This window comes from Cornus florida, unplaced genomic scaffold (genome assembly GCF_030987335.1).
Source record: "Cornus florida cultivar Cherokee Brave unplaced genomic scaffold, ASM3098733v1 CherokeeBrave_3.0.0_Hap2_Chr05, whole genome shotgun sequence".
Classification (NCBI taxonomy): Eukaryota; Viridiplantae; Streptophyta; class Magnoliopsida; order Cornales; family Cornaceae; genus Cornus; species Cornus florida.
Genome location: NW_026775575.1, coordinates 50370163 through 50441478, shown reverse-complemented (window position 1 = coordinate 50441478; position 71316 = coordinate 50370163). Strand labels below are relative to the sequence as shown.

The 71316-nt window shown below is 33.6% G+C and overlaps 5 protein-coding genes and 2 long non-coding RNA genes across 10 annotated transcripts; 4 read left to right on the top strand and 3 right to left on the bottom strand.

Annotated features, from left to right (window-relative positions):
* Positions 1-16903: 16903 nt before the first annotated feature.
* Positions 16904-22180, top strand: LOC132306447 (nicotianamine aminotransferase 1-like). Its single transcript, XM_059803829.1, has 7 exons — positions 16904-17420; positions 19505-19844; positions 19964-20182; positions 21006-21065; positions 21288-21443; positions 21534-21627; positions 22062-22180. Exons 1-7 carry the CDS (start codon positions 17140-17142, stop codon positions 22178-22180), a joined length of 1269 nt encoding a protein of 422 aa, XP_059659812.1. The 5' UTR covers positions 16904-17139.
* Positions 22181-25510: 3330 nt separating this feature from the next.
* Positions 25511-34247, bottom strand: LOC132306445 (nicotianamine aminotransferase 1-like). The gene is made up of 7 exons (XM_059803828.1): positions 33812-34247; positions 29719-30058; positions 29400-29618; positions 28065-28124; positions 26087-26242; positions 25890-25983; positions 25511-25791 (listed from the first exon to the last, which is right to left on the bottom strand). Exons 1-7 carry the CDS (start codon positions 34078-34080, stop codon positions 25673-25675), a joined length of 1257 nt encoding a protein of 418 aa, XP_059659811.1. The 5' UTR covers positions 34081-34247; the 3' UTR covers positions 25511-25672.
* Positions 34248-37793: 3546 nt separating this feature from the next.
* Positions 37794-41427, top strand: LOC132306444 (reticulon-like protein B17). The gene is made up of 8 exons (XM_059803827.1): positions 37794-39111; positions 39240-39393; positions 39486-39560; positions 39651-39792; positions 39892-39961; positions 40062-40127; positions 40225-40347; positions 41070-41427. Exons 1-8 carry the CDS (start codon positions 38592-38594, stop codon positions 41204-41206), a joined length of 1287 nt encoding a protein of 428 aa, XP_059659810.1. The 5' UTR covers positions 37794-38591; the 3' UTR covers positions 41207-41427.
* Positions 41428-43215: 1788 nt separating this feature from the next.
* On the top strand, positions 43216-47464 carry LOC132306443 (uncharacterized). Of its 2 annotated transcripts, XR_009481998.1 has the most exons (4): positions 43216-43803; positions 44792-44831; positions 44923-45015; positions 47445-47464. It is a non-coding gene; the product is annotated as an uncharacterized LOC132306443 (long non-coding RNA). The 2 variants fall into 2 exon arrangements; XR_009481997.1 differs by lacking the exon at positions 47445-47464 and having other exon boundaries at positions 43473-43803; positions 44923-45246.
* A 215-nt stretch (positions 47465-47679) lies between these two features.
* LOC132310149 (uncharacterized) lies at positions 47680-49094 on the top strand. Its single transcript, XR_009482564.1, has 2 exons — positions 47680-47842; positions 48834-49094. It is a non-coding gene; the product is annotated as an uncharacterized LOC132310149 (long non-coding RNA).
* Positions 49095-52829: 3735 nt separating this feature from the next.
* On the bottom strand, positions 52830-56515 carry LOC132306442 (protein NUCLEAR FUSION DEFECTIVE 6, mitochondrial-like). Of its 3 annotated transcripts, none has more exons than XM_059803826.1 (3): positions 56167-56515; positions 55950-56071; positions 52830-53147 (listed from the first exon to the last, which is right to left on the bottom strand). In XM_059803826.1, exons 1-3 carry the CDS (start codon positions 56307-56309, stop codon positions 53128-53130), a joined length of 285 nt encoding a protein of 94 aa, XP_059659809.1. In that variant the 5' UTR covers positions 56310-56515; the 3' UTR covers positions 52830-53127. The 3 variants fall into 3 exon arrangements, with proteins under 3 accessions (XP_059659809.1, XP_059659808.1, XP_059659807.1); XM_059803825.1 differs by lacking the exon at positions 52830-53147 and adding an exon at positions 53214-53491 and having other exon boundaries at positions 56167-56512; XM_059803824.1 differs by lacking the exon at positions 52830-53147 and adding an exon at positions 53897-54168 and having other exon boundaries at positions 56167-56512.
* Positions 56516-57547: 1032 nt separating this feature from the next.
* Positions 57548-70335, bottom strand: LOC132306441 (26S proteasome non-ATPase regulatory subunit 2 homolog A). Its single transcript, XM_059803823.1, has 25 exons — positions 70030-70335; positions 69825-69925; positions 66919-67042; positions 66775-66834; positions 66370-66437; positions 66247-66289; positions 65739-65804; positions 65612-65650; positions 65437-65519; positions 64422-64536; positions 64165-64239; positions 63173-63331; positions 62873-62980; positions 62688-62792; positions 62465-62605; positions 62274-62378; positions 61751-61972; positions 61248-61361; positions 60955-61170; positions 60780-60839; positions 60546-60659; positions 60330-60415; positions 58250-58358; positions 57969-58147; positions 57548-57887 (listed from the first exon to the last, which is right to left on the bottom strand). Exons 1-25 carry the CDS (start codon positions 70135-70137, stop codon positions 57812-57814), a joined length of 2676 nt encoding a protein of 891 aa, XP_059659806.1. The 5' UTR covers positions 70138-70335; the 3' UTR covers positions 57548-57811.
* Positions 70336-71316: the final 981 nt, after the last annotated feature.

The following is a 71316-nucleotide window of genomic DNA, read 5'->3' as shown; positions in this document are numbered from 1 at the left end:
GAATATCCTACTCCAGCATACATAGACATATGGGTAGAATAGAATAGTTAATTGGAAGCATTAAACCATACAAACCATGAAATAATCAAGATTTATATATACATGAATATCAAGATGTATCATACAACACTAATCCCTCAATAATACACAAGATTAGAGTATAGAAAGCATGCTTGGGGCTAACTCTAGTCCCAAGAGGATGTCTAGCCACTTATGGTAGTGATGATCCAACCCTCAAGGGCTAACTCCATGGCTGCTCCTTGTTGGTGAAGATCTCCTCCAATGGTGCTCTAGCTTCCTCCCTTCTTCCTCTCCAAGAATAGCCTCCAAGATGATTTTCAATGTGTGACAAGAGACTCTAGACTCCTCTCCAAAAAAGTGTATCATATTCCTTATATAGGTAGGTCAAATACAGCCTATGATGAGCTGTGGTCGTGCAAGGCATATTCTCCAATGATTGGATGAAGGACGGAATAAATGAGCTGGACTTTAACTTTTTCTCGCTGGAGGAAGTTCGATCGATCGAACCTTAACTTGGATCGATCGAAGATGGGTTCGATCGATCGAACTGCATCTTGGATCGATTGAAGTGGTCTGACTCCTCCGGATAAGGACAAGGCTGAGATATTTCGAAGATATTTATGCGGAAAAGGACAAAAGTGGTTGGTAGGCGTACAGTTGTGGATAAGATCAATCATTTGAATAGGACAAAATAGGGTTCGATCGATCGACGGTGATGTTGGATCGATCGAACTTGGAATTTCAGCAAAGGCCAAGGTTGGATCTATCGAGAAGTACTGTGATCGATCATAGATGTTCGATCGATCGAACTCTAAGTTGGATCGATCGAACTTTTCAGCTGCACAACTTAATTCCTTTTTGCTCATTTCTTTCTCCACTTTGCTCTCTCCTTTGGTTTATCTCAGGATTGCTTCAATTAAGCTCTTATTTGGCTGAGATAGCTCAATTTTGGGATTAGTGCCTGAAAATATAAATAACACGTAATAAGTCTAAAACGGCAAAGTAAGATAGATAAAGGTACTAGAATGCTTAAGCTTAACGGGTTTAAATGCGCACTTTTCAGTGCTCATCATTATACAAATAATTGTAATCCCTTAAACTTGAGGTTTTTTTACTTTAAAATTTTAATCTTGACACTATTTTTTGCTTCATAAATATTTAAAATTTTAATTACTCAAGAAAGTTACTAATCAATTATTTGAAAAAGTGAATTTATTTTGATAAAATTTTTTAATTAAAATTATAAAATAAATTTTCATCACGTGCATCGCAAGTGTGTTTTACTAGGGTATGTGTGTGTGTGTGTGTATATATATATATATGGGTTAAATGCAAAAAACACCTAGAATGCTTATCGTCCATATCACACCCCTTATATGTAGAAAATACCCATTTTTTTTTTCTTTTTGTCAATAAAGATTGAATACTCATTTGTTGATATGTAAATATATATATATATATATATATATGTATACATATTTGTGAAAATTTAATGCAAATTCTAAAGTTTAAAAAATTAAATGTATATTGTTTATATGTAATGAGTAAGTATCTTTAATTTAATTTTTTAATTATATATGTAATAAAAACTGATAACTATATTAAAATTTATTTGAGGATAATTTTTTTTTTTTCAACTTCCATAATGATAATTATGATTAGAAAAAATGTCTTTTTGAAACGATGAACCAAATAAAAGGTAAAAAATTTTAAGATACATTCAAGCAGACCACTTACGTTTTTAGGTTCACTATATTAGTGAGCCTATCAATACTATCTATTATTCTACACTAAATCAAATGTCAGGTGAATGAAAGAATTTAGTGCCTCTCCTGTGTCTTAAAGTGCCTCTCCTGCGTCTTAAAGACCCTTTACGTATATTAATCTAACATCTAACACTTCTTACCTTAAATAAAATAAAATAAAATTTCTATTAGCATATTCAAAATTTTATTCTACTCTTATAAGTCCAAATTCTATATTAATTATTATATTAATCAATGAGTCGCCATTTAAGATTATTACAAAATAAAAAATAACCATGCATTTAGCTCATGTGCAGTAAAAGAAATATTATAATTTAATAAATTTCTATTGAAAAATGCAAATGTTATATTAGGGACGGAGCCAATTAAGGCCCAGAGGTGGTACGTATCCCCCCCCCCCCCCCCCCTCTCACTTTGCTCCAACTTACTATACATAGGTACATATTTTTGGTATATACATATACTTACATAGCAATTTTAAATAGTGCCCCCCCCCCCCCCTCAAATTTTCAAATTCTTCTAATTTTCTTTTGAAAAAAAAAAGGTTACAAATATCCCTTCTTCAAGTATACAATATATTTTTACTTTTTCTAATTTTTGTTTCCTTTTTCAAAAAATTTCTTTTTTCACTTATGTATAATTATGTATTTTTTTAATTTTTTAAACTTATTTATTTTTATGGATAACATTTGTGATTGTATTTAATTAAAAAATTATTAATTAATATTTTGATTCTTATATTGGTAACTATATTTTTTTACAATATTTATTTAACATATTATTTTACAACTATTTTTTTTCTTATTTGTCTTTTTTATTTAAAAAAATTATACCTCCTATTTGTCATATTTATTATTATTATTATTTTAACAAGTGCATTATGTCCCATTTGAAATAAAATTCTGACTGCGTCTTTTATATATATATATATATATATATATTACACACAGGGGGGAATGTTTTCATCATTATTCATGGGTTGAACAAGGACATGAACTGGCTATTTTAACATCCTAATTGCTCGATATCATCAACTTGCTAATTTATTAATTAAATAAAATCAAAAGAAAAGACACTTACCAGAATATGTAAATAAGAAATCAAAAAGGTGCAACATAATTAAAAGTAGTTCATGTCGATACAGACCAACAAACATTCACATGAAAGTCATGCATTACATTTGATGTCGTTTTAGAAGAAAAGTCAAAAAATGGTAGGTAAAACTTTTTGTCCAATTTCACTTTCCAAAAAATTAAGCCGGCACATGAAAGCACGACTTTGACTCTATACACGTTTTTTAAAGGCGGCTGGATGTAATTCGCGTTAGGCCGAAAAACAAAAGGTAATCATTTCATATCTTAATATTTAATATATTAATTATTAAATAATAATTAATTAAAAATCATTCTTCTTACTTCTTGGGATGCAAACTTACTAATTAAATTTTTATATCAAAGTGTGGTTGAAATATATATTTCAATAGACAATATAACCAATTCATTTAATCTTTCTTGTGACATAGTTAATCGTAGATATGATTTTATGAACTTTAATTTCGGTTATTAATTATAACAAATTTATCAATAGCTCCCTTTTGAGATTGAATTAGTTTATCTATTCTTTTCTTCTTCTTTTTTTAATTTTTTCAAATCCAAATTCATACTTTCTAGCATGCATATTAAAAAATATGAATAAAAATAGTCACAAGACTCACAACTCACAAACAAATATATGAAAAATATAGATATATACAAATTTATAATAACAAAAGTTAGTAAAACTAAAAAATAATTAATGAAAAAGAACAATATAACCTGATTTAGAAAACCTCAATTCGATGCTGCTGTAAATTCTTCAATAAAAGAAAAGTGCGTTCAATTTGAGATTTGAGACTAATGAATATTGAGTCGAGAAGAAAGAAAATTGTAAAGTTGTAATGAGAGAGGACTGAGAAGGCATTGTAACTTGTTGAGTTTGCTGAGAGAGAAGAGAATGTACATGAAGATTATGAATAAGAAAAAATATATAAATAAATAAAATAAATATAGAAAAAGAGAGTATGAAAAGTTTCTTTACTTCCCTATACAACCGCTAAATATTTATTATCACACAACTTACCGAAAAAATATATATAGTGCTGGTGTAAAAATATATATATATATACTTGTATAAAAAAATAAAAATAAAATAAATAAATAAATAAAGTGTATAAGATAGATAAAGAAAAAAAAATATTATTTTAGAATATAAATATTTGGGCCCATGTGTGTAATGGTTAGGGTTTGGTTTACTAAATAAGGAAGAGAGATAAATTGTGAAAAAAAATGAGATATTTTAGGAGATAAATAATTTTTCTTGGTTAAAGTTTAATGAAAAAAAAAAAAAAACAAAGAAGTTATTTTAGGAGATAAATTCTTTAAAATTATTATTTAATTATGAAACAATTACAATATAAGGCAAATATAATATTTTAGAATTTTTTTATTGGCCGGGCCTTAGGCGGCCGCCTAAGGCTCAAGCCTACACGTGTGTAAATAAGCACCTGCCGCCTAAGGCTCAAGCCTGCACGTGTGTAAATAAGCACTGGTAAATACCTTAATGTTGTTGAGATATTTTCAAAGCTTAAATGCATGCATGTGTGTAAATAAGAACTATAAAATATCTTAGTTTTGGAAGGTGCATAAAAATCTAAAAATTGATCAAATTAAATACAATAAACATAACAATTAATTAAGGTGAACATAGTTTTGATAACTCCTCCATGAATTGGCTGTAGCTGATGGGATTAAGTCCACACTTTCTATTTATTCATTTATTTATTGTGAAAGATGGAATCCAAGAGCAAAACCAATTTATTAATTATTTTATTTTTATTATTTGGCTATAGTTGATGGGATTAGTCCCCATCCTAAAAATTGATCAAATTAAATACAATAAACATAACAATTAATTAAGGTGAACATAGTTTCGATAACTCCTCCATGAATTGGCTGTAGCTGATGGGATTAAGTCCACACTTTCTATTTATTCATTTATTTATTGTGAAAGATGGAATCCAAGAGCAAAACCAATTTATTAATTATTTTATTTTTATTATTTGGCTATAGTTGATGGGATTAGTCCCCATCCTTTGTGGATTCTAGGTTAGCGCAGTTGGACACCATATATTAATTTATTGTGAAAGATAGAATTCAAGAGCAAAAACTAATTTATTGCTTATTAACATATATTTATTGTCTACCTTACAATTTATCACAATTGCCATGACTTGTCTTGTGGCTGATTGGTAGCAGTTTTTGTTTTGTTTTGGGTAATACTTGTCTACTCATCGGTGAGTAGGTGATTTCTAGCGATCTAATGTAGTCTAAATAAAAATGCATACATTGCTTACCTGTTCACTAATAGGAATTAATTCCCACTTTTACTTCTAATAAAGTAAAATAATGATTCTGATTTCTTAAGGTGAAACAGAAAGTAAAATGAGAATAATGGGTGAGCAGAAGAAGAGGGCTACAGTGACAGAAATTGCTTCTTGTCTACAGTGTAAAAAATAGAGAAAGTAACAAATCCTCATTTTCTCTTTTTTTTATTAAAAGATGAATTAATTTTTTTAAGTTGAAAAGTAAAATTATGTTACTTTACGTTCTTAGGAATTGACAGTAGAAATCAGGAAGTAAAAATATTTAGTGAACAAGACATGCATTACTTTCCCCTTTTTATAATCACAGGCAAGGTGTGCATTTGTGATTGGACCAAATCAGTGGTCAGTAAAGATCACATATCCACCAGTGAGTAGGCAAGTATTGTCCTTTGTTCTATTAAACTTAGACATCAGAATTTGAAATATGAGAGACCTCCCCTCTTTTGGAATTTCTTCCTTTGACTTGGCAATGAACACTAATAGCTAAGATTTCATCACCAAAAAAGAAAAATTAATTCTCAATACATAAGTCACACAATCCTTCTCAATGGATGCCGCTTTCACGCTCCGAGCGAGCTATCGATCCCATTTCCATAATTTGTAAATTAATTTTAATTTGTCATTTTCACTCTCTCGCTCTCACTCACACTTTATGTGACTTAACTCAATACAAGTAGTTGGTTGAGAAACTTTGATTCACAACATTAAATTTAATTTCAGTACATGTTGTAACTTTTTTATATCTAACATTCGATTGTTCATCAAGTAAATTGTCCATATCATATAGCTTAATGCTTTTGTCATTGGGTAAATTCTAATTACGTATGTCTCCTGAAGTTTGTCAATATCCAACATAAATCTCTTCTTAGTTTCATAATTTTACTTATCTTCCCTGTCAATGACGTAGTTAAATGTGTGAATCATTTACGAGGAACAAGGGTTACTTTGAATCTACAAAGTATGATAAACTAGGATACCTTTGAATCCACAAAGTCAAAGAAAACTGGCAGATAATTCTGAAATATTATTGATAATTGAATGAGTGATCTGCCATGCACTACATTTATTTATAAATAAAAACCATAACATAAGAAACCCTAAAAACATAAGAAAACTAGTAGCACAAGGAAACTATTCAAAATCAAACTTTCTAAAAAAAATTATGTAAAAATAAGACAAAAAACCTAATTACTAAAATTTATAAAATAACAAAAAGAAAATTAATTCAAATCCATTTAGACTTTTAACAAAAATTCTGAAATATTCAAAATTGGGAAAACGCAATTTCTTTTTTGAAAATTCAAGCAATTTTTATAGATTTAAGAAATGTACAAATGGGAATAGCTAATAAAGAAGAAAATATCCTAACCCAAACAAGGGCCCAAACAAAAACTAGCTAAACATAGGCCACCCAAGCTATCGATCCAATCCACCTCAAGCCTAAAGCCCTACAACATTTGAACAACCGTTGAAGTAACAGCCATTGAAACAAATATCAAATTCCGATGAAATAGCCATGACTGGCAAGACGCAGTAACAAGAACTGCTTAAATTGAAAGATCTGGAGGACGTGGTGGTGGACGGATAAAGGACGAAGGAACGTCCCAAACATTACAGGCACGCTGAGCAACCACAATATCTTTGATTGACAGCGGTAAGAGTCGTTCCTTAATGGAATTTGTGATTTTCAGAAGAACCGACTTTAGTGATTAGGGTAGATCCTTGAAGACACTAGAATTCCTTTCCGCCCAAATATGGTAAATGGATACTGAGAGTGACAACTTATTTATGGCATTTTAGATATTTTAGATATCTTTTGATGACCATTGAGCCCGAGTGTAAAATCCACATTGATTTTGGATATAAGACCAAATAGGAACAGTTAATGAGCTGGAGAAGAAGAGGTGATTCATAGATTCCTCAAATGAGAGACACAAGGTACAGTGATTTGGAATATGTTTGTATGCCATAGAGTGGTGGTCAAGTGTGGATAATTTGTTAAGGATAGCTATAACAAGGGTCATTTGTCCCACATCAGATCTGGATGGAAAAGTAATTGGGTACAAATGGATGGATATGCAGCACCGCCCAATAGCTGGAGCTTTTAGGTAAATTGGCAAGCATCCACCCGTTGCAGTTGGTATCAGAGCCAGACCTTATCCTTGATCTGGTGTCACGCTAAGCACCCGGCCCGGAAAGCGTACGGGTGAGCCAGCTCGGGTAAGTAGGGTGGGCCGAGCCGCAACAAGGGCATTGCGAGTTTAGACGGGGAAGAATGTAACAATAGTCATTTGTCCCACATGGGATCCAGATGGGAAAGTGATTGGGTATAAATGGGTGGGTATACAGCACTACCCAACAGCTTGAGCTTTTGGGTAAATAGGCAAACGCCCACCCATTGCAATAGCCAGCCACAGTATAACTCTGTGTCTTGGGATAGACATGGAGTTCCAAACTAGCTGGTACCATGGAGCAGGATTTACAAGGGGGGCTAATGCATCAATAATGTATTTCAATGAAAACTTACCATTTAGGGAAGGCCTCCAAATGTATAAATCAATGCCTAGAGCTAAGAAGGGGAGGAACTTATAGATTTGGCAGCAATGAGGTGATGTTCCTTGGAAAGCTCCAAGATTATGATGAAAACCAATTGCTCATTCTTGCATTGAGAGCAATTTCACTAGCTTGAATCTGCTCACATGTGAATTCGCAGCAAAGAGGGCTTTCATACATCCAAATGTGGTGCAAGAAGGTAATGTTCTCACCATTCCCCAATTTTGTTTTAATGAACCTCATGAATGCTGATGAGCGCTCAAATGTGACGCATTTTAGCGCCTAAGCTAAGGTATTTTAGTCCAATCATTTATCATATTTCATGTCTTAGATACTTATTTATATTATTGCCTATTTCAGGTGAATAAAGTGCAAACAGGCTAACAAGAGCCATTTCAACCACTTTTGGAGCTAAGGAGCAAAGTTGGAAAGAAGCCAAGAAAAATGCACCAGGGGAACTTCGATCGATCGAAGGGAAGTCCAGATCGATCGAAGTGATCTTCAATCGATCGAAATCAAGTCGGTGCCAGCTCAGCCAATGGGATAAAGCCTGGAAGATATTTTGTGCCACTTCAGCTTCGATCGATCGAAGCCAAGTGTTTGATCGATCGAAAATCTTCGATCGGTCGAAAATGCTGCTGGCAGTGAGCTGTCTAATTCCCGAGAGCGCCGTTTTCTACCTAATTTGTGTAGCTGCGAAATTCCTCCAATCAGAAGCTGTAATTCTAACTTGGTCCTTACTTAAAGGAGTATGTAATTGATTTATTGAGCATTATTGTAGAGACAATATAGAGAACTCATTAGAAAAAAAATAAAAATAAAAATATATATCTTTTGCTCTCTAGAACTAGGGTTTTGGGGGAAGAAAGCAAGGATGAAGATGATGATGCCATCCTCCAAGCTATCCCTTGAGGGTTCCATGACCACTACAATGAGTGGCTAAATCCTTCACTTGGGGTTAGAGATAGCCCCTAAGTTTGCTTCCTAGACCTAGTCTTTTGTATATTTTGGGGGATTTAATTGTAACAAATGTTTTAATCTTAGATTAATATATATATCTTGTGGTTTCTACTTGATGTGTATAGATCTTAATGCTTCCAATTGATTATCTATCTCTAATCATATGTCTATGTATGCTAGAATGGATGATTCGTGTGTTTTTCTCTAGATTTAATGGAATTAATGCATGTCTATGTGTATTGATGATGTTAATCTAGTAATGATCAAAACATAGTACTTAATTGAACACTCTAGTGATTTATTTGATAGTTCACACTTGTTTCTTGATAAATTGTGCCACACCCTTAGTTTAATTAGTTTAATTTTTATATCTCTAGCCTAGATGTAGTGTTATTGCTTTAAATTTTTAGATAGGTGGACAATCTATTCTTGTTTCTTGATGTTCCATACTTATGAATGCAAAGAGTGTATGTCTCTAGATATTTTTGGGTGTGCATTAATTGTGGTTTTATTGAATGGAAATTGGTCTCATTTGATAGGTTGTGCTTTTCATTAAATTTGGCTAGACAATCTATACTTATTTGTTATCCATTCTAAGTTTCAATTGATATCACACACACACCACACACACAAGTTACAATTTAATTTCCCCATTAATGTACAATTGCTAGTGTTTAGTGAAGTCAAGTTTAGTGGTGAACTCTGAAGTCCCAAGCACTCTTTCCTATATCTTTTCCCTACTTCCTAGATTACTTGTTACTTGCATTAATCTTTAATTGCATTGTAGTTTAATTAAACAACTACCAACCATCTTTGATCACTTGACTTACTAATCCGACATTAATTTCTAACACAAATATACCTCCGATCCCTTGGGACGATCCCTACTCACTTTAACTATATTTTTAGTTGGAAGTGGTAGTGGCATTTTACAAATTTAAACTTGGCCACATTCTATCACAATTTGGTACATTGGAACGACACACACCAAATGCTAGTCTGAGCTGTAGAAGGCACCTCTAGTTGTTAGAACATTTTTGTGGAATTGGTAATTCCCAGATACATTTATTTTTTACCTGGTGATCAGTGATCCATTGGACCCATGAGTTGTCCCTACTCTTAGTGATGACCTTCCACAAGTGTCCCATCATAGAGGCTCTATTTAAGAGCTCCACATTTGGAATGCTTAGCCCCACCCAACTCCTTAGTTCTGTATACACTAAGCCAAACAACTTTGGCCTTCTTGTTGTTGAGGTCATTACCAAACCATAAATAGCTCCTGCATAAACTATTAATTTCATTTATCACTCCCTTGGGCAAAATAAACATACTAGCCCAAAACCTGTTGCATGTTAATAAGAATTAACTAAATTAGTTGAATTCTCCCTGCATAGAAGATTACCTTGCTTGACCAGTGAATAATCCTGCTAGTAATCTTGTCAAAAAGTGCCTTACAATCATATGCTTTGAGACTTGTAGTGATGAGGGGAACTCCCAAATACCTAATTGGTATAACACCAATCCCAATTCCAATGCAAAAAGATTTGAAATGTCAGCTTGAGTTTATGTGGCCGGCCACTCGACAAAAGAAAAGTGTACTCTTAGAGTAGTTGATGTTAAGCCCAGAAATAGATAAAAATATGATAGTGCATTGTGTAGTACACTCATAGACTGAAGGCTCCCATAAGATAATAGCATAAGATCATCTACAAAAGTTAGGTTCGTAATTGATCTCTTCTTACATCTCTAATGAAATCTGAATGATGATGAAGCTAAGGTTAATGAAATGATGATGGATGAAAGGACCTCTATGAAAAAAAAAAAAAAAAAAAAAATATGGAGAGAGTGGTCCCCTGTCTTAGCCCCTTAGCAACCTTGAAAAATCCAGTAAATTCACCACTAACAGAGATTGTGTAAGATCGTGATGTAATGCAAGCTATGATTTAGTGTATAAATCTTTGAGGGAAATTGAATAGATTGAGAGCATTAAGAAGGAAATCCCAATTAACTGAGTCAAATGCCTTTTGAAGGTCAATTTTGACTGCACATTTAGGTGAGGTTATGACTGATAATAGGTGGTATCCATGCATTAATTCATGGGCAAGAAGTATATTATCACTGTTGGATCTCCCTTGAACAAAGGTTAACTTGCTTGCATCAATAAGAAGTGGTAATACGGGTTTTGACCCTTTAGAGCTAACAGTTTAGAAATACACTATAAATAGTATTACAATATGATATTGGCGTAAACTCATTTAGAGTGGAAAGATTTGAATTTTTTGGCATAAGTGAAATGTAAGGGTAGTTTGCTCCCTGAAGTAGCTTCCCATTTGTAAAAAAACTCCCTAATAGCTTTAATGATATCATCACCTATAATTGACCAAGCCTTATGGAAAAAAATAAATAAAAATTTGCATTATATCCATCTGGACCAGGAGCTTTCTTTTTATTGAGAGAGAGGAAACATGAGAGGATTTCTACAGTTCTTGGAGATGTAGTGAGATGGTTAATGAGGTGATCAAGCACAAATTTAGTAATGTAATGCTGGAAGCAATTTCTACCAGGATAGAGATGAGAGTTGTTACCCAAAAGAGCCTTGAAATGAGCAAGAACTGCCTTATTAACATAAATATCACCTTCAATGTAGCCACCTGCTGGATTTTCCAAAGAAATTATCTTTTTTCCTATTGTTTCTTGCTGCAATGGATTTAAAGAAGAATGATGAGTTGTAATCACCTAGCTGTAACCACCTGACCCTTGATTTTTACCTCAAATTATGTTCTTCAGTTGCAATTTGGCATGAGTATTGCTTTAGGGGCTTAGCTTCCTCCATTCTCGATGAATAATCCATAGGATTTAGATCAAGTGAAAATTAGCATGAGTTTAGCCGAGATTTGAGATTCTCGATGAATAATCCATAAGATTTAGATCATGTGAAAACTAGCATTAGTTTAGCTGGGATTTGAGATCAGAGATCATTTGTGTGGAAGCTGGAGAGGTAGCCTTTGAGATGAGCTTAAGGGGTTGTTTTAGTTGTTTTAGCTTTTGGATAACCTGGTATATGATGAGCGCTGAATATTGCATATTCAAACCCTTAAATATATGTATGTTAAGACCTAAAGTGATACTTCTATCCATTGTTAGACTGATTTCTATGTATTTCGTACTTTTAGGTACTTTCCTAGAGAAACGGTTAAAACCGGGCTTTTAAGATGAAAAGAATGATAATGAAGTTTACTGCGTCGTTGCCGGACATTCAGAGCAAACCGAAAGCTTAAATGGTGAAGTTTGGAAGAATTTAGAATCCAAAGCTCGAGCCCAAGTCTTAAGGCTCGATCCTTACAAGGCATTGAAGCTCGAGCCTTGCACCTTCAGGCTCGAGCCTAAACAAAGGGTGCTCGAGCCTGACCATAGGGTGCTTGAGCATTGACACTTAAGCTCGAGCACAAGGCGTCGAAATTTGAAGAAATTGATTTCCAAGCTCCCAGATCTCGTGCCAGACCTCAGGGATCAAGCACTAACACCTAAAGCTCGAGCCCACAGCCCTAAAGCTCGAGCCCAACACCTTGGGATTGAGCACCATGAAGAGAGGATCGAACACCAACATTTTAGGCTCGAGCATGGCTGAAAACTCTTAACCTGCTTCAGTATTTTAGGCATAACTTTTGACTCGAAACTCCAAATTGAGCAAACTTAGTGACTCTGGAAACAAGACTCAAAGACCTACGTTTTTATCTCTAATAACCATCTCGAAATTCACACTCTAAATGGGTCAAAATTGGGTTACAAAGTCAAAATAAGTTGCTGGCAGGTGATGCTCGAGCCTGAACCCAAATGCTCGAGCCTGAACCTCAAAGCTCGAGCTTGGGACTCTAAAGCTCGAGCCTGGACATTCTGAAAGTCAAAAATACATGCGAGAATTACCAAACATCATCTTTCTTTGTTTCCTTATAGGCCTAGATTACCCTAGAAGATCTAAAAGCCCATCTAACCCTTATTAGAAGTTAATTCTTCCATAAATGAAGGCACAAGGCCATCATATCAGCTCTCTTCGATATTATCATAAATCTCTCTCACGGCGACTTTTAGGGTTTTGAAGAAGAAGATCCAAAAGGAGTTTTGGAGGTCCATGGAGATGAATACCACAATAACACAGATGATATCTTGCATCGTCATGAATAGCTAATTCCTCTCTTAGGGCATTAATGTAGCCCGAATCCGAATATTATGGTTTGATTGTCCTATACTTTAGGAATTTAATATATTATGTATTTTGATTGCATGATTTTGGGCAAATTCTTAATTCAATTGGTGTTTTAATTATTAAATAGTTTTTGAATGATTAATACCTTGTCTTAGATTTAATGATTCTTAAATTATATTCAACCCATTGTTATTGGACGATATCTAACGGAGCCCTGTTGGACATAAGAATGGAGATCATGCAATGGTGTTCAAACGTCTTTCATGAATGAATGTTTTCATAGTCTATGCCTAGGGAAGACAAGTTATACTGTAAAATTAGTTAGAAGTAGGTAGGTAGATAATTCGTGCCAACCGCAGATAGGTTATAGTTAATTGAAATTCATGAAACATCTTTCTTTAAATCTGAATTAAATTAATGTTATTGAGTTTAATTCCATATTATACATAATTATTGAAATCCCAAGGTTGAACAGTTGACCATAGTATGAGATTCGTGATGAAGTCAATCCCTAAGTATTTCTTCTCTTGATCTCATTCTTTTTATTCCGTTTATTTTCTTTTCTGTTTTTGAATTGCTTCACAACACAACAAATCAAATTTTCCTTCTAAATTAAAATAGTAATTAATTAAAGACTCAATGAACCACCACAGTCCTTAAGGTTCGACACCCTCAACATAGCCCTATCCTATAAGGATTCGTTCTATTGCAAATGGTATTTTATTATTGATAAATAAAAACACACATTAGTACATTGCAGTACCTCTAATGTATGTATTCGAAGTGGTTGAAACTATTGGCAGAAATTGTTCAGTTCAGTTGAAGCCTATGAGTTAAAGAATTTGAAGGGAACTTGCTTCCTCTGCTGAAACTCACCTAGCCTAACCAAAATTGGATTGTGGTTAGACAACCCCTATGGAAGGAAAAAACACTCTAATCAAGGAAATAGGACTCCACCTTTCATTTATCAAGGCTCTATCAAGCTTCCTTGCAATGTTTGCAACACCTTGACTTTTGTTATTATATGATGAGTACAAAATTCCACTGAATCTAAGATCATCAAGCCCAACCCCATAAATGCATTATCTAAGGTCGTCAGTAGCAGCATTCCATCTGAGTGAATCTCCATGTCCCTCACTAAGATTACATGTAGCATTGAAATCTACAAGTAGGACCCATGGAGAAGAAGAGAACCCGAGCCTAAATGATTGAATTCGGCCGAAAGGCACCCTCAACTATTGAATTTTGCGAGTTAGGCCGTTTTTTTTATTAGATTATGGTCTTTTCTTATCAAAATAGACTCGTCAAAATTATCTCGAAAAAAACTGTGTCAGCTCACCCATTTGACCTTTCAACGATCCAAACGGGCTCCAAAATCATCAGCAATCTGTTCTACATCATTTAGTGACGGTCGTTCAACTTGGTAATGGTAGTGTATTATTTTATTGACTTGCTCTTCATATTTGCTGTCATTCCAGCCATTAGAAGCAGGGGCGGAGCCAGAAATTTAAGGTTGGAGACCGGATTTGAACTATGTAACAAAAATTTTAAAAAATTATAAATCAATTGTAATATAATTTTTTTAAAAAATACTAGTCATAGTATATATATCTTGAGAAAATTCAAAAATGAGAAAAATACAACTTGAACAAAAAATAAAAAAATAAAATTGATGTTAGAAGAAAATTATGGAGAAGAAACGTAAAGAAATAAGCATTGTTCGAAAATCAAATTTTCTTTATCAATTATATCATTTTTCAAAAATCTAATTTTTGGAAGAAAAAAATTAAGTATTTAGATTCCATAATTCAACAACATAATGAATTTTAACTCAATTTTAAAAATTAAAAAAAAAATCAACAAGATAATTATTGAGTTATTAAACAAGATACAAATAGTTATAAAATTTGTTATTTAGAAAGTGATAACTAAAAGTATTAGCATAGATGATATTATTAACTTTATTGAGAGTCTCACAATATTTTAGTTTATCTTCTTTCCAAATATTCCTAGGACTTGCCAATAAAGATTGTTATATAATTTTAGATATTTTTCTTCTAAATATCATTTTACAAAATTGTTTGACAAAAAATGCTTCATGCATTTTTACCAAACATGAGGGAATATTAATTATTTTATTCCTTTTTTTTCTCTCTTGAATTAAAATTATAGATATTGTAGGTATACATATAAATAAAATAACAATGTGTTGCGATAAATACTATAATAATTATTTACCAAAAAAAAATGACTATAATAATAATGAGCTTAAATTTTTGTTTAATAATATTTAAGCTTTTAAAGTATAGTTAAAAGATCTAGAGTGCAAGTTGAAAAAATTAAATTAAATTTCAAGGAGATAAACTAAATTTATTTTCAAACTCTTTATTTTGGGTCAATACATGTGTTTTGAAAAAGATTGGAGGGCCAATTGAAAATTTTAATAAATTTTAGGGACAAAATCTACAAATTAATTAATATTTAGGGGCTATTAATAGAATTTTTAAAAAACTTGGCTGGTCAATATATGTGCTAAAAATATTGGGGGGGCTAATTAAAAATTTTAATAGACTTATAGGCAAAATTTACAAATTTATTAACATTTAGGAGATAGTAAAAAAAAATTCCAAAAAACCCACCCCCTAGCTCCACCCCTGATTAGAAGGGTTAAAGTGGTCTTCAATCCATTTTTTTGTTGCTGACATTAGCTCACTCTGTTTGTTTATGTCAAGTTATGTAGCACGAACATGAACTCAGATACGAGATACTGACACGATACGATACCGATAGGTTGACACGTCAAATTTTTAAAAAGTAGGACACAGACATGGCATGGACACGACTATTATTTGTATACATCTATTCAGTAACAGTTTTATAAAATTTTAATTCATTTATAATTTATATACTAAGAGTTGCTCTGAAATGAATTAAAAAATAAAATTATATTTTATTTATTTATTTATTTATTTATTTTATGTATTTATTTATTTTATTTATTTATTTATTTTATGTAGGAACGTGAGTACCTAACATAAATTATATTTTATGATGGTGTGAACTTAAATCTTCTGATAACTAAGTTTTAATATTTTACTACAGAATAAAGGGAATAACAGAGTTAAAATGAGTACATATACATAGTCTTGTACTATGTTACTATTTATTAAAATAAACTGAGTGAAGACTTGTTCTTCTGACTTTTGTATTGATTTAAAATAATGACCAGGGTTTATGAACTTATCTCGGACAGTTGGACTTGTTTATAATTTTTGTACTCAGGTTGATGATGACCTCTACCGACCACAAACTTGTTCTGCTCAAGAAAAATTCATCAGGGTAAGAATCTTAAAATTGGAGATGCATGTTCCTAGCATTGTTTTATATGATTATTATATTGTTGCACTATATCGCATTAGTTAATTTATTTGATTTTGTAAAAATGTAGTTCTATCAAAGCAAAAGAAAAAGTACCAGAGTAAAAGATTTACTCGGTCAGGTTGCATTATCACTTGTTATTCCGTAATGTTTTTTAAAATTTACTTATTTTCTTGTACAATTTCTTTTTGACCTAGTGTTACTATATTAAAATTTGAAGAATACAAATTTTAAGTTTCTCGTGAATTTTAATATATTAAAAATAATTTTGGTGATTATAATATTTCAGATTTGAATGTTACATATGTTGTATGGTCCATTCTCAGACTTAAATAGTGCGTGTGCATTATTTTTTGTAGCGATCCAAGGATGTACGTGGACTTTTTTTTTTTTTTTTTTAACAAGTACATGTATCACATTACAGCAAAGTGGCTTGTTAATTATACATGTACCAAGGGTTCCAAACAGTGGGTAGGTAGGAGAAAGTCAGTGGGAATGAGACTGACCAATCATAATTCATGGAGACCTAAAACTCGTGTCAACTTGGCACAATGCAGGTGACGGGTGACCAATCATAATTCATGTAGACCTAACAGAATTGACGATATACACATGCTAGTGTGTGTATATGTATGTGTATACTAAATTGACAATGTACACATGCTACTGTATATGTCTATATATAGCATCCTCTTTATCTCCTACTCTCAATATACACGCACAAACAGACGAATCTCTCACTTAACTCTCTCCACCTAAGAGTTGTGAGTCTGAAATTAGGCATAAGTCACATAATAGCCGATTGATTAGCTCAGACAAAGAAAAAGAAGAAGAATATGGGGGCAATGGATAACAAATCAATAAAATGGGGTTTTCATGGAAATAATGGAGAACTGAAAATGGCTTCGGCCATGACTATCAGAGGTGTTCAGTCCACGGTAATGGCAAATTTGAATGAAGCAGATAACAGGCCGATGATTCCTCTAGCCCAAGGTGATCCATCCTCCTTTACGTGCTTCCGAACCACTCCTGTAGCAGAAGATGCCATTGTGGATGCTGTCCGCTCTGCTAATTTCAACTGCTATGCTCCAGCTGTTGGAATCCTTCCAGCAAGGAGGTATACATGCAAATACATATATATATATATATAGTTATTCAGACATTTTTCATGTATATATGGATTTATTTCTATTGCATGTATGTTTCTATCATTTAGGTGCATTTTAGGATTAGTTTGAAGAAGTTCAAACACACTCAAGTCATTCTTACACTTAATAAAATATTAGACGTACATCTTAGGAAGTAGTTTTTAAGAGAACATGTAATTAATACATTATCTCATTTGAAAATGATTAAATTATCTTTTTAATTTTGAATATATATAAAATCAAATTTGAAATTTTTTAAAACTTCAGAAGTATTTTATGAAAAAGTGTGAAACGTGTTCTTTAACTTGTTAAGTAGACAAGTATGGGTAACAATTCAAAAAGAAAAGATAAACAACTAAATTAGGACCGAGGAAGTTTTATTTACTAATTCGTTACCGTTTGTAAAAGGACAAATATGAAAAACGAGACTGTTTAGTGTACAACACCAGTACAACAAGACCCTAAACAGATGAGGACTGTAACTTACGAGCACTCATGAGGGAAAGAATACCTTTGCAATACGGAGGCATTATCATGTCACAATATATAGTAGTGTTGAAGTCACTGTGACGTTACGTGGTGCGGAAGCTGCCAGTTGATTTAATTGTGATTAACTCCTTTTATGACCTAGATGAGATTATTAGCTCAACTTGCCCAATTTTTGTGATTAATTAAATTACCTAAGCAATATGATCAATTAAACATCCACAATCACATAGATAAATACTGAAAAGTAAAGCAAATAGAATTAAAGAGATTGCATTAGGATTTTTAACAAGGAAACCCCAATTAGTAAACCAATTGTTGTGGGAAAAACCCCGTGGACTATGCAGTCCTAAGTAAACCAATCCACTATGTTTGAAACAAAGTACAATGGACTTTGACTCAGGCTCACACCCCATCGTTCTATCAAACACCAATCGCTGACAATCTTCTAACTTTGCGACGTCCCATCCAACAGTTATTGACCTCAGGCTTACTCTTGATCTCCATAGCTAGTAGAAGGATTACTGGTAGATCAAACAACACTCCTCGAATGCTTTGACCCTTTCAAGGTGTGATCGCTTTACCCCTTTTCTTCAAGATACGAACTTTGATGTAGAAGAAATAGATCTGCTCTTTCAGAATTTCTGAATCTTCAATTAAGCTCCAATTCCGACGAGATAGAGAACAACACTGCTAAATCACTCATGAATATATGTGTGTGCTCTCAAAAATAAAATCAGAATAATCAGATTTGATTTTCTGAAAATTATCTATTTAAAGACTTTCTCAAAAAAATGAATTTTTGTTCCTCAAAACCATACCTCAATGTTGAGTGAAAGAAATATTATATAGAAGTTTGGAAGACCTAAGAATACTTGTAAAACAATTAAAATTCGTGTATAGGTTTTTAGAAGGAAGTCTGGACCAAAAAGGAATCAAAACAAATCAGGAAACTATAGTTACCTAAGCAGATCTGATGCCTTGAACCGGTACTAGATTTGGCTATCGGTTCAGGAATGACAGTGTCAAATCCAACGTGATTCGGCTACTGATAGAGATATCAGCTACCGGTTCCAGAAGGGCAGTGATGAAACCCTTTTTGAACAACAGTTGGCTACTGGTTCCCAAAGATGCTACCGGTTCTCAATGGACAGAGGCAAACTTGCTATTTGCTTCAACCATCTAAAACTTCCTAAATGTTCTCACACACTCACATACTTTTCTAAAGCATTGTTCTCATCATCCCGGAGTGTATCAAACCATGAATACTTGAACTTCTTCAAATCCGCATCCGATCTTCAATCTTGAATTTTTGAACCCAAAAATTACAACTCGATCGGACTTATTTTGACAACGAAATTAGCCAATCACAAAATATATATATTTTTCACAATCTCTCCCAAAATATATATCTTAGAGTCACACATGAAGAACATAATAAAAAAGCATTACCATTTTTATAGCATTGATAGAAATAATAAGTAAATAAACATAAAATGCTCATTCATGACGTATGTCATATTAATCAGCTCAATACGACACACTTATGCTTCAATTTTTGTAACAGGTCCATTGCAGAATCTCTCTCACGCGATCTTCCATACAATTTATCACCTGATGATGTCTATCTTACCGTTGGTGCCGAACAAGCAATTGAAATCATATTAACAGTCCTTGCTCGCCCCGGGGCCAACATTTTGCTTCCTAGACCAGGCTATCCATTTTATGAAGCTCGCGCTGCAGTCAGCCATCTTGAAGTCCGCCATTTTGATCTTCTCCCGGAAAAAGGTTGGGAAGTAGATCTTGACGGTGTGGAAAATCTTGCAGATGACAAAACTGTTGCTATGGTTATCATCAACCCTGGAAACCCATGTGGGAATGTTTTCACATATGAACATTTGAAGAAGGTTGGGTTTTTTGTTTTTCATAATTGAAGAAGGTTGGTTAATTAACTAAACTCTGCATAAGAATTTTATTATGCTTTTGGTTTAAATGTTGGTCCTTTTTTTTTTTGTTCGCTTTATAGGTTGCAGAGACTGCAAGGAGGCTTGGAATTTTAGTGATTGCAGATGAAGTTTATGATCACCTAGTTTTTGGGAGCAACCCTTTTGTGCCAATGGGTGTGTTTGGATCGATCATACCTGTTCTTACACTAGGTTCTTTATCAAAGAGTTGGATTGTCCCCGGTTGGCGTCTTGGTTGGATAGCAACAAGTGATCCAAATGGAATCCTTCACACGACAGGGGTTAATTCTTGTCTCTCTTTCTGCATTTTATTTTGTACAAAAATCTATTTGCCTGAAAAAAGACTTGTTTTCAAATTTTTTTTTTTTTTTTTTTTTTTTTTTTTTGTAATTTTCTTAAAACAAGTTTTTATTTTCTGAATTCTTGACAACTATTTTTTAGAAAACTGAAACCAAACAGGTCCTAGCTTCTCATGCTGTATTGCTTTTGAGATGAGAAGCATTTTAATCTACCATTTGCTGGATTCCATCTAACATGTTAGATTTACTATTAATATTAACTTTCTGACTTAAAATGTTACATTACTTATAGCATTTTATATGGTTTTCACCGTCCCTAGTTAAAAGTTGATTATTGGTACTGTATCTATCATATTAGTCCCTTCATTTCATTAGGTGAGTTAAGTTGACATGCCATGTTTTTGCTAAGAAGCTATCAATTTGTTCAAAGAGAATTACATATACCGACCCAAGTCAATACATGATATGGAAGATAAATTGTAAGCCTTACTTCACCTTCTGCAATAGCAAATAGTTGTAATGTGTGTGGAAATTATCTTTGATTATCGCAAGAGCTTCTCATTAAATCAGAAATACCTGCATTTCATGCAATTGATCACGGAGTCTATGTGACCAAAAATTTCACATCTTAATCACAAAAATTTCACTGAATTTTGAACACATGATGGAAATTCGACGAGTTCGTTCATTGTATATGGCATAACACAAAGGGAACATGAATTTGAACTTGAATTTACTTACTGAATACTAAGTCAAAATATATTCACAAAGTGCTTATATGCCTTGAAAATTTTATTTTGTTTAGATTACTGAGTACTTGAAGAGCTACATCTACCTCACCTCTGATCCTGCAACCATTATTCAGGTATGTAATTCATGGTTCTGCTTTCTGAAGACCATATTTATTCATATACAGTGCATAAAATTGCAACACCTTTCTGGTTCAATCAAAGTTCTTGATTCCTATGAAAAATGTGTAATGCACAAAAAGGCAGTTTATTTTACTCGTGCTATCATCTGTCCTCTAATAAACTTGCTTTTAAACTAATCTAACAAGTAATGAAATTATGTGGTCCATATGTATTAGGGAGCAGTTCCTCGGATCATTGAGAGAACACCGGAGGATTTCTTTTCGAAGATTATTGGTATGATCAAAGAAGCTGCAGATACTTGTTACGACAGACTAAAGGAAATTCCTTGCATCACCTGCCCACATAAACCAGAAGGATCCATGTTTGTAATGGTAGCGACGACATCAATTTGTAATTGTTCTATGTTTTAAAGTAAATTATTTGACCATCTATGTACTGATCATTTTTATGTTTCATTGCAGGTAAAGCTAAATCTGCAACTATTGGAAGGCATAAATGATGATATGGAGTTCTGTATCAAGCTTGCTAAGGAGGAATCTGTGATTGTTCTACCAGGTAAGAAAATTCACTTGGAATTGATTCTTTCTGAGGCCCTTTTTTAACTAGAATTGTTTGTTTCGATATATCCATCATATAATTCTTTTTTTGTGCTTCTATGTCCCATTCCATGTATAATTTCTACTTGTGCAGTTAGAATATGTGATCATATGATGTTTATACATAATGCATTGTAGTTTATAATTAAAACTCAGCATATGAAATTAAATTCCTAGCCAAGGATTTGAATTTTAAGCTTTCAATTATAACGTACTATTGCAAAGTGGTATTTTCTCACCTTTCAAATTGCGAGGAAACTTCGTTATCATTAAAATTCATCTTACTAACTAGCAAAAGAATTGGAACGAAGAGTGTGTTTGTGCAGCTTCACTACTATTAGAATGTAGCTTCTGAGTTGAGTTAGCATCAACTAATCATAGCATCTCTTGCAGGGATTGCCATGGGAATGAAGAATTGGCTGAGGATAACTTTTGCCGTGGCAACTTCATCTCTTGAAGATGGCCTTGGAAGAATAAAAGCATTTTATTTGAGGCATGCCAAGAAGAAATAGAATCCCTTTCTCCTCCAAATCATCAGATTGAGTTTTGATTGTTAGTTTCGCTATGCGAAATGAATGTGGAAGTTTGTATTAAAAATAATCTGGGGAGAGTTGAATATGTTTTACGTACTTTTTTATCTAATTTTAATTTTACCAAAATAAAACTAAAATCAAACCCACAAAACAAAAATAAAGTACAACTAAAAAAAGTTTGAGAGATGACACCGAGTTTTTATGTGTTGGAAACCCTAGTTGGACCAATCGGGATGAAAACAGAGGAGACTTTCGCCGTCTTGAGCGAAACGATCCATTATGTTTGAAGCAAATTTGAATTTGTTGAATACAAATAGAAATCATATTTTTCTAAACAGAATAGACTGAATCCTCAATAAGCTTGAACTTTGATCAGATAGAGAATATTATCCAAAGATCACTCAAGTGTAATAGTGTGTCTCTCAAGTATATAAAAATATATACAGAAGAATCAAGGTGATTTTATGTAAAAAGTACTCTCAAACAATTCTCTCAATTAGAAAAATATCAATTTTGACGCCCTAAAAATTTTAGAGAGGAAGAGAGTTTATAAAGATTCAAAATTTACACATTAAAACACTCTTTCTGACTTCAAAGGGAACTCAAATAAATTTAACTCAAAATTCTCATTTTCATTCAAATCCTAGAAATACCAAAAATTATTACTTGGAAACCAAGTCAATTTCATGCATGTATTGTCTTGCAAAACTTTAGCCAAAAAGAGAAATCAAAACAGATCATGATTCAACTTACTATTTTGGTCTGCAAGAGTGCAACCGGTTGTGGGGCACGACCAATCCCGCTTGGCTAGTGAGTTTCATTTCCAAAAACGTATTTTGTAAAATGCGCGCAACCGGTTACATGGTAGGTCCTATCACTACATGTCAATAGAAAATCTTTTAAAAATTCTTTTTATATGAATTAATAAATATTTTTATATATTAATAATTCTTGTCTAATTAGATTACCTTTTATTAAAAAAAAAACTAGTAATGAAAGGTAATTTGTGATAGAGTTTTAGAAAAATTATTTTATTTTTTATATCAATTAAAAAATATTTTTTATATTAATAATTCTTGTCTAATTAGGTTTTCTTTTATTAAAAAACTCATAATAAATAAATAAATAAATAGGTAATTTGTGTTAGAGTTTAATAGAAACTCTTTTAAAAACTCTTTTTATATCAATTAATAAATCTTTTTTATATTAATAATTCTTGTCTAATTAGATTTTCTTTTATTAAAAAAACTTTTAATAAATAGGTAAATAGGTAATTTTTGTTAGAGTTTTATAAAAACTTTTTGAAAACCTCTTTTTATATCAATTAATAAATAATTTTTTATATTAATAATACTTATCTAATTAGATTTCCTTTTATTAAAAACTCATAATAAAAGCTAATTTATGGTAGAGTTTTAGAAAAAATAGGTAATTTGTGATAGAATTTTATTGAAATTATTTTATTTTCTTTAAATATATCCTTGTCTAATTAGATTTCATTTTATTAAAAAACTCATAATAACAGCTAATTTGTGGTAGAGTTTTAGAAAAATTATTTTATTTTATATATCAATTAATAAATATTTATTATACTAATAATTCTTGTCTAATTAGATTTTCTTTTATTAAAAAATCCATAATAATAAATGGATAAATAGGTTAATTTAAATTTTATTAGATAGATTTTAGAGTTTTTTTTTATATATAAAAACTCTTTTCATATCAATTAATAGATATTTTTTTATATAAATAAATAAATACTTAAAGACTGAAATTCTTTACACACTTAATAATAGTATACATAAAAACTCTTTTTATATGAATTAATAAATATTTTTTATATAAATAAATAAATATTAAAACTCTTTAACAAAGCCTCTGTATCATATATTATTAGTCGTGTTCCAAATCAATAACATCCTTCTATAGGAACTAATCATGCAATTGAACTCCTTTTTCATAGGAACTATTCTGCTTTTGATTTTAGTGTTGGTTATTTTTGTTAGGGTTTTATTAATTAAAATAAGTACTTAAAAATTTTTAGCGATTAAATTGTGAGAAGGATGTGAATAAATATGAGAGCTAAAAACTTTTCCATCTGTCGCGTCTATGACACGAAGAAGCTTATAAATATCTGATTTTTAAAATTTTTCTACTTTTATTCATGTTCTTTCTCTCTATCATATTTTATTCTATAACTTTAAATTTTGGGAACATGGAAAATTTGATGACTGTCTCTATGTGAGCATGCGCACAAAGGACAATCTGTAAAGAGCGAGGTTGTAAAGGATTTAGAACAACGCATTATATTGCATCTCTTCATTGTACAGGCTAGAAATTTTTTTTCTCTTACTTTAATTTGTTTTTCACTGATAAATTTTTATTTTTTTATTGGAAAACCGGGTGTCCTGACTAATTCACGGGACACATGCAAAGCAACTCCCACACAAATTAAGTAAAACTCGAATTATGTTCGCAAACTTAAACCCTAAAAAATTGTTTACATCTAAAAAAAATCAAAGATGAGATTTCAATAATAATTTACTGGCGGATAAATTTATAATTCTATGTAGTACATGTGATAACATTATGATACGAATGAATAAGTGTTTTGGTGATATGGTTCGGTAAATAGATTTATCAATAAGAATACACAAAATCCCCAACAATTTTAACTTCAATTGTTGAATCCTTTATAGGTTACTGAGACTGCTAGCATGACTTGCAGGGTTTGCAGTGGGAATGAAGAATTGGCTGCGCATAACTTTTGCTGTGGGGCCCTCGTCTCTTGAAGATGGGCTTGGGAGAATTAGAGCCTTCTATTTGAGGCATGCCAAGAAGTAATAGTCTCACTTTGTCCGAATAAAAATCATAAGATCAACTCTTGAATGACGATCCATAACTATGTGAACTTTTCACACAAATTGTTATTTTAGTCACATTCAAGTCCTGCGATCAATTCTCTTTCTGCTAAAAATTTGAAGCCCGTGTGTGTGTATGTGTGTCTATTATGTTTACGTAGAATTAAAATGTTCTTGAAAATGTCTAACAGAAATTGAGAATGTGAGCCATTATTAGAGAGTATTAGCAGAAAAATGGTTCACCTGTAAAATATAACTACTTAGTTGTATGATCTTGAAAGTGCCATTTGATAATCCTCCCTCCAAAAGGCTTTTAGAGACCAAGGATACAATAATAACCTGCACATTATTATACCAACACCACCGAGGGCCTATGACCTAGTGATAGCTCCTCTCATTCCAAACCGAAACATGTAGGGCTCAAGTTTTCCCAACAGCATTGCGGGAGTTCTTTGTCGGGGCAAACAAATGGGTAACACCCATCAGTCTCATCTATTAAAATTAAAGGTTAAAAGTATAAGCAAAGTTTGGGAGAACAAGCAGCAGCAGCAACAACAACAACAACAAGACCGACCATGACAACTCAATCTTCGAACAAAAAAAATGAATCTCAATCTTTCTTGGCATGCCTAAAGCAAAATGCTTTTATCCTAGCAAGACCATCTTCAAGAGATGATGGCTCAATGGCAAAAGTTATGCGGAGCCAGTTCGTCAGTCCCACGGCAACCCCTGGACAAGATGTCATCAATTTCAATGCTAATTCAGCAACCTATTGAGAGATCAATACTATATGAAATTCATTAGTTGTAAACTGGTTTGTTTCTTACCCGGAAGAACAATCACGGATTCCTCCTTAACCAGCTTGACACAAAACTCCATATCATCGTTAATTCCTTCCAACAATGACAAGTTTAGCTTAACCTGTAATGTATTTTGTTGGCAATTGGAAAAATCTTCAATTATTTGTTTTAATTCATAGAAAATAAAATAATTAAAATAAAACTCAAAATTTCTACATCCTTACCATTAGAAACATGGATCCTTCAGGTTTATATGGGCAAATAATGCAAGGAATCTCCTTGAGTCTATCATAAGAAATGCGTGCAGCTTCTCTCAGTAAATTTATAGTCTTCACAAAGAAGTCCTCTGTTGTTTTTTCGAGAATTTGAGGAACTGCCCCCTAATACATGAAACACAGAATTATTACCTTTACTACTTAATATATATTTAGAAAGTAAATTAATCGGAGGACATATATGATTTTAAGCATGGATGTTGAAGCAATCTAGATATTTGTCTACTAGAATATCCAAATAATGTAAGCATTAACACATTATTAAACATATTAATGAGAATTACAAACTGGATTAAACCAGATCAATATTGAATCATCAGCAAATTAGTGCAACATTTCAGAGGAAACAACCAATTAACTTTTTCCTATTTTAGGCATATAAATACAAGGTTAATAATTGAAAAAAAAAAAAAAAAAAGAACAGAAACAATCAGATGCTAGAAGCAAGGTTAACTGTTCCACGCCTACGTGTTGCAGGGAGTTTCTTCAATTTTTCATTCCTTTTATGATATACTAATACATCATACCTACCCAAAAATAGGAGTAATTAATATCATCATAGTACAAACTACATCACTTAAGCAATGTGAACCACAGATGTTGAAGATCCACCATCAATACCATCAATATTTTAACAAAGGGAGAAAATAATGAATCAGGTAACCTTCACAGCAATCAGTCATTGACAAAAACTTTGGGGAGATGATAAGATATGCTTGCTAACCAATGATCAAATATGCGAGCTTTTGGGATACCTATTGGCAATGCTACCATTGTGGATCTATGCATTGACCAAGTTCAAGGCAAACGATTGTTGTGAAGTGATGTTCAGACATTGGGAAGTGGTTGGGAGGCTTGGTTCATAGGCCACCCTATATGCCGATCTCATCCTGAAACTGTTCACCCTATATGCCGATCTCATCCTGAAACTGTTCTATACTTTGCATGACCACACACACAAAAAAAAATTAATAAGAAGAAACAAAAAATTTGGGCTTCAATGGGATTTGATGTGGTTGACCCACTTCTCCTCACTTGTCGAAAGTCTACCCGGCTGAAATTTGTTAGATGAACGATTAATTCCCATTTTCACCAAGTCCCTCGGACTATAAATTTCCTGTTCTCCTGTGGATTGATCTGGTATAGCAAGAACCAATACATATTTAGCAGGCAATACATTGCAAATGACAAACTCCTAACTTTGATTCTTCGCAAAGCAACAAAATTCCACTTTACTGTATCAACCAGAAATACAATCTATATAGGCTGGAGTCCACCTATAAATGGCATTTCATATTGTAACCTGGGAAAAACTGGGGTTGGCCTGTTGACAGACATCAGATGTCAATTTGTATTAGGCTTCTCCACAATGTTGGGGCATTACAAGTGTGGCAGTGGAGCTTTAGGCCCTAAGAAGGCCTTACAGAGTTGCTCATCACAGGGATTCAAAGCTCTTCATATTCAACAGGATGAAGCTATTGTGCTTGCCCAAAAAATCCCGAACTACGTTATCAATCACGACTATGGAACTTAGTTCATGATTTCAGGTGGCTGATAAGCAGAAGAAGCAGTTCATCTTCAGCAACCCTTTAAGAGGAACAATTGCACAGATGGCCCCAAGAGGAAAATTCAAATTCATTCCTCACCATCTATTCAAATTTAATTAGCCAGGGGGTCAAGTAGAATAACATCAGATATCCTTTCTAGTTTCTATAGCAAATTTTGACTAAAGTAGAACTTAAAGATTTGATTCCTCGAGGCTTCTAAATCAATTGCTCCAACACTTATTGGCAATAAATCAACCTTTTTTGCTAATTACAACAAAACTAAGAGCTTAAAACATATATATATATATATATATATATATATATATATATATATATAATTGCATTTGGACTTCAGAAAGGAAGCTTTTTGGAATACATACCTGAACGAAGGTTGCAGGACCGGAGGCAATGTTTAGATACTCCATAATGCTTTCAACAATCTGCGACGGGGAAAGAAAGATAAAGATTCACTATGTGAATCCGCAATATTATCATTATAAATTTTGAGGTATACATCTGCCATGTATTAGTCAAGTTCAATTATTTAGGGACTATTGCTTGGACATAGGTCCGAGTCAATTAACAGCCAGTTAGTGCAATATAGTGCCAAACATTGGGTCATTCTCCATCTTTCTCGCCTGGCTTCCTGCGTAGGCATGACCAGTACTAGGTGATGGCCTTCACTGATACATATTTTGAGAAAGAACATGTAATCTACTCTATAGGAGCTATGTATTGCATATATGGAGTTCAGGTCATGGAAATTTATCAAATTCCCAGTTATTTCATTTGCGCTTCTTTTGGTTAGAAGAAAAAAGATACCAGAAAGTGAAGTGAAAGAAAATAAAATAAATTTTCAAACATGTATTAGGTTAGAATGAAAATTCTGTAGGAAAGTTGCAGAATATTTCCGTTTCATGGTTTGGATTGCATGAAAGTTACAAGAAAATATTATTGAATTGTCTTTATTAATTTACATCAATTGAAATAACAAGTCTAAATAGATATGTCTCCAATTAATACTTTTCAGTATTTTTATAAAATAATAATTTGAAAATCTAAATAAACATTTTTTAGGACATTTAAAGAGAGATGAATTATACCATTCTTTTAAAAAAAAATTTAAATTTAAATTTAAGCATATATACACTTTGTGATAGATAAAAGAAAATGACATACTTTTTAAGTTTAAATAACTTTCTCAAGAGGACAAAATTTTCTTCACAAGAATTTATAGGAAAGCCGACTTTCAGGAAAATATATATATAAGAAAGTTACGTGATTATAGAAAATTATTTTCCCTCAAAGTTTTCTTATTCTTGCTATCCAAACTCTTAAAATGTTTAAAAAATTAAAAATAAAAAATAAAAAATCATTTCCTTCACTTTCCAGTACTTTCTATCTAACCACGGAGCCTTAATTTTTTATTGTAGGAAGTAACATATTTCACTTTCTCTATGTCCCTGTTTCAGTTACAGTTAAGGATTTCCAGTTATAGTATTTCCATATCAGATTACCAAAATAGAATGCTAAACTACCTGATCATGTGTTCAAATGTTGTGTTAGGATAAAGTGGAATCGTAAAACAAAATGGAATCATTCAAGTCTCACGTGATGCCTAAAGGCCCATAAAGTATAGCGAAAAACTAGAATGACCAAATTTAATTCTAGCTATGTTAATAAGCTACAAAGAAAATATATGGAAAGAGAGAAACCCCTGAGTTTTGAAGATAGTCATTGGGATCATTTGTCACTATCCAACCAAGTCGCCAACCAGGAACAATCCATCTCTTTGATATGGACCCAAGTGTGAGAATAGGCACTGTTGCTCCAAACACTCCCATTTGAACAAACGGGCAACTTCCAAAAGCTAGATGGCCATAAACTTCATCTGCAATCACTAATATCCCAAGATTTCTTGCAGTCACCGCAACCTAAATTATCAAACAAATAAAGAATGACCAACTTTAAAACCTAAATCCATGATTACAAATATAGAGGCATTCTTATTTCCTAGCCAATAGTGTAACCCACTTTTTGTAAATGTTCATAAGTGAAAACATTCCCACATGGATTGCCAGGATTGATTATAACCATAGCGACAGTTTTATGATCTGCTACAGTTTCTACGCCATCAAGATCAACCTCCCAACTCTTTTCTGGAAGAAGATCAAAGTGCCGGACTTCAAGATGATTTAATGCAGCATGAGCTTCATACGTTGGATACCCTGGTCTAGGAAGCAAAATATTGGCACCAGGGCGAGCAAGGACTGCTAATATGACTTCAATTGCTTGCTTACTGCCAGCTGTGAGATAAACGTCATCCGGTGATAATTTATATGGAAGATCACGACAGAGATGTTCTGCAATAGACCTGATCTAAAAATGAAATTTCAAGCATCAATTTAACAGATTAATCTGAAAATTCTTTCACCCATGATAGAGTTCTTCATATTTGGATACCATCAAAAGAAGTTCATTTTCCTTACAATGACACTCTGTTTGGTACGACGGATGGAAAAGTAGAAGGGAAGGTAGGACAGAGAAGAAGGTATATATAGGGAAAGAAAGGATCTTGCCCTTCTTTTGTTTGATTGAGTAGAAAGGAAAAGAGGAGGAACGGAAGCGGATTTTCACTATTTTATTGTTATGCTGGGCACATGCCCTTACTCTTTAAAGGGATCTACGTTTTAAGCCATAATGTAAAAGGAGTGAGGGAGCCCTTTACTTCCTTTCATTACACTTTCAGGAGGAACGAATGTGGTAGGCTTGGAGAAAAGGATCTACAATCCTCTAATCAATTACCTTCTCATTCTCCTCCTACCAAAATAATGGCCTATCCACCCCTCCCCATTTCCTTCCATTCCCTTCCTTTTTCTCATTCCTCCCTCTTACCAAACAGACTATTAGTATATAAACATCATAAGTAGAATTATGACAATTATAAATTAAGAGAATAGTGAAATTAGGAAGAAGATAACATGGAGTTCAAGCAATGATTAAAGAGAACAAATAACAACATAGCCCTAAAATCCAAGATTGTCATTAAAGAGGAAGAAGATGCTCGGCAAGAACTACCCAAGGCTGTATCAGCATTAAAAAAAATTCTAACCAACTAGGACACAGTGTCAGGCTAGTAGCAAAAGTGAGGTCATACGTTTGGCACAAAAGAGAAAGAGAAAGGACCAGTTAAGCACCATTTGTTCAGCATATTTGCTCAGTCAATGATATGTTCCCAGTCTCAAAATCACCATTCTGACCATTATGTACTTGTTACGGAAATAGGAAATGTGGCACCAATGAGTGATAGCTTCACATGGCCCATTGCTAAGTCAAATATAACAGGGCTCATATATATAAGAGTAAGATCCAGTTAGTTAGACGTTAAAACCCACCACGACAATTCTCCATCCTTGTCCTCTCTTCTCCTCATGGATCCTTCCCCCTTGGTGTGACAAGAATGCAATCTCCCCAGGTCACATACCCTAACCCTAAAAAGCGCAAGAATTTATAGGTTGATCATCAGAGTTCCTATAGACTTCCGACAAGAATGGATAGTGAAGAACACCAGTATCTGGTCATATGATTTTACATCCATACAGACTTGCTCAAAAGAATGATATTGGTGGACTGAGAAAGAAAATGTCAATTCTGATCCATTTAGTATACCTATATTGTATTTTTGCCATATTTCTGTTAATGCATGAGGTGGGACTTAACCCATGTACCTTATGCCACATTGGTTGCAATTTGGTTTTCTTTTTCTATTTTTTTATTTATTTTTTATTTTTTAACGCCATATTGTGAACTAGTTAACAATCATCAACTCTATTATTTTTTCTTTAGTGAATACCTTAGTCTGGTATATCACAAACTCCTGTGTTACAATAAAAGTATAAAAGATGAAGTTATTTATTATAAAATGTTCAAACCTAGATATACATGAAAATTTTTAACTCTGAAACACATTTCGTAATATTTCCAAAAACGCTTCAGTTCCAAATTTTTCTAGAAAAATGAGATCTCTGACAAGGTACTACAAATTCCTGTGGATACAGGTGGGGATGAAAATGGCCACCCATCGACAAAAAAAGCCACAAACTATGAAGGGCAACAACACGGGATATGGACACAACATGATATGGATATGGTGATACGACAAATACTTACAAAGTAAAATAAGGATACGGAAAGGACACGTCAATATATTTTGTATTAACGTAAATATGTATAACATTAAAATATTTATTCCCATGTATAAATTTAAAATAATAATTATTTGTCATATTTTTACTAACATTTCCTTATAATAAAAAAAAAATAATGATAAAGGAGTTGAGAACTGAGTTATCTTTCATGGATAAATTTTAGACTAAATTTTATATATATATATATATATATATATATATATATCAATACTTCTTTTTGAAGAAATTTTTAACTTTTCTTAATAAATGTATTATGATATTATAATTGAAATAATTATTTTACTTTAATGTTCGAAACTTGTTATATGTGAAATGAAGTTTTTTTTTTTTTATAACAAGTATATGTGTTGTGAAGAATGTGACAAGTAGGAGGAAGTATCACAGAAGTATCACATACGTGGCTGAATAAAAAAATTTATTTTCAAAATTTTGAATACGTTTAGGAAGTATTGGACGCATATGTGCGAGTAGTGTCGGTATCGGATACGAACACAATATGCGTACGTCCCCCTTATAAAAGTATATGTGCTTTACATTTCCTTTGTCGTGCAGTGTTTATATTATGTTAATGTTTTTCAACTTTTTTGTTAATGGAGTACAAGTATTTGTTCCAAATGAATTAACAAAAGATTTCCTCCAACAAAAGAACAGGAAAATATTTTGCAAAAATATATGTATATATACATATAAATATATAAGTTTATTAAAAGTTCTCCATTCCAAAGCTATTGAAAAAATAAACAGAATATAAAAATGTAATGTGTGCATGGTTCTTTTCTCAAGAAGGAATAACATAGCATCTACAAACCTATGAGAGGCTCACAATGAATTCTAAAATCAAAAAAATTGTCTTATCATTTGGCCATTATAATAACTTTCTACTCTTATAAGCTTTAGTATTGACCAAAACTTAATCCACTTATTTGCTCGTCTACAAAATGTTTGGTGTAACTACTTTTAGTTTATCTTTTGACAACATTATTATGGTGGTTTACATTGTTGTTCAAAGAAGAACAAAACATTTGATTGTTAAACGACACCTTATTTTTTCGGAAAAAGAAATTCTTAGCAATAACATTTCCTTGGCCTTAACAAAGCAGACCTAAGAGCGCTTTCCCTGCATAGCTTTAAACTTGAATGAAATGTTGATTGCCCTCTTATGTTGATTCCATATTTGGGCTTGTTTCCACTATAGCTCAGAAGTGAAGTGTTTTTTTAAGATCCTTTTCTTTTTTCAAAAAAATAAATAAATAAATAAAAGAACTAACGGTGACAAGAGTTGAACCCTTAATGCCACTCCTCCCTTTTATGCCAGCACTTGCCCACTGTGCTTTAACACCTTAATATATAGAGTTCGAGCTCTTATAGAGACTCAAACCAAGCAAGCAATGTAGCACCAGCTAAGTTAGTTGTCATCTCCCACCTCTTAACATATCAAGAGCACTAAAGGTTTACAAAAATTGACATTTCACACTCCTGTCTAAAACTGCCTACAAATCAAAGTTAAAATTTAAAAATGAAAAAACATAGATGATCAAATTAATACATGGGCGCAGATGGACATTGATCATCCTTTATTTTGAAGGGATATGCCAATGAAGGCCTCAAGGTCACCTGTTAAGCTGCAATTGTGTATCCTATTTCTTTGAAGGTTCAAACTTGAGCAGTTCTATTGGGTAACAGAAATTTTACTGTTTCTTATCAACTAATCAATAAACTAAAGCACTCCCATAACATGATTCACATATATGATTTTCTAAACATATTTAAGTATGAATGAAGATGAATTTCTGAAATCAATATTCATCAAAGACTACACGTTGAGGATTTAAAAACTATTGGGTTTTAATTCCAGAGCTTTAGAAGTTGATTATAAGAGCAAAAGAGAGAGACACCGTATAAACAAATCTTACAATTACCTCCTCGCTGGAAGAATACCAACATTTGGGGCGCGACCGTTGAAATCTGCAGATCTCAGAGCATCAACAATGGCGTCTTCGGCCACCGGAGTAGTCCGAAAGCACGGAGACGCCGCCGGATCGCCACGGCCGAGTGGAATAGTGGGTCTGTGATCGGATTTATTGAGATTCTTCATAAGGGTTGCGACAACACCTTTGATAGGGAAAGCGAACGCTCGGTCCAGCTCTTCATTCGCTCGAAAACCCCAATTTGTCGATCCGTTCTCCATTTTCTCTGCTGCTTCTGTTGGAGCTGGGTATTGGGTTTTGCACTTCTGCAGTGCAACTGATTGCCACTCGAGTCAACTGGCATAGCGACAAGACGAAAGAGGGGAAGGAAATTAAAGCAAGTACAGTACAGTACAGTGTTTTTTAAAAAAAACACAAAAAATGCAGAGTAATTTGATTTCTACGAAGAGATGACCGTGGATTGTCCAAATATTAAATTCACATACATACCTACATATATGTCTGTATGGAAAAGTCACAAAAAACACCTTCTAGCTTCAAATATGTGCGAATTACACCTTTCTAATATTAAATTAAAAATAAAGGATGTTAATTATATATATATACAAATTAAACCTCTCTCTTGTCTTCTTTTTCTAATATGGATTTGCTTATAAGCAACTCCCGCTAGAATTTCGGTAAAAATTCAACGTAAACATTGTGTTTTGTACATGATCATTTTAAATCTTTTATTTTCAAAATTACCCTTTTCATATTCCTTCACTACCCCTCACCATATATATTTGCATATATAACCCTAATCTCTCTCTCCCTCATCTCTGTCTCTGGCCTCTTCCTCCTTCCTCCTACTTCTTGTTGACCACCTCTGACACGGAGGAGATAAAATACATGACTTAAAGCAAAAACCATGGAGCTTTTTTCAGCGAATTTCCCTCTTCATATTTCAATCCCAATAAAAATGACTTATATCCTGAGGAAGAAAAGGAAGAAGCCCGTTCACTAAGAAGTAGAAGTTCACATGCCCCTGTAGTAGCCTAATTCTAGTCTGGCATGTGGGTCTACTTTGACAGTTTTGGAGCGACGCATTCGGGATACATAATTCCTCCTTCCTCCTTTCAGAATGTGACATGACAGAACTTGCTGATCGGAGGTCTTCGGCGTGGCCGCGGCCGTGTTTGGATGGAAGCCATTCAATGGTCTGGCTGATGAAAATTGGCACATAATAGTAGAGAAACACAGAGAAGAATGGCTATGAAGTGATAGAAGGGCTTGCTTGGTTTGGCCATTTGAGAGATGGAAATTGAGCTTAATCTTTTTATTGTATTGGACAGAACAATTGGAAAGGTTGAGAATTTGAGATGAAATAGATCGAATTAGGGTTGATTACGTATAAAAGGTGTGGTTTATTGAGTTATATTAGTCTTTTCTCATTTTATGTTATTTTATTATTATTTTTAAATTATAGATAGAGGGTTATTTTAATTTTTTTTTAACTCTGGTATCGGTCAATAAAGGTGAGCGGTCGAAACGCACTCATTCGCACCATTTTTAATATACAGGGAGATAAACAAACAATGAGACGTTATACGCACTATATCCCTACCAAATTAGCTATTTTGTATATAAAAATGTTATGAAATATTTAAATTACTTTTACTTTTTAAAAAATTTAATAAAAAAAAAATAGGTAAACTAAAAAATCATTTGATATAATTGATGTATGTATTATTGCCGGCTAACTAATATTACTAAAAAAAGTATTCGAAGGAAAATCATTGAATATGCTATATATATTTATAAAATATTTTGGCTAAGATTTAATTAATGTATGCAATCATGTTATAATATTTATGTTAATATTAGTTAAATAATGTGTGAGGCAAATAATGCAATTTTAACAAGTTCATGTATTGTAGATATTGTGTATATATATCCTTAAATTAGCATCTCATGAACAATTTTTTTTAATTTAATAGATAATAGTTGCACAATCACTAGTATTTAAAATGCTATTTTTTATTTTTTTTTAATTAATTTGTCTTTTTTTATATATTAAGGTTTTTTTTTTTTTTCTTAATTGTTACTCACACACGCATGTCTTCACTGAGATTTGAATCTCTGATCTCCTTTTGAAGGTACAGATACTTAAACAATTACCCGTAACACCCCACTTAAATCAAAATAATTCCACACTGATCGCAATGTTTTGATGATGCAGAGAGAGTTTTTTCTTAAAAGGCAACCCTTATCAACATGTTGTTCAACCAAATAAATGATAAATCCCAAGGGTAATCTTATTCAGCCAATAAAAGTAAAGTGTATGGTGTTTACAACTTTTAATTTAACTTTCTATATGGTCGTAGACTATATAATAATTTTTCTGTGTCTATCTGTCTTTGGATTACAACTCTGCTTTCCACTTAAATCAAAATAATCCCACGGTGAGCGAAATGTTTTGATGATGCAGAGAGAGTGTTTTCTACCGAAGACAACTCTGATCAAGTAATAACTCGATAATCCCAATCTTCCGTTGTTCAACCAAATAAATGATAAAACCCAAGTGTTATCTTATTCAGCCAATAAAAGTAAAGTGCCTGGTGGACAACTTTTAATTTTACTTTCTAATTAATGGTTGTAGACCATATAATAATTTTTTTTTGTGTCTATCTGTGTCTTTGGATTACAACTGTTCACTTTTTAGTTTTTTTTTTTTTTTAAATAATTAATGCCAATAACCAATAAAAATTATTTTAAATTCTAAAGAATAGTAAGCAATTTTACACGAATAATTAAGGACGTGTAGTTTTTGAATATACAAGGATATTGCATGTAATTTTTTTAATATCAAAGGAGATCGATGAAATTTAGAGTAATAACTATTGTGTCATGTTCTTATTACAAATTCAATTTGAAAAATCAAATTTTTATTCTTATAAAAATTTTAATGATCATTTCAATCAATTTGATTATGATTTAACCTTCTAAACAAATCAAGTAAAATAGGATCAAGTGCAAAACAAAACATATTCTATAAAAAAAAAAATTGCAAGAAATACTCGTGCTTTATATAAAGTGCATATAAATTTCTTATTCTGAAAATTTATAGCAAAATGTCCCGTGATCATCAATTTTCACCATTTTTTTTAAAATCCCAAAATACCCTCAAAGGCATTTTAGGTAATTTAGTCTTCAATTTTTATAAAAACTCCAAAAATTCCAAAATTTTTATAAAAATCCCAAAATACCCTAAAATCCCAAAAAAAATATCAAAATTCCAAAATTTTATAAAAAAATCCAAATTCTTTTTTTATAAAAATCTCAAATTTTCAAAATCAGTGTTTTTTATTTTTATTTCTTTTAATTTCATTTTAGTTAAAATTGCTCTTATTTGCTCAATTTTAAAATATACCAACTTTTTAAAACTATAAAGAGGTTATCATGAAAGAATATTTGCCATTCTGTATATATGTATAGGGAAAATTTTAAAAAACTACTTAATTACGCATATTTTCAAATATACCGACTTTTTAAAACTATTAGATTTAACTGCTAAGTTTATCAAACTAAGTACAAAAGCATACAAAAATAGTATTTGGATTCTTTAATAGTTCTAAATGCCCTTGTCTCTTCCGAAAAGTTCGGCGTGCTTCAAAATTCATAAATTCCATTATTTCTGGCAACGATCTCCGGCGGACAAAATATGGGTCAGTTTTGAGGTTTTCTAATTCGAGTGATCATCATTCGGACAAACTTCAACTTTTTTTTCGCCGCCCTCCTTTGCTTTCGTTCGAAGTCTTCAACTCATTTCTTACCTCCTTCCCTTTCAATAAAATCAGCGAAATTAACAAAGACCCTTTTGGCGTATTCCTTCTTTCTTCTCTCTCAGACTCATTTTATCTCATTAGTTTTCCTTATCAAAACCCATCTTTTATGCATGTACCACTGCTTTCCCTTTCTTTGGGTCATCAAAACAATTGATTTGTGTTTAAATTTGAGATGGGTTTTTCGAAAAAGCATCAACCAAATGGAAGCCTAGAATCCAAAGGCAAGAAATGGATGATTGCAGGAATTGCGATTTTTGTTTTTTTTTTGTTTTCTGATATCTCTATTTTAGTTGTTTAGATTTATGTTAGATGAGTACAATATATATTTATATAATGGATATTCTAGTTTAGTTCAAGATATTTGCTTAATGGATATTTTTTTTAATTTCTTACGTGTTGGACCTCATCACTAGCATTATGGACTTGGAACCACGCTCAACTTTTCAGAAAAGGTGTATTTTGGACCATTAAAGAGTCTAAATAGTATTTTTTTATATATTTTTAATTAGTTTGATAAAATTAGCAGTCAAACCTAATAAATTAAAAAAATATAAAAACAAAAATAAAAATTAACATATTTGAAAATATGCATAATTAAGTAGAATATTTTTAAATTTTTTTGGATGTATTTATTATAACATGGGGAGTTTTTTTTTTTTTTTTTTTTTCACTTTATTAATAATATACACAAAAGTCAAAACAGGTATGGTACCAAATGGAAGTTTTCTTATCGGTTTTCTTACCGTTGTATAGCCCATGGACCCACCACCTTCGCCGAAAAAATTTGAAAAATCGAAAGCACTGTCTCCCCAACGGCTCATTCCTTGAACCCCTTTAATCAACAACCAAGAAACCCTCTCTTTATAGCTTACTGACTCTGTCTTCTCTTTTTTCTCTCACTCAAAAACCCTAAAAACTTCTTCCAAATCCACACAAACAGTTGGATCATGGATTCAACACCGCCATCTCATCAATCCGATCCCAGGTCACGCATCAAATCCGCCTCTCGCCTCTCTCGAATCACCCATTTCGACGACGAAAGCGATGAAACCCCTCAACATTCTCTGCATTTGGTCCCTTCTTCACCCAAGATTGCTGCAAATCTCTCACCATCTTCTCCCTCGCCGAGACCTCCCAATTCTCTCCCCATTCGCGAGCTCTTACTCCTCTCGCCTTCTCCTCTCCGGCGCTCCAAGACCCGTCTCGCCGAGAGACTCGAATCGGCCGAGGAACCCGTGGACCCATCTGGGCCACGCCGGAGACACAGGACCCGAAATGGTGCAACGGGTGTGTTGGGATGTGCTTCGCCGAGGGGTGCTCGGAGGTCGCGGAAGCGATTGGAGCAAGAAATTCGAGAAGAGAAGGACTTGGGTATGGCGGAGGAGATGCCTAAGGCTAGAAAAAGACGGCACAGTGGTCGGCCCAAGAAGGACAAGTTGAGTTTGGTTCCATCAAATCCTTCCCCAAGTATGTCTCAGTTGTTTCTCAATCTTTAAATTCAATCAAGTGATTTTATTTTTTTATTTTTGGGTTTTTTTTCAAGCTTCCATTGATTGTTTTGTGGTTGTTGGGTGTTAATGTTTTGGATTTTTTAGAAACAAATGATTGGGATCGATGTAATCTTGATCGAGTAGGACAGCTGATAATTGATCTGATCATATGGAAGGACATGGCAAAATCAACCCTTTGGTTTGGTTTTGGGTCACTCTGTTTCCTATCTTCCTGTTTTGCTGGAGGAATCAACTTTAGGTTTGTTTCACTTAAATTATTTTTCTCTCTCCAATTCTTTGGTGTGGCTTTGATTTCAAACATCTAAAAGCTTCTCAATCTCATGTTTGCAGCATTTTCTCAATGATATCTCAATTGAGCCTTTTGTTTTTGGGTGTGTCATTTTTTTCAAATTCCATATGTCAAAGGTAAAAACACCCATTTCTCTATAAGCCATGTATTGCTATGATTTAATTTAGTTTTCTTCTTGATTTGTTGCATGAATGATCAATTTACAGGGATAGTATTGAAAATAAGCCTGAATTTGAGCTGAAGGAAGACGATATTTTGCGAGCAGCTAGATTATTACTTCCAGCAGCAAACCTAGCTCTTTTGCGGACAAGAAGGCTTTTTTCTGGGGAACCATCCATGACCCTCAAAGTAGCAACATACATAACTCTATTGCCATTTTATTTTCTCAACACAATCTTCCCAATTTTTAAATTGGGTTCTCAAATTTGACCCTTTTTGTGATTGTAGGTAGCACCATTTCTACTTATGGGAGCTGAGTATGGCCATCTCATAACCCTGTGGAGGCTTTCTGCACTTGGTATGATCACTATAATCCTCTTGATCCATTTGTGTAATCTTTTTGTGATTAAGCTCTTTTGATGTGAAAATTTCTAAAATTTGTTGACTGAATCCAACAGGGTTTTTCATTAGCTTCACTGGCCCAAAACTGTACTCATGTTACTCTGTTCAGATGAACAAGAGAGGTACTAATGCAATACTCTTTGTTATATTTAATATGTATTTGGTCTTCATTCACTCTTAATTGAAGTCACTGAAGTCAGTCTGTTTTTGATAAAGCAGTTGAGTGCTTCAAATGGTGGGTGTTGGAAGCATGGGGGGCTTGCTCTCACAAGAAGTTTGTGGCTGCATCAGCTGTCACAGCCTTTTGGAATCTGACTTCCATTAAAACACGTATAATCGCAGGTAATTTAAGCAATTTTTTGACAAAGTTTTTACTTTGCATTCTGAGTGTTTGTGACATTATGTGCCAGGGTAGTAGTTTCTCTAATGGTTGAAGAATAAAAATCGAAGGAAAATTTTAGATTTTTTAAAGGACAGTAATCGACACTCTCTCTAGATGGCTTTCACCTTCTGTAAGCCTGTAACTTGTAGACATTCAAAATATATGACCTATTAGCTAGACAAATTTGGGGCTGGTTGGAGTGGCCTAAATTAAATCAAGGAAAATTAAGATGACATTAAGCTATTAGGACATTAACCAATTTGGGGCTTGTTGGACCATGCCCTGTGTACACTCGAACAAGTGAGATTTTGATGTCTTCTTTCTTAGATTAATTGTGCAAATTAAAATAAATTTGTCAATTCAAATATAGCCTTGTGGTTTTGTAAGTTTTATGAACTATACATGCTATGTTTTGGGGACTTCTACACATGAACATGCACTTCCTCAATTCCGACATGTAAAGAAAACCAGTGATTTTGAGAGTTTCTCAGAGAATAAGAGTCACAATTGTCCCATGCTCGCATCTCATTGATTCAAAATTAAGAATTTATTATTATTATTTTTTCCCGGTAATTTTTAAGTGCATTTGTTCACACAAAAAGAGGCTCACACTGACATACAGTAACTTAAACCAAATCTAGTTACTTGCATGCAAATTTGACTATTATTCATGCTGTTGTAGCTTTTATATCCCTGGTAATACTCCGATACTATCGACAACATTCAAAACTGAAAGAAGGGGAAGCAGAAGAAGGAGAACAAGAGCAGCAGCATCAGGCATTGGTTGTCGTAGAAACAGGATCCCAGAAGTGTTTGTAGAAAAGTTCAACAAGGAAGGGACAAGTTCAAATTGGGAGGGGGAATGGAATGAGAAGGGACTGTGTTATCCACAGTGAAAAACTCGAGTTCAATTGAGAGAGAGAGGAATGATGCCTGGATCCAGTGTCCCGTATAGCACTTGTTCTTGTAGCACTTGATGATCAGTTCATCTGAGCAGACAATTTGATTCAATATAATTTTTTGTTTTTCATTACCAAATATGATTCTTTGTGAAGTTTACTGTATCAATTATGGCACAAGTTTCGAATAGTTTGAATATTCATTCTGTGTACATTCAGGGCCTCTTTTTTTTTAATTTTATTTTATTATCTATAATCTCTTAAAATATTGGAGGTAAAGTTCGAAAAACCTTGAAATATGGCAATGCAAATTAGTGGGAATGTTTTTTATTTTTATTTTTTATTTTTAAAAATAATATTATGAAAGGAAACTGTACAAACAAGGCATCATTAAGCTGCTGCTAGAGCTAGGGTACAATGAGAAGTCACTGCTTAGAGAGAGAACAAAGAAGAAAATACAAAATGAAGATAAACAAGCACTTAGGAGTTAAGAACACAGCTCAAGAGGGTTGATGAACCTTTTGCCATCAAAGGATTAAGTCAGGATTACTTAGCAAAATAGTTCTTTTTAAATGCCTAGTCTTGCACATAATTAAGGGTTTTTTTTTTTTTTTTTTTTTTTTTTTTTTTTTGTTCTCTCACCCAAAAATGAAAATAAGATTTACAATCTATTTTACTCTCATTTTGTTATACCAATCTTCAAGATAAGAGAGAATCTACTTTACAGATAAGAGAATTTCTCTATAAAAACGACAAATACCTTAAACAAAGTAACTTTATTAAAGCAGCTATTATGTGCTATTATCCTCAAAAGTCTTCAACATGGGTCATCGTGTCCTGAATAAGGATGGAGTCGGTCAGGGCCCTTGTATTGGAAAGTCAAAAAGTCTATAGTCTGATGTCATAAAGTTTATAGTCTGATGATGCCGTAGCAATCATCTCCATTGAGAGGTGGGAAAACAGGAAGCTCCTCAGTCATAGACTTAGCTGTATCAGATTCCGCATTTTCAGTTTCTGAGTTTTTGTGACATTATGTGCCAGGGTAGTAGTTTCTCTAATGGTTGAAGAATAAAAATCCAAGGAAAATTTTAGATTTTTTAAAGGACAGTAATTGACACTCTCTCTAGATGGCTTTCACCTTCTGTAAGTCCGTAACTTGTAGACATTCAAATATTTTTCCCATAGTTTTTTATTCTGCTGACTATATATGACCTATTAGCTAGACAAATTTGGTGCTGGTTGGAGTGACCTAAAGTAAATCAAAGAAAATTAAGATGACATTAAGCTATTAGGACATTAACCAATTTGGGGCTTGTTGGACCATGCCCTGTGTACACTCGAGCAAGTGAGATTTTGATGTCTTCTTTCTTAGATTAATTGTGCAAATTAAAAATACATTTGTCAATTTATAGTTTTGTAAGTTTAATTTATGAACTATACTTGAAGAATTAGACAGACTTTACATGCTATGTTAGGGGACTTATACACATTCTATGTAAGGTGCTTAAAGTCAGTGAACATGCGCTTCCTCAATTCCGGCATGTAGAGAAAACTTCTGATTTTAAGAGTTTCTCAGAGAATAAGAGTCACAATTGTCTCATGCTCGCATCTCATCGACTCAAAACTAAGATTTTTTTTTTTGTTCCGGGTAAGTTTTGAGTGCATGTGTCCACACAAAAAAGAGGCTCACAATGAGAGGTAGTCGTATTGCAGATCGATACAGTTACTTGCATGCAAATTCTGACTATTTATTCATGTTGTTGTTGTAGCTTTCATCTCTCTGGTAATACTCCGATACTATCGACAACATTCAAAAGTGAAAGGAGGAGGAGGAGAACAAGAGCAGCAGCAGGCATTGGTTGTGGTAGAAACAGGATCCCAGAAGTGTTTGTAGCTGTAAAAAAGAGGCTAGCTTAGATTGAGAAAGAGGAATGAGAACACAAGAAAGAGGAGGGGACTGTATTGTGTCCTTAAACTCAAGTTCAAATTGAGAGAGGAATGATACCTGGATCCAGTGTCCTTAAAGCACTTGTTCTCGTAGCACTTTTTTTTTTTTTTTTCTCTTGGTTGGTACTCATGCACACATACTTTCACTTAAGCTTAAACTCCTGATCTCTCTGAAAAGGGAGAGACTGATATTGCTAGGCCAACAGGGTTAATACAAAACCGTGTGAATTTAGTTTTCCTATATATAGGGCAAATCATTTCAGCCTTCCAAATCGCCTCTGTCTCTATTCTCGTTCTCATCATTTCAGCCTCCCAAATCGCCTCCATCTCTATTCTCGTTCTCAACTCTGAACTTGCCCTCTCTCTGTCTCTGCAACTGCAAACTACAAAATCTACAAGAATCAGAACCCATATCGGCATATCATTTCAGATAGTTGAAAAAATCAAAATCCATATCCTTCAGTTTCCAAATGCCGCTGTTCCAGTTCGATCGGGTTCGCCGTTCGCAAGCTTCAGCCTCTGGCCCGCTGTTTCTCAACTCTCAAGCCCTCTCTCTGCAACTGCTAACTTGTATGTATGGGTTTTGTTTTATTTTTTTTTTTCTAAATCAATTAATCAAGGTCTGTAATTCTTATAGTTTTTATGCAATTTCAGTTTCTTTGAAATACTATAGTATATTATATCTATTTATAAACTAGTTCATTTTTCTTTCGGCAATCTTTTATCTAATCTGTGAGTATAAGCACAAATTTATGTCGAAAGAACTTCTTTTTTTCCCCTTCAAATTTGTTTAGAAATACATATATTGAAAATATTTGCTTTCCTCTTAATTTTTGATGGCTCGTCTTACCTGGGAAAAGAAATGTTGACTTTAGCATAAACATAAGCTAGGCCTTGATATATTTAGTTTTTGTCATTAATTATTTTGATGATTAGATTGTCATCCTTTATTTAAGTTTTTAAAGCTTTGCTGTATATAACTGTCTAATTAAATGTATCCAGTATTTTGCTTATCTGTTTATGAAGTCTTTAAAGTGCGGACCGACTGTGTGGTACTTCTGAGTTCTGTGAGATTTGTGGAAACAGAAGCTATAGCATCTTTAAGAGCTTCTTCTTACTATACGTGTGGTTGGTCATTCCAAGTGGTCGTCACTGTCTCCGGATGAATTTGGTTTTTTTTATCTTATGAGTATTAGTTGTTTAACTTCTTCTTGATATGATCTGTTTTTCTCATATCTATCTCTTTTACTCCTAGGTTTTAAGTACATGATGAATTTGGTTTTTTCATCTGATGAGTACTAGTTTTGGTGAATGAAGAACATAGGAATGAAGAAAATCTTAATGAACATGGAGATTTAATGAATGAAGATAGGAATGAGAATCAAAATGAAAAAAATGTGAATGAACTTGAAGATTTGGTAAATGAAGAATATATGAATGAGAATGATAATCTTCCTTTGAACATTAATGATCCAGGAAATTGGAAAAATATTGATAAAAAAATGAGAGATTTATTAATTATGCTAATGCTAATGTCAACTAATATGGTGCTACTCAGGATACTCAATGGATAAAGGTTGGATGCACCTTAATGACAGGTTATTATAACTTTAAATAACCTTACTCATAGACATTGTTCTTGTCATTTTTGTGATAATAAAAAATATTTTTATTAATTTTCAACTGTAGAGCTTCAAATGAGTATAAAGCTGGAGCACAACGTTTTGTTAATTGGGCTAAACTTAATGCGGGGAATCAAGAAAGCATTTTACATCAAAATTTGTAAGTGACGCATTTCTTTTATGATTGCACATTTTTAATGCTTTTTATACTCATGCTCAGGGGGGTCACGTGCCTTAAGTGACCAATTTTGCGGTGTATAGGGGGTCACGTGCCTTAAGTGACCATTTCTTTTATTTTTTGTTTGATTAGATGAAAAAAATTAGCTTTTAAGTGTGTGTTTGTGTGTGTGAGAAAGAGATATTAAAGATGAAGGTTTGAAAATATGTGACCTTGAGCTTGAGAGGGAGCCAGTAAACTTAACAGGAGAGCCAAAAAAATTAGCTGAGAAAAGGATATTGACTTCTTCATGCCCGTTCGATCTTTTGCTCTTTCACCAAAATTTATATTACTTGCAAAAATGGAACTGCTATAAAAATATATCTCCTTTATGAAAAATTGTACCTAATATAACTATCTCAGCGCTTGTTTTCAACAAGTATTAAGATACTTCATTTAAGCTCATTGTCATACAAAATGCAGTCTCGATTGTGGAGTAGAGGTTATCTATCTTCATGTGGACTTGAATATTTTCTATTCACTTTACGCATATGATTGATGCAAACTTCTTCAGCCACCTTATGTAGTCATTACTAGAAAACGTCTCAGGAAACTTTGATCCCTTAATCCCAATTTGTAATCGTTCTACTCAATTTATAGTTGAGTTTTAAACAATCTTGAAAAAGACCAGCAGAAGACAGCCTTCCTACCTTTGGTTGTTGACCTCAAAAATGACACTAGTTTTTCGAATATGGATAGTATGAACAAGTTAATTGTGTAAGATCATAAACTGCTAACTTCAGCAATAAAGAGTAGTTAAGAATTTAAATTATGCACCGCAGAAGCTCTGATACGGGAACATTAGAAATTCAAACACTTCAATAAAGAATTATGATTAAGGTTTGCTGAGAAATAAATTAGGGACAGTTGAAAATTTAGCAAAGAGGGCTTTGGGAAGAGAACTACGATTTATTGGAGCTATTTTAATGGTTGAAGTTTGGTTTAATTAAAAAGATAGCAAGTTGTTTATGTAAATTAATTAGAGAGTAGAGTAAAAGAAAACAAATAGAGAACAAGTGGAAGAGGAAAGAGGAAAGAGAGCAGAGAAGTAAAAGAAATGCAACAGCGAGTTTACCAAAATCAAGGACTAATGCTCAGGGCTGGCTCAATGTTATTTGAGACCTAAAGCAAAAAAATCGAAATATGGCTTTGATTTTAATTTATCAATATAAAAAATATTGATATTCTGATATTTAAAAAAACATTTTTCTTGCTTTTTGAGATGCGATTTTGGAGTAATTTTCTCCCTTAAGATAGTTTAAATATGATGGCCAATTTTGATTCAAGCACATTTAAAAATGAAGTTAAAAATTGGGAAGAAATTTTGAAGAAAATGAATGTGCATAAAAGGAATAGTTAACAAGTCTGAAGAAATAAAAAGTGGTGTGAGAGAATGAAAAATATATATATATAGGAGAGAGAAGAGGCCTGAGAAAAATAAAATAGGAGAGATAAGAGGCCTGAGAAAAATAAAATAGGAGAGAGAAGAGGAGATGAGAAGGGGGAAAAAAGAAAGGAAGAAAAATAGGTGAAGATCTTTCACATTATACTGAGAGAAGGTCGAGTTATTACTGGAACAGGTGTGCAAATATTATCTCCCTCTTAAATTTATTGAGTGCTTAATTTTAGTTTAATTGGTGTAAGTAAGTTAGACAGATTTGTTTAATTAATTTGTATCAGTACTTCATTTTATTAATGGGGTGAGTTGTCAGAGAAATTAAGCACTCAAAAAGTTACATACGTTAGGAATATATATAACAGCCTCCTCCATTGAAAGAACGTACTGATGATAATGAACACCACACCAGACAAACCAGAATCTCTTGTTTCTTCTGGCTGATTTTGTGTTGTTTCTTTTGTTAAATTACTTTTCTTAATTACATGGAATCTCTTGTACCTTTCATTGTACCTGTGTCAATACGATTTTGCACATGTATGGATATGGCCATAGAGCATGTGTTGACACAATGTCCAATTAGACAGGGGATGCCCTTTTTCTTAACTTATATGTGTGGTGATGTAAGAAGAAAAAACTCAAATTTGATGTGGGAGAATGTTTCATATTTTTGAGACAAGTGGAATTCCCTTTCTTCATCTATATTCATCCATTTAAGTTTTAACTAAGTTTATCCTTAAAGAACATAATATATTATAGTATTACATAGTATATAATTTATTCAAATATTTAGGATGTCTTTATGTAATGGTACCCAACTTTGCAACACATTTAGACCCTAGTCCTTGTATTGTGAGACTTAGTATTGAGGAGGTTTGACACTTAGATACACATCCACTCTCGATGCACATACCTGATTCCATGTGGTTAGCCTTGGGGAGGTATTTATATAATTCATATCCTCAATGCTTTGCAGGTATCACTGCCGCTTCAGGATAGATCCCTTACCCACCTGTTGCAATAGGGCTTCAGGAATAGCAGCAAGAACTGGGGATCCCTTTAACCCACCATGGTGTTGCAAATAGCTATTGGATTTCTAGATGGGTTTTTCAAGCAAATGTTAGATTTCTTTTCTGCTAATTTCTAGATTTCAATTTCGATGTCTGTTCATATTTAATGTATCTGTGCCTGTTGTTGCAGAAATGCTGGTGCCTGTTTGTTGCAGAAAATGCAGTGGACTCTGATTCAACTTTGGTTGTTCATATAGGTTTGTCAACTCTCCCTTCTCTTGCGCAAAAGTTGATACACCACGGTTTGCCACCCAATACACCAGCTGCTGCAGTTGACCGAGGGACCACACCTGAACAACGCATTGTAAGCAAACATAATCCTCAACCTACGTTAATTTTTCTGTGTTTAATGCTAAATTTTTATATTTTTTTCACCAAATGTCGCAGATTTCAACTTTCTGTCTTTCATTTTAATTTCATATCTGAGTGCATATTCAATGTATCTGGTGCAAGTCTAACTCTTAAAAACACAAGTCTATGGGATTATGGTCTCCATGGTTGAGAAAAATCTGAGAAAGTCTAGTTTGAGTTTAAAGGGAGTGATAATGGTACAATTTGAGGAAAATAAATAGCTGCATTCATAAGCTTGCTATAATATGCTGCCAATAAACATTGGTCAATTTCTAGCAAACTATAAGAGGACCAAAAAGCTTATGATCACCAATTACCAAGACAGTGAGTAACAAGTGATGATTTAAAAAAAAAAAAATACATACTAGCATATGATATATCAATTTAACATCCAAAGTCATAGAAAGGGAAGGGTGTGACAGATTATCCAAAAACAAAACCAACCTTTGATTTTGTTAACCAACCACTTGCTTCCTCCTTCAACACTGCTTGACCAGGACTATTCATTGAAAGAAAAAGGTCAGTAGTAAAACGTTGCATAACTCATGCAAAACAAAGCAGTGCAGGCATAGCAAAATATCAATGAGCTGCCACATGTTCACATGCATTGACACATTAAATATGGGAACTGAATAAATAAGGGGTTCATGAGAACTGCCGAGGACGTGAAACGATTCCATAGTTTTTTATTACATGTGACTTCAACTTCAATTAAATTGATACAATTTTCAAGAATGCTTCAAGTGATGCAACTATTCTTACCAAAATTGAGTTTTTGGGTGAGTTGTGGCCACATTATGATATGAATTTGTGGTTTCTTTAGGTGCAGACATATTTCACTAAGTTGTGTTCTTATAAAATTAAAATCGCGTGCGTACATATATAATTTTAGCAACTTTACAACCTGTTTTACATTCTCTTACTTTAACTATTACATTTTATAGGTCAAAACTAGAATTGAGGGATTGCGGTTCCCGTTACTTTTTTTATTGCCGTTATATTTTTTGTATGGCTCATGAAGAAGTTGCATATATGGAAGAGAGAGACTAAGACAGAGAAGGAAGATATGAAGAATTTTTGTTTTATTTTGGTTAAGTAAAGATATAAGGTATGGATCATGTACTTCTTAGAAATTTGTATATATTTTTGTATAAAAACATGATTTGGAATTGGTTATATAAATATGATGTTATTGGCACTTGTAAGTTATTTTGGTTATGATGCTATTTTTTATTTATAGGGTTTGCTTATCGGGTCTTTGCAAAGCTAGTAGTAGGGCAAAAAAAAGGCCTCATAGGAGGCTGTAAACTATTTTTAAAAAAAAAATTATATAACACTTTTAACCATGGTTCTGCATCGTGGTAAAAAATAGACTTTCTACCATGGTGTATAACCGTGCTAGAAAGAAGACTTTCTACCACAGTGGGGAACCGTAGTAGAAAATAAACTTTCTACCACGGTGCAGAACTGTGGTAGAAAGTCTACTTTACTACCACGGCTGTTTTTACCACGGTTCAAAACCGTGGTAAAAAGTCATTTTTCTTGTAATGTCAGTTCATCTGAGATAATTTGATTAACCAATGATATCAATATAAATTTTTTATTTTTTTCATCACCAGGCAATATCATTCTTTATGAAGTTTACTGTTTCAATTATGCCACAAGTTTGGATGAGTTTGGATATTCATTCCCTGCATTCAGGGCCTTTTTTTTTTTTTTTTTTGTCTATAATCTGTTACATATTGGGCAAAATGCGAAAAACCCTTGAAATATGTTAATGCAAATTAGTGGGAATATTTGTTTTATTTTTAAGAATGATATCATGAATGGAAAGCTAGGGCTGCAACTTTGGCGGGTTAGGCAGGTTTAAGGTATAACTTGAGCCCAACTTGCCATATGAAATGCTAAACCCAAGCCCAATCTTAACCTTATTTTCAACCTTAACTACTCAACCCAAGCCCAACCCATCCTTCTATTTTTAAATTCGGGCTTGCAACTCGGGCTTAGATTCCGGGTAAAAATTTGGAGTTAATTCAGGTTACTCATATGGTTAATCCTTATACCAAAAATTTAATATGATCTTGAATTAGTTTTAGATTAAATTACTCTTAAATAAGAAAAGTTTAAAGACTTTTTGTAGAATTTTAATGAATTGCAAACAAATTTTTAGAAAATTAATTCTCCTAAATGTTAACATACAAGAAGTTGAAAAGAAAAAAAGTATTCATAATTTAAATATTATATTTAATGTATTTAAAAGTAAAATATATATATATATAAATAATATAGAATTCGAGTTCGGGTTGACTCGGGTTATTATCACTTCAACCCAAGCCCAACCCTAAATAAATTCGGGTTGAGATTTTTCAACCCAAACTCAACCCTAATTGTAAAAATGATTATCCAAACCCATAAAAGATCGGGCTGGGCTCAGGTTGGGTTCGGGTTACCCAACCCAAGGTGCACCCCAAATGAAAACTGTACAAACAAGGCTGATGAGTAGTTAGGATTACTTTGCAAAAGTAGTTCTTTTAAAATGGTTTTTTTTGCACATAATTAAGTTTTTTTTTTTTTTTTTTTTTTTTTCTTCTGACCCAAAAATGAAAATAAGATTTACAATCTATTTTACTCTCATTTTGTTATACCAATCGTCAAGGATGTAGATGCACCTTGTTGTAGTGTTCGCAAATCTAGCTATTTTGCAGACATCCATCACCCTCAAATCAGCATTGACACAAGTTGAAACAGAAGTTATAAGATTGCCATTATGTTCTTATTTTCTTAATATTATTTTAGTTAATTGATGAATGAATTGGGACAAAGACTAAAATAACCATTTTAGAAGATAAATATTCCTTTATGTACCATTTTCTCTGTGTCACCACTCACTCACTCTCTCTCTCTCTCTCTAAAATCTTCAAGCAACTCGAAACATATAAATGCACAAAGCACGTACAGTCAAACATTCATAACCCTAAACCTAGCACAGTCAAACATGCACATAGCACATACGGATAGTTATGTTCGGAAATTTTAGATTTGGATTTAAAAGATATTTAGTTAAAATTTTAAACTAAATTTGTTTCAATTCTAAATCGAGTCACCAATTCAAAGCTCTCAAACGCAATATGAACCAAATTTTGAATTATATCATATGCATTTACAATCTTGAATATTCCTACTAAGATATCTTTTTTATGTTAGATTGGAGTATCTTCTATAACAAATTTAGTGCAAGGCAACAAAGTATTAGGAATTTTGATTGCTTTACCATGTTTGGATAACGTAAACATTGTGAAAGGAACACTATTTGAATATATATATATATATAAATATGAACTGTTAACGTTACCTATCAAGAATAAAATAAAATTTTAAATTGACAAATTCATAATATTTTGGTATTTGAAAGCAAACCCATATCAAGAACAGAGAAGAAATGAAGAAAATAAGAAAAACAACACCACAGTGGGCAACATCACAGCACTGTAGAAAGAATAAGTAGATTGAACAATATTCTAAAAGTGTAAGAGTTTTATAGAACACCACCACCACAGTGGGCAACATCACAGCACTGTAGAAAGAATAAGTAGATTGAACAATATTCTTAAAGTGTAAGAGTTTTATAGAACTTGTAAATATTTAGATAGTTAAATGGATGGTTCTAGAGAGTAGATATGAATCATTTATTATAATAGAATTTGTAAATATTTAGATAGTTAAATGGATAGTTCTAGCATCATTAATTATAATGCATCATCCTAACCGTCTATTAAAGAGGACTACGACTATATAAGGATGTGTCATTTTGTAAGTGTAATGGTACAATTTAGAGATGAGATTAGGGTGAGTAGAGCTTAGAGGATTGACAGCTTTAGACAAGAATATGAGTAAAGTAGTATCTAAGAATTGTAGCTAGGTGAGGTTAAATTTTGAAAACTATCTATTGCTCTCCCCAAACATGAGACGCAACCCATCCCCTTCTCTCCAGCTGGGTTTTCAATGTGCTTCACAGTAAGAGCAGCAAATGCTGCTGCTCTCTCTCTTTCTCCCTCTCTAGACTCTCTCTCATATTTGCTCTGCTGCAACTGCTTGAAGCAGAAATGGATGTTTGCTGACTTTAATTCAGTTTTCATTCATTTGTTTTAACTTCAAGTTGTAAATAAAATTTTGTAAACATTATGATATATTTTAGTTTTAAATAATTATGATATCACATTATTAACAAATTTATAAAATCATAACCTTCAAAATTTAGTTTTAAAAAAAAAAACTTTGAAGGAATAAAGAGAGTTTGTTTTCGTTTACTTATACATATCAAGGAAAAGTGTAAAAAACTTTGCCTTAAAAAATAAAAAATTATGATATATATATATGTATGTATGTGTAAAAGGAATTGTCTTAACAAATCTAAGCTTGACGAAGACCTTTTTGGGCCTAACAAAGCCCAACCCATTACCTTACTTCCTTGGCCTTGTTTTCTTCCATGACCTTCTTTTTGGGCCTATACACACAATATGCTATTCTCTCGATCTCTGTATCAACTTCCTCCTTCTGTTCATTGCTTTGAAAATAACCCGAATTACTTTGAAATTAGAACTATAAATTAAATAACTAATTATCCTGAACATTTCTTTCAAATTATGTTTTGCCAAGTTGATTTTGAAACCACATCTAAAAAAATTAAAAAATTTGATGTACCAAAGGTTTACGTCAATATAAAAACTCCAACATGATCCCCCAATACATTGATTATGTGAGAGAACAAATCAAAAATAAACCCAAAACCCTGATGCCATTCGTTTTTATTCAGGGTTAGGGTTTCTGTGATACAAAACAATGGCAACAACAGCCACGACCACGAAGGCAGCGAGTGGTCTAAAATAACCATTCATCACATGCATCAACAAGGCATTCTCATTGTTACATGCACTACGATGAAAATAACATATAATCAAGCTCCACATATAAACTTCAGCGACATTTGAGTCATGATCATCAGGCCAAAAATAATAACAACTCCATAAATACTGAACAAAAGATTTTGCATTTATTTACATAAATTATTTATGACTCCTGGACTAAGCCAACAACACTGAAAAAAAAAAAAGAAAAGAAAAGAAAAAAAAGAGGCATCCCAGATTGGAACTGACTAATATAGGCATCTCACCCAAAATTTCCAGCTCATCAATCTACAGATTTTGAATAAAAACTTTGCCAGAACCCTTTGGACATTCATCATACATCATCATTGCAAGCTGATTGATATGCAAATACATTAGCATGGTATCTTAATGATCATATAAATTTTGATACTAAACGTATAAAACAAAAACCGAATCAACTTAACTAAAAAATCATAAACACATTTTGCCCTAGTGTCGATTGTCTGCCTACATTTTAAGCATCAAAGATCAAATAAATATAGATATCCACAAACACTGAAATAAAACAACAAAAATCTAGGAGGGCGTCTAGGTTTGGAATCTCGGGATATCCAACTTGGTTCTTCCGCGGATCGCTGTCAGTTAGAATGTAGAAATTTGTACCTAAAAACTTTGCCTGTATCCTCTGAACTCTCATCACACATCATCATTGCAAGCTGATGAATAAAGATAATAAGTAAGTTTCACTAGTGATGGTCTAGTTTAAACAGGGCATCTATAGAATACCAGATAAACTTTTATCTTTTAATCTTGTAAAATCACTCATAACCAAATCAAAAATATATATCATATGTATCAACCACACAAATCATTAAGTTTTACACGTGATCAGATTGGTTAACTAGTTATTTATAAAATACCAGATACATTCTATCTTTCAATAAAATGCCCACCACAACCAAGTGACAAGAATATGATATACGGTTCCATTTTCTATTCTCTTAAGTCAAAGACTCACAATCTGGTAGATGAGTACAGGAATATGACGAAATTCTATAGAAGAGAATTTCAATCAATTTGCACACCCTAGAGCGATACCGAAAGGAATGCAGAGAGAAATCTAGAGAATAACGTGCATGCTAGCACAAGCACAAAATTACTGTAAGAAATTAAGTAATAAATCACTTTAACATATCATACAAAAAAGGTTGTTGCTGTCAAAGCTGTCAATTTACATCTCAAAAACTGATATTTCATCATTAAGCTTGAGATATGTCCAACAAGCCTAATATTTTGAAGCAACCATTTCCTACTTATTTGAAAGCATCGAAACATAAAGAAATCCAAGTCATTCGATCTTTGCTTCTCCATCTTCATCTAGTCTCGTCAAGGCCTACAACAGAAAAAGAAGAAGTATGGACTCCTTTATCGAAAAACAAGATAAGAGTATGGAAAACTAACTTATCTTTAAGATGGAAAATAAGAACAACAGTAACCCTCACAGGGTAGCTGAGTTGGTATAAAGCCAGAGGTCCTGTGTCAATTCCTGGGGCGTTAAAAACCTCATTTAGGTTTACTTGATATCCACAGTGTAGGACAGGTTGCACATATCCAAAGGCAATAATCCTGCCCCCCAAAGGGGATGGGGACACCCTCCGTTATTAAATAATAAAAAACAATACAAAAGAGAAAAAGAAGTAGTGAAAATATGGGGGCATGATTTTATGCTATTGAAATTAGGGAAACCAACCAACAGGCCAGTGGCCTAGCGGTATCGGAGGTAAGGGGATCAAGTCTCAGAAGAGACAAGTGTGTGTGAATACCAACTAGGAAAAAAAGAAAAAGAAATTAGGGAAACCGCTGTTTACCTTGACTAGAACCTAACATCTCTATATCCTGGGATTAAAATAACTTCCACTTATGCTAGAAGCTCTTAAATTTTTTAAACATTCAATTCACTTCTAATGCCTTTAAGACGACATCCAGCAAATACCAACTCACCAGAAATCAAGAGGAAAAGGACATCAAGAAGGTTCCTACTGCTAGATACCTAAATCAAGAACGAAAAATCCATTGGTTAGGCAACCTATCAAGCAAAAACCACCACTTAGTTGAGCATAAAGAAACTAACATTCTACATAGGAAAGACAACAAATCTCACAAAATCCACTATGGTCAATGGGGAGAAGAAGACAGAGGAGAAGAAAGGACTGCATGAACAAAAATGTTTACAAACTGCTATGCTATAGATTGAGAAAACATTTATTAACTCAGTCCACTTCAAACAAATAGTCTCTGGAATGTGAGAATAAGCAGAAAAAGTTATTAGCTACTGAATTTAAGTTTGATAAAGAAAAGCTGCAAGCTAATAAGCTCGGTCAGATGTCCACCCATTGCAAGATATAAACTCAACAGCTGCCTTATTCTTCAGGAATACCAAGAAAACATCACTAATAAGAATATAGGGCTATTTGCCCTAAATTCTTTGAACAGAGAGCATTCCCATCCCATTAAGGTATCAACAACATCAACTTTAGACACTAATTCTTAGATCATCTAATTAAAAATACCCCAAATCCTTTTCTCTCCTTTAAAGCCTGAATGGTGGAATTCTGGATATCGAATAAAAACGTCAAAACTTCGTTGAAGATACACGGTCCAAAAAACTTATTCACCATTCTCGAAATCATGCTACATGGAAACCACTCGCTCAACTCTTCTTAAAGTGACACAAACAAGTAATTAATAAATGAAAAAAGCTCACCCAACAGCCAAATAATGTCATCACTCTGCATAAATTGATGCCGTAGTTTTCAATCAAGAAATTCATATGAGTCTCACATCTATATTACAGGAAATGCAATATCATGTGGTAGTATTTCTCACCTAGACCATAATTTCGCCATCATAACAGTATTAGCACTCCTTCAAATTGATCAACCACTAAGAAAACTAGCATAAAAACAATATAGCAAAAACAATATTTCATTGATTCTTTAATATAAATGTCGTACCTATATTATTATACTAACTCAGATTAACACCAACTGATCATTAAGTAAGTACCAATCCAATTAAACAAAACATATCAGCTAGCATAAAACCATAAATCATCAAATCTTAAATTATCAAACATCATTCAGAAAGAAACAGAGATTTTTTATAGCAATTAACCTTCGGGAAGCCATCCATAACCGCAGCGAGAGATTGAGAGCATCGAAGTCATCAATGCCGAAGCAGTTGCAGTGTGGAACGGTTGCATCGATTCCAAACAAGCGCTCATTTCAGCTGGACATCTTCAAAAGCAAAACCATCTTTACATATTCTTGTATTTGTAACTACTACACACACAACACACACATATATAGGTAAGTTGGTTGTGGTTAGTTACCTGAAGATTCGATGAGAGAGAGGTTTTCTGCTTGGAATACGAAATGGGGAGCGAGCGGCTTTGGCTTCAGAGCCGAGCCTGGCGGCGGCGTTTCGGAAGGAGGATGATCGGAAAACGGATCTGGCGGCGGCGACGGCTGCCATTTTTGAGTGGAGAATGGGGAGAATTGGATGTTTTGATTTGGAGAGGGGAGAGAAGTTTGATGGTCAGTGAAGGGTTTTGAGAATTAGTGAAAATGAAGATGGACTAAACAGTAAACAGTCTAAACCCTAGAAGAATAGAAGGGTGTTTGGATGAAAGGAAAATCATAACCTAATCCAATTGTAGATACTTGTAACCCAAAATTAAATAGTACAGTACTAGAAATATGGCCACACACTTTTTTTCTCATACTGCTCTGTCTTCTTTAATTTGCCCAATAACCCACCCACTTGTGATATTTGAGGAATACCATGAGAATTGAAAAAAACTATTTTTTTATATTTTTCGATTTGTTATTTAGTGAATAGTGAATAGCATTGTGTCACATCATTAATTTAGTACAAATGAAATATTTTTTTTTTTTTTTGGCAAAGTACACATGATCAATGGCCCTTCTATTCGCCTCTAATTTGGCCCCAATGTTTAATGTGAGATCAAATCTATAAAATGACATATTTTAGAGTTTGGTTGAGAGGGTCTTGACCGATTTGTTGGGAGTTCGGATCCGCTAGTAGCAGAGGATTGGCTCGACCAAATTGGGAGTTCGGATCCGCTAGGGTTGGCTCGACAATATGGCAGTGCCGACTGATAGGTTGAGGATTTCCTTGACATCTTGGACATAGGCAATTCAGAATGTCTGAATTATTTTTGGCTTTGCGAGTTATTTATTACAACTAGTGGTTAAATTTGGTAATTAAGTGGATGGAATGAAGACACAAACAACTTGATAGAATACTTTTAATACAAGAATTGCATTTTATAAATTAAACTTGTGCACAAGCCATAGCCAATTAATGGGATCAACTAGGCTTGGGTAGTGCTTGTAAGTTGTAGTGTAGCAAGAACTTAGGTTCAAAAGCAAAATCATCCACAAGGTTTGCACACGTCATCCTGCAAGAATTATGCTACTTGGGATAGACACTTATCAACCACATTATAGGTCGGGGGCATCCTTGATATGGTTCGAACAAAATGGAAGGGCCAAAAATATAGGATACTATGCACAGACTTCCCTCGTCTGAGAATTCCCCTTTCCAGATCCTAAAGATTGCTCATGCTCAAGCTCTCAGCCAGATGCGCTAGACATCGTGACCGGGCAGACATCCGAATGGATGTTGAAAGTAAATAAATCTTAACATAAATACTTGTAAAAGCTCATTTTAGGCAGTAACATGACATATGAAAAGCAAAACAGTCCGTCAGAATGTAGCATGCTAAAACGGTACACTGCTTTTGATTCATTGTATAAAAGCAACCAAAACTGGCAAACCAGATTGCGCTCTGAAAATTTGGTTTAACAAAAGAGAAGGAAGGGGGTGCCTGAATACAAATTCAAATCCAATATTCCATCCCAAATAAAGATATTAAATTTTACAGGGCCTGAGTAACTATTGGAATCAAATTTTACTTGACCGGGTTGGAATTGGAATCAAAGTAGATCCACCTATTGCTCGTCTCTGTAGTCTGGGTTCTCTTTCAAAATTACAAAGCCCTCCAAAATAGGAGAAAGGGGAACATACCTGCAGAAACAGTGGAATTTAGTATGCACGTGCATGTAAAAATATGAATTTAAACCAAATTTCAAAGGAAAAGTTTAGTACTTTTCTGTTGCAAGTTCTGCTCTATCCCCAGCAGCCAGAAGTACTGGGGTTGAGTGAGTCTGGAAACCAGTAATGGTCTTGGGTCGACCTGCTTGACCAACAACATCAACCGCTTGGCCTACCCGAACAGGTACTGACAAAGGTTTCAGATTTTCATCCACTGTCAACAGCATTCTTGGCTGGAAGGGAACAAAATACACAATGAGAAGGAATATATGATTCACCCAACCGAAAAAAAAAAAGACGGAATGATGAGGGGCTGTTTCAAAAGGAGGATGAACCTGCATTGCCAAAACCAGGAAGTAAAGGACATAATGGTATTTCGTCAGTATGATGGCTTTCATGTCAAGACATGCATGCAACAGGGTCACTATTCCAGCCAGTGCCGTCCTGGACAAAAGAAGAAAATTAATAGAAGGTGAGATAACCAAAAAATACAAAAGGATATTGACGTAAATTACAAAAGGATACTGCTGGGACAAAATAATTTTATTTTTTTATCAAATGTTGCTAGAATATGGTGGAGATGACAAATATATATATATATATATATATATATATATATATATATATATCTAGTGTCATGGAATTTTTTACATATTAATGTAAATTACTAAAGGATACTGCTGGGACAAAATAATTTTATTTCTTTATCAAATGTTGTTAGGATCGGATCCTCCTATGTCAAGATCGAATAGAGGTCCATAGAATTGGTTTGCAGGATCACATTGAAAACGATAAATCCTACAAATTAAAGGACTAAATACAAACTATACATAGGATATTCTTAAAATACATAGATAACATGCTGAAAACATAAACAATATAGAAGTAAATTCAAAAGCATGTGCTAGTGTAGGCTCGGAAGGATAGAGGTTCATCTACTTCTATTACCATTATAAATTTACTATGAGCATAATAACTTTTTTCTATTGAAACCAATCAAAATAACTTTTAACATATCTAACAGATATCAAATTAATGTGACACAAAATCCAACACTTCGGACAAAAGGAATAAATCAGCCTACTTTACACTAGTTTCAAATATCATGCCAAAACAAAACAATCATTGAACTTTTTATCTACCATTCAGCTCAAATTAGAATCATATCCAAACCTACATAAGCGATGCTCATTTGACCACATCCAAACCTATATTATAATTCTTTAAGAGCATTGACCATACATTTCATTTGCATATCAGACATTTTGGGTGTTTGTTTAGGAGTTTCCGGACATTCCATAGAAATGAAATCATTCTGTTCTGTTTCAAATCATAGTTGTTAAAGGCTCAAGGCAAACTAAAGCGTCAAAGGCCTTCTGGAGCCTAAGGGCAAGGAATAATATAAGGCGCGCGTGTAAATAATATTTCATATTTAAATATATATTATTATATACATTCAGAATCAAGCAATAACTAAATATATATTATTATATACATTCATAATCAAGCAATAACTACTATTAATAATGTACGCAGTGATAAATTTATGAATTTTGTCAAATATTTCTTAAGGTTAAACAATACGATATGTGATACAGAACATTTTAATTTAATAGTCATTAAATTAAAAATAAATAAATAAATTATATAAAGAAGTGATTAAAAAATACAAGGGACGTCTTTTTTGAGCCTAGAGCCTAACAAAAATCGTGAGCCTGAGGGCTATATGTGAGCCTGATTGAAAGGGCCTAGTGTAACGAGCCGAGTGCTTCTTGATCCGCTTAAGCTATTAAGTGGAGCTAACACCCAACCCATATATAATTATATACCTATTTCACTTCCCATCCGGGTCCAATGTGGGACAAGACTCCCTTTGTAACATTCTTCCCCACCCAAACTCGCATCGCCCTCGTTACGATCGGGTCACCCTGCCTACCCCTCACCCGAACACCTTCCGGGTCAGGCACTTGACGTGACACCGGATCACTAGCTCTGATACCAACTGTAATAGGCCGGGTGCTTTGCGATCCGAACCAAAACTTAAGCTTTTAGGTGGGAATAACACCCAACTCATATATACCCATTTCACGTCCCATTTGGATCCGATGTGGGACAAGACTCCCATTGTAACACCTAGCCTATACTAGGTTGGAGTGCTCTAGCAGAACCTTAACGAGCCTGGGCCTTTTTTGGAGCCTAGGCACACCTTTAACAACTATGTTTCAAATAGCACTTAGTTTGCATGCTCTGAAACTCCATGAAATTCTTCATTAGCAAGTTATTTCAATATGAATGCATATCCTCTGGGCGCATCACCCTGCGACTCATTCATCTCCAAATGAACTTGCATGTACGACAAGCCTAAGGTTACAAGGCAAAATCCAGTCTAATTTTTCTAGACAGAGACACACTTACGGGCATAATAAGAAGCGTTCAGAATGGTATGGAGAAAGAGTCAACAAGCCCTTCCCCAGATGTACGAGGCCTTGAGCAATTCGTACCTGCAGAAACAGCAATTGGAGATCATTATGTTTGTATAAGAACCTTGAGATGAAGACAAGACATTTGTGTATGTGTCTGTAAGTGGCTTAAGAGAAATTTCTAAATGAAGTAGCTTAAGAGAAGTCTTACACAGAAGAGAAGGCTAGCTTCCTTGTAGTAATAACTCGAAAGGTTACGGAGCATGCCAGCTATTCTAGCATTGTTGGTTCCTGCACCTATCAACCCCAAGGAGATTATGGCAGCCTGTACAATAAAAACAAATTTTAAGGCTTTAGGCTATAAAGCAAGTAAATTCTATTGAAAATAATAAAATGACATCGAGGAAAACAACGAGATATAAAGCTAGTTCTTGCATCACCATACCATTGCTACTTCTGTATCAGTATCATGACTAAGTCTACTTAACGTGTCCATAACATTGACCTGGTCAGAACACCCAATCAACAAATAGGTTAGCAAGGCCTAATTATAGAAGGAGACGGCATAAATCTTAGTAACTGCAGTTCAATTCACCAATATTGGAAGTATGATTGACTACCTTAGGATTTGAAATGCATAGGAGACCAAGGGCCAAAGGAACTGCCCTTCTGATATTCTGCTCACCATACTGTAACAGATGCTCCATTGAGCGAATTTCCATCTCAAGGCCCAGGTCTTCAGCCATTGCTACCATAGCAAGTCCAAGTACAGCTGCTCCCTGATGGGTTGCATCCTTCTCAAGATGTTGCCCACACTGACCTAGAAGGTGTTGGACCTTTGAGATAAAGAGGCAGTTAGATACTTCATGTATGTAACAGGAATCTCCAAGTGCAATATTGGCTATTAAAATACCTTAAGCACATTCCCTGTTCCAGCATAGGCACAAGAAAGCAAGGTCATATCACAATATTTTCTGATTTTTTCATTAAATGTCTTTGAAACTTCTGCTGTGGCCTCTACACTTTCCTGTTAGACATCAAAAAGGAATCCACAAATAATTAGAATAATATAGCTTGTAAGTATCATGTTTACACATTAGGATGAAAATTTTCCAAATATACCACGAAAAATGAAACAAGAAAACTCAGAGAGAACATAATTCACAATGAGTAATGCTATTAAGAGAGCTCCCGCGTGACAAGAGCCATGAGCTCTGCATATTTAACCACTGGATTGAAGGATGCATTAAATAATTCCCACATATTTCAAATAACAGTTTCAATCCAATGGTAAAATATAGAGAGCTCATGGCTCTTGTAATGAGGTTGATAGCATTACTTATTCTCAATTAACTCTAACCAAAACCCATAGTAAATTCTGAAAACAGGAAACGGCAGCTTGTAATTTAATGTTACCTGCTTGCCAAGGTATAAAAGACCAAGACCAAGAGGCAAAAGTCGTGTTAGGGGCTCTCCTAATTCTGACTCACTTCGGTCCATTAATGCAAATATAATTGCCTGAGCAACCTCTTCATTACAGGAACCCACATATACCAAGCCCAATGAAATTGCAGTGAATGCAATCACATCAAGGGGTGATTTTGCATCTCCAAGGATAGGAGTCAATTTACTGCGGATCTGGCAAATGAATATAGATTAGTTGGCTTCAAGAGGAACAAAACATATTTTAAAGAAAATGAAACAATCAGCCAAGTCAGTAACCTTTGCAGGCCCTTTTATTTCTCAAATCCCAATATATGTTCAACAATCTATGGTTGCAGTGAATACAATATATGTGATTGCAGTCACTGCAATCACGATGTTGAATAGATAGAAGGATTCCATTAAAGAACAAAAAAACGGTAGCTCATGCCAGCCACACACTATATTATTGCCATGAACTACAAAATAATCAGCAGGCAAAAATCAAGGAATCCACCTGCTCATTCTGAGCACCTGCATACGCAAGGCCCAGGCCCATTATGGCACCAATTCTGATAGAACAATCTTCTTTGTCTATGTAATCAGCAAGAAGTGCCAATGCCTGAAGAAGAAACTCCGTTAGCAAACTACAGATCAATAGGCATAAAGATGTTCTTATGCATGCTAAAAATACTAAATGAAACTCACAGGATCACAATCATTCTTAATACTGCAGTTAACAATTCCAACTCCCAGTAATGCACCTGCAATGACATGGTTGTCATTGCTGTGGAAATACTTGTCAATTTGAGCAAGTCCAGAATCAACATCCCAAAGCAGGATCATACCCTACAATGAGGAATAATGATAAGAGTCCGCTGACAATACGCTCATTCACAACAGATAAGACTGATGGTAAAGAACTACATACCAGACTTGCCGCAGCACTGGCCTTCCCATGTTCTTTATTTTTGAAAAGCCAGTTGCCTGAAGAACCACCACTTGAAGCTTCTGATGGGACTGTCATTAACTTATCCTGCAACCAGAAAGCAGTCAATGTTACAAAAACCCACCCTGACACTACATCATATGTGCTCGTGGAATACACAATTTTACCTGTCCGAAGCCAGCATTTACAAATGCATTGACAAATGTAGCAGCTAAATTCTGTCTGGCAGAATCAACACTTGCACCAGCACTAGCCCGGCCATCAAGCAAATGTGCCTAGCCAAATACAAGCGAGTACATCATAAATTTGATTAAAATGGAATGAAGTTATAAATAGTTTGTGACTGGAACATAATAACAACCATAAGCAACAGCCACAGAACAAAAAGATGATAGCAATACTTATAGCAACACACATCATGAAATAATAATAGTATCAATAACTAAATATGGACAGCTTTGTTCAACCTTATAAATGTCCTCGGGAGATTTGGACTCCATAACCTCTATATCACGAGCAAGGGTAAGATAGCCTTCACTTAATTTAGTGTTATTGATGATTTCTTGCAATGCCTCCCTGTCTTCATCATCTGCAGCCATCTCCTCATCAAGCTCAAATGTTGTACCCTACATGAAAGAAATTCAGTAAACAAACAATTTATCATTGACCTCTCAACAGGAAAAAAAAAAAAAAGGAAGTACACTTGATGCTTGATGGGAAGAAAAGAAAAATGAAACTGCAATTCCCAGGCATCTGGCAGGAGACCAGTTTAAATTCCAATTTACACCACTCATTAATTAATAGTTATTATATTTTTTTTTTTTTTATTGATCTCATAATAAGCAAAATCCGATCAGCCATCTAACAAAAAGAGAAGGGCACAACTGATAATAGCCAATCCATGGAAAAAACTCTATAGAGGAATCAGAAGCAAACACAATAAGCAAAGCATGCTCAGAAAATTAGGAAAAAGATACCACTAATTGGTGTGAACAAGTTTACCTGACCTCTATAGAATAATAACATGAATAGTATGTTCATGAGAAAAAGACAACAAAGAGACAAGTATATATTATTTTCAGGTAAAAAACCAAACTGGATAAATGGTTTATCAAGGAAACTACGCCTTCCATCCGTACTAGAACTCTTAACTGCGTAATCCATTACTAATTAAAGAAATGATGCAGCAAAACGAGTAGACCTGTCTCCAGTCTGCAAGCAGCAATAAGTAAAAGCTTGGGGAAATGTTAAAACTTGAGTAATGAGTATTAGAATGCGGTTCTTATGGGAAAACCACTTTATGCAAAAAAATGCACAAGATTAGGTCCGACTCAAATCTATCCTTACCAGCACCTCACGTAAACGGGAAGAACATTGGGTAATGACCTCTTTGCACAGCAAAACGATGTAAAGTCAATGATAATGAAAAAAGAAGTTAAACTTAAAAATCAAGACTTACATGCCGAGCTATGATGTAACAGAATTGCTTCTTTCGCAGCAGATCATCAGAAGATGTAAAAACCTGCTTTACATACTGCCAAGGTGTATATTGAAATTTTAGAACCAACATATAGAAGGATGCGGGAAGGAAAAAGAAAAAAAAAATTTACCTTTCTATTAATTTCATATCAAATAGCACCACAAAGTTCAAATTTTCATATAAAAAAATAAAAATAAATAAATAAAGTAAGACCATATTCCTAATAAATTGCAGACCTGCATGTTGTCGAGGATTAATGCAATCTGAAGTGCACTTGGATATTCTTCAAATTTTAGATAGATCATGTATGCAATATCTAGGACTAGCATATCATCTGGTCCAGCAAGATATCTGCAATATTTTGAAATGTAAAATGTCAGCGTGAATACGGATGTTTGTTCATGCATGTACTTTGTGTAGCAGAGATGCGGACATCAAATGAAATAAACACTATAAGACACCAGAATACCATGATATATATCAACTAAATGACCAGCAATTTGGTCTCTTTCAAGATTGCCTACTCTACAAAGGTCATATTCCATGTGTAAGTGAGCAGTAATAGTAAAAAGAAACCGTCTGAAAATGACAAACCTTAATTCTTTTGTTTCTAAACAAAGGGTCATAAAAGTAAATGAGTTGGTTTCTTTACATGTCCACAAAAGGTGCAGTACCATATAGCAGAATCTCGTACAGTATCTCAACCTTTTAATCTCTTGCCAAACAACTCACGGCCTTATGCAAATATCTATAACATTGCTCCAAAAAGAGAAATACAGGCATGCTCACCTTATCAGCTTCTCTACAATCCACTTACCACGCATCTGGGTACATGTGTATTAGAAATACACAATTGTTTATAAAATAGATCTCTTTCCTATAAACTTTAAAATTTTTTTGTTAAAAAAAATAAAAAATCAATTAAACAAGTAAAGTAATTATCTCAAATGATTCAATGCCTACGAAACTCATTTCAAGATGCAAGATGGAATCTGTAGAAGTTAAACAAAACCGAATGCCAATTAACTACTCAACGCGAATGGCTACCAGGTTCACTGCTTTTGGTAATTAACTAACAATTTCTTATATGCACCCAAAAAAATTTTGATTTCTTTAGAAGGCGCTCAAGAGGCAAGCGCTCCCAAGAATACACAAAAAAAGCCAATAGCGGCAGACCATAATCTCAAACTATCAACAAAATCCACAAGTTCCCCCACAGATTTACAATTTAGCCCATAAGATATTACTTACCTTGCTGCACTAGTTAGGTACAAGCACGTCCTTTTAAAATTGGTCGTGTCAACATACTCCAGTAACAAATCAAGGTCTTCAACCTAAAATAATTCAAGAGATCATTTTCATATGGTACATTCATGCACAGATGAGAAAGAAGATACAAATCATACAATAACATAATAAGTCATACCTCCATCAAAAGATCTACAGCCTCAGGTTCAGCATTGTGCTGCAATGCAGAAAAATTTTAATTAATTAAAAACAAAAACCAATAGTTCTCTGAATATATGACAACTGCCAATTAAACTGAGTCATACCTTCATATGGAAGGCAACTATTTGTTGCACAAGCTCCATTAGATCATCTATTGGGGCTTCTTCGCCCTGCAATGGTTCATATAAAGGGAAAATATTTAATAGAAGTTCTTAACAATTAAAACTACAAATAAAATGACATAAAGAGACCTCTCCTGTATTATATATAAATGAGATTGTCATTACCATTCCGAAAAAAGGAAAAGTTTAATAAAATTATATTTCTTTACAATTGAATAACTAGAATGCGACAGCACTGATCCCACAATGGACATAAATGTCGACGATGTAAAATTGACATAAAAGTATTTGAGGAAAGAAAGATGGACAGACTAATTGGTCATATAAACAAAAACATTATGAACATTTAAACTTGTATGGAATGCACATGAAAACGGAACCCTTTTTGCTAATTGAATAACGAAATTCAATAGAGGGTTGATCAAAAACCTATTCCAGTTCCCAATGTACAAAGGTTATCATAAGATTTCTAAATAATAGAAAGCCTAACCTGACGCTTTGCATACTCTTGTGCAATTTCTCCAGCTAGGTTCCTATCACAAACAATTACGTAACACATTAGCATATAAATAATTTAACTGTCAGTGGCAGTATAGAGACAGATGATTCTCACCTGACATATTCATGACCCCATGAACCAATGTCACCTTCAGAACCTAACAATCGATATGTTAAGCTCTCCTGAAATAATTGCCATATGAAACAAAAATCAGTTTAACTGCAAATGTGACCCACTAAGGTAGCAGAATAACCTATTTAGACAAACACGAGAAAAACTTCTACATTAGACCTCAAAAAATTGTGTTATTAGAAAATCATGCAGAGGATAACAGAAGCATGTTATAATGCATACATAAAGGCATGTTGATTATCACATAATAAAAGAATAAAATAAAGATGCCCACAACATAATATGCCCAACAGTGGTCAAATTAGCCAATCACCCCATGCATTGCCTTGCCTTAAGAAAAAAAGAAATTCAAAAACAGAAGTTAAATTCCAAAGTTATCTCACATACCCTTTCACCTTCTGCTGACATGGTCAAGGCCAACACCGAAAGTATGTCAGCAAGGAGTTTCTACAACAAAATAAGAATCTAAATCAGATGAGTTATAATTGGATGCAAATGATAGCAGACAGCACCTAAACGAACAGTTTATACCTTTAAATCTGAATCTGCAGCCATCATTTCATAATACGCTTTTAGCGTACCGTAGTGAGGGCGCAAAAACTTCAATGGCTTCGGAACTGAAGTCATTGAGCTTGTCGAGGTACGAATTTCTTGCCTGCAAGGAAAAAAATGTTCTGGTCATTCAAAACTCATGCAATCTAACTCACGAGTCATTGCTTCTAATGCATTAAAGAAGGTTCAACCTAAATGTGAAGAAAATAATTATGGAGTATGATTTTTCTCTGGGTCCATGAGACCACTTCTTCCAATTATAACTGATGCGGCAGTAGCAATTTGTGATTCTTATGATTAATCATGTTTATTGGTAATTTAAGGAGTAATAAAAAAGTTGAATTGGCTTACCTTTTGAGAAATATTTTTTACATCTAACTCAAGAACATGTGCATTCATCTCCCCTTTTATTTAATTGAAGGGGATTAAAAGGGCATAAGGGTGTTTGGGTGCAATGATAACAATAAGGGCTAAGTGAGTCTTTTCATACTTATGAGGGCATAATGGTCATTAATTTATATATTGCCTGGGAATCAACCGAAATATCGTCGGGGTTTTCCGTTTCGATCTATACACCACGTATTAGATGGTTCGTAATATTTTTTTAAGGGTTCGATACCGTCATACACAATCCAGCAAACTTAAATATTAAGCGGGTCCCGCTAGACAAGCTGTCTTAAAAAGAGAGTATAAGAAAACGAACCCATACTATCTTTTCCATTAGCTTAAGGGACATAATTAATACAGACGTAGAGAGAGAATCAAATGACCTAATGAAAAGCCAAAGCATATATTCATATACGAGAGAGAGTGTGTGAATGTGAATGATCATAGAAACATTGGTTTGTTTTCGTGTTTCTCTTTTTTCTTTATACTAGTAAAAAGACACATGCAATGCACGTGGTCATTAGTGATTATAATTAAATTTAAATACTAGGATTTCAATAGATGAGATAGAAACTGATTCCAGCAAGTTATGTGTTTACTCTGCCTAGATTTATATGGTTTTCCCACCTTAATTGTGGTTTTCTAAGCTTCAAGGAAAAGTCAATAGACTCAATACGGAACTAACTTTTGATGTTCTTGAAGGTGTGTAAGAGTATCAGACCCTTGAAAAGGGTTACGAACCATCAATTTCACCCAAAACACAGGTAGTCTCATAACAGAACTCCATCACACAACCTTACCACCAGAAGAATGACATTCTGTATTTGTTTTTTAGGTAGCTGATGCAACCCATTCATGGGATTCAGCAACATAAATAACTTGAGTAATCATTGTCACACTGAAGGGAAGGAAATAGATGTGAGCTTTTTCAGGATCTCTAGTCCGAAAACATCCCAAAGCAACCCTCATCCAATTTATACGAAGGCGTTATAAATTGAGGTGCAATGCATACACATTCAACTACAAGACTAAAATTCCAATGCTTCTAAATTTTCATTTCAACCCACATCTACGTGATTCTCCAATAAAGCCAATTAACACGCAAACAATACCAATACAACTCAAAATTGTTCTAATACAAAAAATACATACGCCTTGAGCAAAACGCATCTATACTTTAAATTTTCTTCACAACCTAGTGATTTAAAGACTAAAATCAAACCAACACACTAAAATTGCAGAGAATTCTGATAATAAAGATTTAATAATTAAATTGACTTCACTAGCAGTTGAAATATGTAGTTCAGATTTTGGGCATTTACTCGCATGTGTACAAACTGAACGTTTTATTTAATGGAAACATGAACTTAAATGAAAATCCTAAGTCGAGAAACTGAATGAATGGCTGATTGAAGTAATTTATACGTAGATATTACTTGACCATACAAATGAGAATCAATAACTGAAAAAGAATGATGACAGATTGAAATCGGTCACGTTTTTTATACGAAGATATTGTCTTGATTTTTACCTCTCGAAAGAGGCTTAATTATTACAATTATTAATTATATGACAGAAAGTGACACACATGACAATGTCTTATAATCAACGTCCCAACAGTCACCAAATGGGCAATAGCCCTGATATAAACTTGACTTTCCAAAGTTAGGTCAGAAAAAATATACATATAGTGATAATGCAATGCACGTGGTCATTAGTGATTACAATTAAATTTAAATACTAGAATTTCAATAGATGAGATAGAAACTGATTCCAGCAAGTTATGTGTTTACTCTGCCTAGATTTATATGGTTTTCCCACCTTAATTGTGGTCTTCTAAGCTTCAAGGAAAAGTCAATAGACTCGATATGTAACTAACTTTTGATGTAATTGAAGGTGTGTAAGAGTATCGGACCCTTGAAAAGGGTTACGAACCATCAATTTCACCCGAAACACAGCTAGTCTCATAACAGAACTCCGTCACACAACACTACCACCAGAAGATTGACATTCTGAATTTGGTTTTTAGGTAGCTGATGCACCCCATTGATGGGATTCAGCAACATAAATAACTTGAGTAATCATTGTCACACTGAAGGGAAGGAAATAGACATGAGCTTTTTCAGGATCTCTAGTCCGAAAACATCCCAAAGCAACCCTCATCCAATTTATACGAAGGCGTTATAAATGGAGGTGCAATGCATACACGTTCAACTACAAGACTGAAATTCCAATGCTTCTAATTTTTCATTTCAACCCACATCTACGTGATTCTCCAATAAAGCCTATAAACACGCATACAATACCACTACAACTCAAAATTGTTCTAATACGAAAAATACATACGCCTTGAGCAAAACGCATCTATACTTGAAATTTTCTTCACAACCCAGTGATTTAAAGACCAAAATCAAACCAACACACACTAAAATTGCAGAGAATTCTGATAATATAGAGTTAACCATTAAATTTACAAAAATCATATAAGACGCTCATACCTCATACTCTCGAGCGCCATCTTCTGTAGCCCTGGATCGGAGTCCTGAACCCTCTCCACATACAACTCCAATTGCTGCTTCAATGCCAAATCCTCCTCCGACTGCCCACCCAAAACAAACAAATTAGGCATATTCAATAGGAAGTCATGAAACCCCAACAATTATTTTATTTTCCTGGGTTTTCTCAGCAACCAAACAGACTAACCAGATCGTCTTCTTTCTTGTCATCCTTCTTCTTCGGGTCCTTCGACGGAACCTTCAAGGACGCCTCCTCTCGGGTTGTTCCGCTGCCGCTCGCGTTCGGATCCGCCATTGAATATACAAGACACAAACCCTAGAACACAAGACACTGAAACTGGGAGAAGAGAGTGAACAATGGAACAGAAGTCTAGAATAGCTCCACTTTCTAACCCTAGACGATGATGAATCGAGTTGAAAAGAACCGTAGCTAGCTAATAAATAGAGTTTTTCTTTTCCTTTCTCGCAAGAAACTTGATATTCTCCTCCTCTCTCCAAGCCAAAAGGGGGGTTTTATTTTGTTTAATATATAGACCTGCAACTGCATAATTACTATTATGTCCTCGTCTTCAACCAATTACTACTCAATTCAAGTTTTGAAATTATCGTTCGAGTTTAATAATCTGAGATTATTTTTCTAACTTGTTTATGCTAATGTTAATCTTGAGTTAATTTTGGTTCGGTCAAGCGCGTAGCTAGAAATTTTTATTTGGGAGAAATATTAAAATGTAATTAAAATTTAATTTTCTTATAAATAATTGTGGCACAACTTTTTACATAATGTAAATCCTCTTTATATATTGAAAAAGTATAATTCAAAAATGAGAAAAGTGCAACCTAAATTGATACGTAGTGTAAAGAAAATCAAATTTTCTTTAGAAATGGTTTCAACTTTTCAAAAATTTAATTTGTGGTTTTTTTTTTTTTTAATACTTTGATCACACTTTATCACAGATATATCATTATTATCTTTATGAAAGATTAAAAAATAATAATAATTCTAAATAAACAAATCTCACAAGATTTGACAAAACACGATTATCATGATCAAAATTAAGTACTTCAGAAATTTATACTTTGAGTAGTTATAGAAATTTTCATTTACATTTACAATAAAAAAAATATTAACATATATAATATCATTACTATTTTAATTATTTTTCTTGTAAATACCATCTTAAAAAAAATGTCTCCAAAGAAAATCTTATTCATTTCTATCAAATATGAGAGACATTGGTACAATTTTCTCTCTCTTCTCCCTATATTCATGTAATGGTTTATACATGTCTATGTATAAATGAAATAATTATTATTTTCTTAGGGCTGCAATAATAATGAACTTGCAATTTTTTTTTTTTTTCCTCACAAGAATTAGGATTTCAAAAGTGTTGATGCAAAAATCCGCACGATCCGGAGCCAATGGCCATTCCTGCAAGATAAGAGAAGTGATGATCGGTGTGGTGCCGGTCGGGTG

Excerpts from the sequence above, each read along its gene's own strand:
- LOC132306445 (XM_059803828.1), bottom strand. The coding sequence starts at position 34,080 with ATGGAGAACGGATCGACAAATTGGGGTTTTCGAGCGAATGAAGAGCTG. Across the intron at positions 26,243-28,064 it reads GTCCTGCAACCTTCGTTCAG|GGGGCAGTTCCTCAAATTCT; the intron begins GTATGTATTCCA and ends TTCATGTATTAG. Across the intron at positions 25,792-25,889 it reads ATCCGTGATTGTTCTTCCGG|GGGTTGCCGTGGGACTGACG; the intron begins GTAAGAAACAAA and ends CATCTTGTCCAG.
- LOC132306442 (XM_059803826.1), bottom strand. The coding sequence starts at position 56,309 with ATGGCAGCCGTCGCCGCCGCCAGATCCGTTTTCCGATCATCCTCCTTC. Across the intron at positions 56,072-56,166 it reads CTCTCTCATCGAATCTTCAG|ATGTCCAGCTGAAATGAGCG; the intron begins GTAACTAACCAC and ends TTGCTTTTGAAG. Across the intron at positions 53,148-55,949 it reads TTATGGATGGCTTCCCGAAG|CTTGCAATGATGATGTATGA; the intron begins GTTAATTGCTAT and ends CATATCAATCAG.
- LOC132306441 (XM_059803823.1), bottom strand. The coding sequence starts at position 70,137 with ATGGCGGATCCGAACGCGAGCGGCAGCGGAACAACCCGAGAGGAGGCG. Across the intron at positions 64,537-65,436 it reads TACCTAACTAGTGCAGCAAG|ATATCTTGCTGGACCAGATG; the intron begins GTAAGTAATATC and ends AAAATATTGCAG. Across the intron at positions 64,240-64,421 it reads TAATCCTCGACAACATGCAG|TATGTAAAGCAGGTTTTTAC; the intron begins GTCTGCAATTTA and ends ACACCTTGGCAG.
- LOC132306444 (XM_059803827.1), top strand. The coding sequence starts at position 38,592 with ATGGATTCAACACCGCCATCTCATCAATCCGATCCCAGGTCACGCATC. Across the intron at positions 39,394-39,485 it reads GCTGGAGGAATCAACTTTAG|CATTTTCTCAATGATATCTC; the intron begins GTTTGTTTCACT and ends TCATGTTTGCAG. Across the intron at positions 39,793-39,891 it reads AACCATCCATGACCCTCAAA|GTAGCACCATTTCTACTTAT; the intron begins GTAGCAACATAC and ends TTGTGATTGTAG.
- LOC132306447 (XM_059803829.1), top strand. The coding sequence starts at position 17,140 with ATGGGGGCAATGGATAACAAATCAATAAAATGGGGTTTTCATGGAAAT. Across the intron at positions 19,845-19,963 it reads CATATGAACATTTGAAGAAG|GTTGCAGAGACTGCAAGGAG; the intron begins GTTGGGTTTTTT and ends TTCGCTTTATAG. Across the intron at positions 20,183-21,005 it reads GAATCCTTCACACGACAGGG|ATTACTGAGTACTTGAAGAG; the intron begins GTTAATTCTTGT and ends TATTTTGTTTAG.